Here is a 72,089-nt window from a genome sequence, read left to right as displayed (position 1 = left end):
ACCAATTTCAAGATGGCTGCCGTGGCGGTCATATTGAAAATCGGAGCGCGCCCATGAGCCTTCCTCTACTCAACCCCAACAAACACTGCAAAAATGGATTTAATCGGACAAGCCGTTCTGCTCGAAATTGACGGAAACCAAAAGTTGACGGACGCCCGCCCGGACGACGCCCGTGAGGAAAATACCCCTTAGCCCAATTTGGGCTGAGGGGTGAAAAGGATGTAAATTGAGATTGCAGACTGACAATGGAGTAAGGAATGAAGTAACTGAGAGGAAAAACAAAACACAAGAAGATGTGATATGGTCGTGAGCGGAGATGTTCCTGAGATGATGCGAGTTGGTATAGTGAGTAGGAGTCTGAAATGACAGATGGGAAGAGTGGAATTGGATGGACAAAAGTGAGAGTAAAGTAAAAGTGAGTGGGAAGCTTGAACTTAGGAAGGTTACCACGAAATGAGGAAAATGTATGTGCGAGGGCATCACAAATCCATTACCTGCGCCAAGGAAATAAAACAAACTTTGTTTTAACAATTTGACGTTGTCAGAGATCTGTAACTTTTTGAAACACGACCAACCCGCTGTCAACTGTCATAAAGAGGAAATTGTCACATATTATTCATGACTGATGAAAACAGACTACTGTTTCATGTCTTGCATTCATTTTAAATGCACGACCACTTGCATTTAAAATAGGAGTCTGATAAGATGGCTCAGGTAGCTCACTCAGTACCTCCTTTTGACCGTCTCATCTGATTTCAATTCTTGAGCCGACTACAAGTTTGACTTCACAGAACCCTCACCATGACTGATGCTTTTCAGGTATCAGGAAGGACATGCAATTGCATCAGTGATTGCACCATTCCTTGTTTCTCTCAACCATTTATACTCCATGGTTTCCACCAAACACAACTCTTACTCACGGGTTTAGTTTCCTCCCTAGTCTCTCTCTCTCTCTCTCCTGTGGATCCATGCCCTTGCTCCATGACCCCAGTGTCAGCATGTCGCCATAAGGAAGGAGCTCAACTCTCCTCCCAAGGATTCCCAAAATATTTTGGCTACATCAATGACTTGTGTTTTTGTAAACAAGATCAATGGTCGTGGAAGATCGAGTGCACTGAACCAGGAAGCATCAGAATAAAAGGAATAGTAGAGAAAGGGGGAAACACCAACAGCAGGGTTGAATGACAAAATGGAGGGAGATTTGGACAAATAATGGGTGTGGGGAGGAATGAGGGGTATGGAAGGATGTACGAAGTGGATAAGAGGGATACAGAAGCAAACTCGAAAAACTGGAATTTTCAAAAGACTTGGCCTTGGGAGTAGAGGGGTGGATAGGAGAGGGCATTGCCGGGAATATAAGAGATCATGGCTTTGGACAGGGTATTATCTGGGATGGTGGGGAACAGCTGTCTTTAAGACTTGGAGGGAAGAGTGAGATTGAAGAGAATGTGGAATTTGGTTTCACAGGCAGGAAAAAGAGGAACAAAGGTGCGGGGGTGGGCAGTGGTTCTGGATTCTGGTGTGGGCAGTGGTTTTGGTGTGGAGGTGGGCAGAGGGGGCCGTCATCAGGAAAACTATAAAGAGGGTTTTCCTGAGAGTCAGCAAGATTGTTGATGAAGAATAGGAATCGGACTGGGCCCGGAACACTGCCTTGAGGAGATGAAAGGTTTCTGTCGAGTGCCACACATTGGCTACGAGAGGCGAGGATGTCAGTAACCCAAGAGTGGAGTTGGCCCTGGATGCCAAATGCAGTGAGTTTGGAGAGCAAGGAGGGATGCCAGACTGTATTGAAAGCTTGAGATATGATGCTGATCTCATGTATAGCATTGAGGGCCTACATCCAATGTTGGGAGAGCAGTAGCAGCATGTCCAAGGTGGAGTGACCTGGAATGAATCCGAATTGGTGATCTGAGATGCGATTGTTGGAGAAAAGGAAGGATTTCATGGCAACTGCGCTGATGGATTCCATGACCTTGCTGGCAATTGGAAGTAAGCTGATAGGTCGGTTGTTAAGGGGTCAGCTTTTGCATCTTTTCATATAATGCTGTGATGTTCATGATGTCGAGTCTCCAAAGGCAATGATGGCATTGCCTTTCTATGGCTGATACACACGGGTAAGTGGGTGGTATAGACGGGGGGAGGGTCGCCACTCCGCTCCGCCTCCCTGCCTCTCCTCTCTGCTCCGCCGCCTCTCTGTTGGGGAATTCACCCTCTTCCGCCCGTGCTGTTGGAGTCGACTGGACTCTCATCCACCAAATGTGCAGAGCCATCTGCTCTTTAAACTGCATGGCTGTGGACCCTTACCCTGGTAAGGGGGGCTGACAGGTCCTACACCTTGCCCACAGGTGACCTGGAGTTATGCAAGGTAGGGGCATCCATCTCCCTGAGGTATCAGAAGACACCCATATACCCAAGATGTTGGCTGATTTCCAAGAAGCAGTGCCGGGTTTTCCCACCCCCATCCTGGGCAGCGCCGGGTACCCACCCCTCACCTCCAGGGCAACGCGAGTAGCCACTGCTAATGCTCTCTCATCTCACAAATACTTTCAATACCTCTCACTATTAAAGGAATGTGCAGAAACCTTCGCCAGTACCATATGTAAAAGCTGTTAGTATTGTGCTGTCATTTACATCTACAATAATATAAGAGGTGTGTGTGTGTGTGTGTGTGTTTGTGTCTGTGAATAAAAGAGAGAGATAGAATTGTGAGGAACAGAAATGACAAAACGAGATGTTTGTGTGTGTTGCCATTTTTCTCAGAGATGGCCGAACAGATCTTCGTCAAACTTTCCGAGGTTCATCAGTGTGTGCCTGGGAGTGTTTTAGGCAAAAAAGAAGAAGATATTTGAAAAAAAAAAAGTTCATTTTTTGGGGGGAAAAACCGCTCGATAGTGCTTAAGCCTTTTTGATTAATGACAGTTATATACAAGTTAGTACACATTCACATAATTAAATACAAAACAATCACCAGACATTTCAACACAAATACACCAAACTATTCCGGAAGTGTACGAAGTTGGTAGTACGGTTTCTTCTTCTTCCTGATCGGCATCACACTTAAATCAGAAACGTGATGAACGCCACATTCACCCACCAGCATATATACGAACCCCCTTGCTCTCCTCCTCCCCCCCTCCTTCCCCAAACAGATTAGGTTTTGGTTCCTGTCGGATCAAGATCTGACCTATCAGTGGGATACAAAACGTAAACTATTCAGCCTGGCCGAGGTTTGCTCTCCACCGAGTGCTGTTCTAGTTTTCTTATTTTTCCATTATAGTATGAATTTACCATGGGCTTCTGCTGGTTTATAAATATTTGCCTTAGAGCTTCATTACAGGAAGTGATTCAGTGATAAGATGTGGCACCTTGTCCTCACATGACCTTGTTGGGAGGAAATCAGATATTTAACCCACGAAGATTTCAATCCAGCATTGACAGTTCAACAGTCAGCACTGCACTCCCAGCTGCACCATCCCATAATATATACAATCGGTTTTGAAGAGTAGATTTTACAGAGAAAAATCAACAACTACTTAAGTGCGCAGGATCAAAAAACCCCAAAAAACTACGTGGAGCCTCACGAAGAGTGCATGGGAAGGTGTGATGCCTTCAGTGGTTTTAACCACACAGATGGACTTAATCAGCACCCTAACCAAACCTATTCTCTCCAAATTGACAAACCACCCATGACACTCAAAGGAGCCAGAAATCTCTTTTTCTTCCAGAATTATTCGATCACAAAGCCTCACGAGCAGCTTCGATCCAGGATTCTCGGTGTTGCTTCGCTCCACCGTTTGTGAACATTGTGAGCCGCACGCTGAATCAGAGGAAGAGAGCCAGGAATATAAATTGCTGAACGTGTCTACATTATGGATATACACATTGTTGCTGTGCGCAACTTGGTTGAAGGATACCCCAACATCTGAATTCCAGCGAAGGACAACGTGAATGGTGAACAACGAATATGTGCAGTAATAATTGGTAAGCTGGGGACATTTGTAACTAAAATGAACAGTGAATGTAGTTTTTTGTGGTCAGGAGGAATCTTCTGTTTATTTATCAAGTTTTTCTCGTGGTGACTTTTCATGAAAATAGTGTTTCTGCAAGACAATTGTCAAGAAGTTTTTGTGGTATGCTTTTTATGGGCCACCTTTTATGTGGTATCCAAAATGAAATGTCACCTGACGTGAGATCTGTTCCCACCACATTGATACAAAATGTAGGACGGATTTGGATGAAACTTGGTGGACAGGTTGGGTGTGTGACAAGGACTAATCAATTCGATTTCGGTGAAAATACGGATCCGGATATGAGAATTTTTTAATTTCTAAATGATTCTTCACCATTGAGTGATCGGGCCAAAAATGATATACCGTACATCACGATATTTAAAAACGTTGTGGACGACTTCTGACAAAACTAGGTGGACGAGTTGGGTAAGTGACAAGACCAACCTAATTCGATTTTGGTTCACGTCCAAATCCAGATCCGGCCTATCAGTGGACGACAACACGTAAACTGTTCAACCTGCCGGACGTATGTGCAGTTTCATATTTGAGTTCTCCCACTATAAACCAATAAATGATGCATCAAATTTTTCCGTCAATCAGAAGTCGTGGTTACAATATATAAAACCAGCAGAAGTACCCGGCGTTGCCGGGTGGGGGAGAGAGGGGGTGGGGGTGGGGAGGGGCGGGAGGGGGGAAGGGGAGGAAGGGAGAGGGGAGGGAGGGGGAAGGGGGTTCATATATATGCTAGTGGGTGAATGTGGCATTCATCACGTTTCGGAGTTAAATGTGATGCCGATCAGGAAGAAGAAGAAGCCGTACTACCAACTTCCGACACTTCCGGAATTGTTTGATTTATTTGTGTTCAAATGTCTGGTGATTGTTTTGTATTTAATTATGCGAATGTGTACTTGTATATAACTGTCATTAATTTTAAAAGGCTTAGGCACTATCGAGCGATTATTATTATTATTTATTATTATTATTATTATTTTTTTTACTCCAAAAAAACGAACTTTGTTTTTTTCATATAAAAAATTTTTTGGGTGCCTAAAACACTCCCAGGCACTCACTGATGAACCTCTGAAAGTTTGACGAAGATCCGTTCAGCCATCTCTGAGAAACATGGCGACACAGACAGACACACAGACAGACACACAGACAGACATACAGACAGACACACAGACAGACAGACCGACCGACAGCTCTCTTATATTGTAGACGAGTCAAAATCACCCGGCGTTGCCTGGGTTCTTTTTGAATGAATTTACTAATATAATTCAGCTTTTACTTGCGGCCGTAGAAGATTGACTACTATAATTCAGCTCAGCTTTTAATTGCGAAATGGGCCCAGCCCGGCCAAAGCGGCCTCGACCGGCCTCGCCACCTAGCTTATAAACTTCCCGGGGCCCGTCCCGACATTTTTGGTTTCAGAGGTTTCCTCCTATCTTTCACCGTTCAGGAAATTAGCGCGTGCAGACAAACAAATAAACAAAAACTTTCTTATATACAGACTTGGCATTTAATATGGAATTTTTTTTTTTCTTGACTTGGCTTTACTTTCTTAACTCAGTATATCAATCTGGTGAGTTTCTTTTACACTTTGGTGATTTATTTGTTAAAAGAACCATGTCACTGATTGTCTGTCGCAGTAAGAAGTCAACAACAGGATGAAATCACAGGTGGCGTGGCAAAATGTACGGACAGGTGCATTTGATGATTGGCTTCACAGTCGGGTATACAAGGGTTGTTGCGTTCTGTATTAGTGGAAAACAACTGCTGCACGTCTCCAAAAGTTATTGCCGCTTCCTCCGGAGATGGTCCGTCAACTCGACAATGCTGTTTGTCATGGAGTGGTGGCTTTACTAAATTACGGCATGAAAGAGCGTGCTATTGCTCGGCAGTATGGCATCACTCAAGGTCAGGTGTCAAAGATCCTGAAACGAAATGCTCAGAGGGGTGTCCCTAATCCAATACCGAGGCCAGGACGTCCCCGCAGAACCACAAGGAGGGATGATCGCCAGCTGCACCGGTTAGTCCGCAATGGCCGTACCAAGTCAGCTAATCGGCTTAGGGCTGAGTGGCAGCAACTGACAAATGTGCATTTGGCTAATGTGCAAAATAAAGAGATACTTCTGGAAAACGTACAGAGGTTTAACACAATACTGTCCGTGAATTGAGTTCGATATCAGTTTACATCACTTTCAAGGATCAATTTATTTCTTTCGAAATGTCAAATGTGGTTTTTGTTTCTTTTAAAGGTCACATTAACAAAATCTAGAATAATTTCAACATAATTCCAATGAACTTTTGGTTCTAAGACATCTTGAAAGTAAGTTCACCCCCACAAAAAAAATATTCCATATTGCTGCCTCGGAACGCTTCAGTAGCTCACGAACAACTGCGTTGTCTGTGATCGGTCTGTGCCTGGTGCCTGCATGGCATGGCAATGGCCTGCAGCCTGTGCCTGGGCTAGGGGGTTTCACCTCTGCAACTGGTTCTCCCCCACCCAGCAAATCAACAGTCGACTACTGCACGCCTATCCACCAACCGATCACAGACAACGCAGTTGTTCGTGAGCTACTGAAGCGTTCCGAGGCAGCAACTGCTGAGGTGGGTCAGAGATGGGTCCTGAATACATTTGATCTGGGTGTCTGCATGAAAGCCCTTCCCATCATCTGGCGCTGGCCAAATGAATTTGCTAGTCATGTAGTAACGATTGGACCCTTCCACACATCCATGAACTACATCGGGATGCTCACTGGACACAAGATGCGTGGTTCTGGATATGCAGAGATTCTCTTTGAGGCACAACTAGTAACAAGTGGATCTCTCAAAGGTGTTCTCAGTGGAAAGGCCTACGCAAAGTCCCTCTTTTGCCTCAAAACAGTGTGTGAGGCAATGGAGAGGCTGTTGATGGAGAGATTCACTGAGGAGGAGAACATCATGATCTCTGACCCTGCTGTGCTTCTCAGAATGACCCAGTCTTGCAACCGAGAGCACCTCGATGAAGCCCTCAAAGACCCCTCAACTCTACTCCTCATCAAAAATTTGCATAAAATTTGCATAATTTTGCATAAAATTTGCAGCAGTAATTTGCATAAAAATGGTATGTGGGACATTTTTTCAGCTTGGGGCCATAGCTAGTCATTTTCTACACATTTTTTCCAATCTAGAAACACTGATTAGAAGTATATCTCCGGGGGGTGCAGAGGGACCTAGTCTTCCTACTAGACTATATTATATGCCAAGTCTGTATATATTGTTGCGGATCTCCCGAAGCCCGTTCCCATTACAAAGGGGGGATTAAACCCCTTTTTTTCCCCCTGGATCTTCGGGTCCGCGAGGCCGAATCGCCACTTCCGGAGCAAACGTGAAAAAGGGTATTGGGTCAACGTCGCACGTACATTTAACCCACGCTGCCACGAAAGCGGGGACCGAACCTCGCACAAGCCATGCTTAATCGAGTACGCCGAGCGGTATGCGTATCACGTGACTCGTGACGTTACTTTTATGGAACCCGATTTGAGCGTTTCTATTCGTACCATGCGAAGCCAATTGATGGAAGGGACGAGAACGGTCAAATCAAAGGAATAACACAATTTTTTATTATTTACAATGATCAAGATGAAGGAAAGGGGACACAGAGCAGAAGCTTACTCGATCTTAACTAAACTGCCAGACACAGGGCCCACTCACGCACATGGGGAGAAGAAGAGAAGAAGTTCACGTGCCAAGCACACTTTGCCATCGGTCGCTCCGGGGCAGCTCGCCCGGCCTGGCTCTCTGATGTTCATGGCACGTTTGCAGGCGAAGGCAGGCAGGAGGAGATCGCGCATCTGTGGCCCGGCACGGGTCGTCCTCTCGAGCGCGCGATTAATACAGCGCAGAGCGCAGGGCACGGGGCACGGGGAAAGTTCATGTACAATCTCGATCACCGCAATTCAATGCACTCGTTCTGCAGCGCGTTCTCGTGTGTGCTCAAGCTCAACTCAACTCCACTCACTCTCACAGGGAACTTGAACTCGTCTCACAGGGAACTGTAACTCAGCACTTGAACTCACGATACTCTCCGGCTCTGACTGACATGCACACGACTCTGACTCATCTCCCGTGGGGGGGGGGGGGGGGGGGGTGGTGGTGGTTTGGAGCAGGGTTTTATGGCCCCGCCCCAGAGTCTCACTCGAATGTTCTAAACCCCACCTCTCATCGTCGTGGTTAGCCACTCCCCTCGAGCTCTGATTGGCGGCTAGTGCTTACCGACCACTCTCTCCTGCAGCGCCTCCCTTCGGCCTCGCCAGACTTGTTCGGGCCTGCCAAGTGGCATGCTATCGCCAAAAGAACCGCCCTACTCACGGACCTGCTCAACGCAAAACTAACACAGGACAGGACTACACTTACATTCACTAAGAAATAACTGAACTATCGCGAGGCTACATGTTGCGGTGCGTCTACCTACGAGGGGGAATTATCCTTTATTCCAAAACCACAACAATATATAGATGACCAAAATCAATATTTTCAAGTAGGAGGGTTTTACTCATCCCAGGACTGTCCCTAACGCTTCTATTTTTTGAATTCACCTGAAGTTTCAAAGGGGAGCAAAGTATAATTTGTACAAAAGAAAAAAAATGATAGCCAGGCAAGTCCAGCAAGAAAATATATAGATTGAATTTTCGCACTTTTCTCAAACTACCATGACTTATTCACCAAGACTCACTTATTCATACGACCAAGATTTCCACCTTGTGGGGTTGGCCAGGAACGTTTTTGGCCGAAGTCCTTTACAAACCGGATGGCCAGACTTTCGACTGAAGGCGATTCCAGTGGGAATGTGTGATTTGTTCAGGGTGAAGGCATTAATTCTCTGACCCTTTAATGAAAGACACCGTGGGGTCTTTAACGTCCACTGATTCCGCATTGTTGGCAGATGGGTTCACTGGTTTTACGTCCTGATGGACGACGCACACATTGATGCCCTGAAAGAGGAACACCAGGAAGACAGTTTATAGCTGGGTCGGGATAGGAATCTCGGACATACAGCTCAAAGGCTGATGGACCTACCCAAATACTACCCTGTCAACACACACTTTCCTCAAAAGGAATGGATGCATAAATGATAGATGATAGTACAATTTCCAAAGGCAAAAAAATATCATCGTTAACAGAACACACTGTTATTATGCCCGTGCCACATGCCCGTGTCATCCATGCATGCATGCTATTATGTCACACACATCACCATTATTCCATAACTTTATTGATTAATTCTTGGGATATTTAACAATCACCATTGTGCGTATCATGGCTAAATTACGTCAATTAAGGTGAATATGAAAATAAATTCAAACTAGATTTCTCATGACTAGTCAATCATATACTAGCGATACTAGCGTGACTCGGCGCGCTCCGCGCGCCTCACCACACGTCGTTTCATAGGGGGAGGCATCTTTGACCATTTTGGTGTCTTTTGAGTTTCATGGTGTTTTGGGTCTTCAGGGCCATTTGGGTCTTCAGGGTATTCTGGATCCTCTGGGCCTTTAAGGGTATTTTGGGTCTTTGAGGTGTTTTGGGTCTTCAGGGTCTTTTGGGTCTTTGGTGTCTTCAGAGGCTTTTGGGTCTTAAGGGTCTTCGGTGTCTTTTGGGTCTTAAGGTTCTTCTTTGTCTTTTTGGGTCTCCGGGGTGTTTTGGGTCTCCGGGGTGTTTTGGGTCTCCGGGGTGTCTTGGGTCTCCGGGGTGTCTTGGGTCTCCGGGGTGTCTTGGGTCTCCGGGGTGTCTTGGGTCTCCGGGGTGTCTTGGGTCTCCGGGGTGTCTTGGGTCTCCGGGGTGTCTTGGGTCTCCGGGGTGTCTTGGGTCTCCGGGGTGTCTTGGGTCTCCGGGGTGTCTTGGGTCTCCGGGGTGTCTTGGGTCTCCGGGGTGTCTTGGGTCTCCGGGGTGTCTTGGGTCTCCTCCGGGGTGTCTTGGGTCTCCGGGGTGTCTTGGGTCTCCGGGGTGTCTTGGGTCTCCGGGGTGTCTTGGGTCTCCGGGGTGTCTTGGGTCTCCGGGGTGTCTTGGGTCTCCGGGGTGTTTTGGGTCTCCGGGGTGTTTTGGGTCTCCGGGGTGTTTTGGGTCTCCGGGGTGTTTTGGGTCTCCGGGGTGTTTTGGGTCTCCGGGGTGTTTTGGGTCTCCGGGGTGTTTTGGGTCTCCGGGGTGTTTTGGGTCTCCGGGGTGTTTTGGGTCTCCGTGGTGTTTTGGGTCTCCGGGGTGTTTTGGGTCTCCGGGGTGTTTTGGGTCTCCGGGGTGTTTTGGGTCTCTGGGGTGTTTTGGGTCTCCGGGGTGTTTTGAGTCTCCGGGGTGTTTTGGGTCTCCGGGGTGTTTTGAGTCTCCGGGGTGTTTTGGGTCTCCGGGGTGTTTTGGGCCTTCTGGATGTTTTGGGTCTTTTTGAGCCTCGGGGCCTTGAAGGGTATTTTGGGTATTTTTGAGCCTCAGGGCCTTGAAGGCTATTTTGGGTATTTTAAGCCTCAGGGCCTTGAAGGGTATTTTGGGTCTTTTTGAGCCTCAGGGCCTTGAAGGGTATTTTGGGTCTTTTTGAGCCTCAGGGCCTTGAAGGGTATTTTGGGTCTTTTTGAGCCTCAGCGCCTTGAAGGGTATTTTGGGTCTTTTTGAGCCTCCGGGCCTTGAAGGGTATTTTGTGTCTTTTTGAGCCTCAGGGCCTTGAAGGGTATTTTGGGTCTTTTTGAGCCTCAGGGCCTTGAAGGGTATTTTTTTTTTTTTTTTTTTTTTTTTTTTGTATACAAGATCGAGGCTCGTGAAAGAGCGAACATTAATCACACAAAAAGACAAAGCGACACATAAAACATATAACATCGGGAGCGGTAGACAACATGGGGAGAGAGAGGGAAGGACACAAACACAACATTTGAGAGCAGGGACCGAGAGACATGGAGACATCGAGAGATCTGAGAGAGGGCGAGGGCTTTGGGGGGGGGGGCATGGGAAGGGGGCGGTGGGAGAGGTATAAAACATATGGACACTGCCAGGACTTCCAGGAAAGAAGTTGGAATTTCAAACAAGTTGGATCTGGGGTGAATTAGCGGGGGTAGAAAAGATCAAGGTTTTGGATGGGGGAAGATAAGAGATGGTGGTGAACAGCTGTTTTAAAGACCTGAAGGGAGGAGTGGGATTGAAGGGAGTGAGGGAGTTTGTTCCAGAGGCGGGAGAAAAGAGGAACGAAAGAGTGAAGGTGAGCAGAGAGCCGAGATTTCGGCAGTTTAACCATCAGAGGGTTGCTGGCAGATCTTGTGCGACCTGTAGGAATATTTGGGGGAGAGAGCACAGAGAGAGCTGGGGGTGCAAGGCCGGAGAGGAGTCGGTAGAAGACAGAAAGACCACCTACCTGCCTGCGGTGAGTGAGTGAAAGGCCCTCAGAGATAGCTTCATCGCGGGAGATTCCAATAATTCTGAAAGCTTTGGTTTCAACAGCGTGAAGCCGAGCTAGGTGTGAGGCAGGAGCACCGGCCCATAGGGGAGAACAGTATTCCATTGAGCTGCGGATGAAAGCCTTGTATGTGGTGAGGAGCTCAGGTGTGCCGAGGAAGGACTTCGCACGACGGAGGATGCCCAGTCGGCGACTGCCTTTGGAGGCCAGCTTGGAAATGTGGTTTTCCCAAGAAAGATCATGGCAGATAGTGAGACCCAAAAGCTTGAGCGACAGAACTTCTTGGAGAGGATTGTTGAGAAAGTAGATGGGAGGGTTGTCCAGTCGATCTTTTCGGAGAGACATAGTAAGAGTGTGAGATTTGTCAGGATTGAAAGACATGTTCCACTTGTTTGACCAGTCTGATTTTGTCCAAGTCTTCAGAGAGTGAGGAGGCTGCAGACTGCCGATCTGAGGGAAGAGGAATGGAGCGGCAGAGAGTGGAGTCATCAGCAAAGAGATAGAGAGGATTTTCAAGAGAGTCAGAGAGATCATTGATGAAGACCAGAAAAAGCACGGGGCCCAGAACACTGCCTTGGGGAACTCCAACCTGAACAGGAAGAGGAGATGAGAGAAACCCATTCAGGGCCACACGTTGACGACGACTAGAGAGGAAGTCCGCCAGCCATGCGTGGAGATTTCCATGGATACCAAAGGAGGAGAGTTTGGTGAGCAGAGCGGGGTGCCAGACCGTGTCGAAGGCACGTGATATGTCGAGGGAGACAGCTCTAATTTCCTGTTTGGCATTGAGGACCTCCATCCATTGTTGAGACAGCAGAAGCAGCATGTCCAGAGTAGAGTGACCTGGTCTGAAACCAAATTGATGATCAGAGATCAAGCCATTGGAGAAGAGGAAAGATTTCATATCTGAAGCAATGATGGATTCCATGACTTTGCTGATAATTGGGAGAAGGCTGATTGGTCTGTCGTTGCTAGGATATGTTTTTGCACCTTTTTTGTGCATAGGGGTGATGTTGGCTGATTTCCAAGCAGATGGCAGTTGACCTTGAGCAAAAGAGAGGGTGAAGAGAACAGAGAGAGGGTGAGATAGAGCGGCAGAGCAGGATTTTAGGACCCGTGGGCTGATGCCGTCGGGTCCAGTTGCAGAATCAGAGTCGAGGGTTGACAGAAACTTTTCCACCTCGTCAGGAGGAAAGGACACGGAGTCCAGGAGCAGCAGGGTACGACTGGGTATGGTGGGTACAGAGAGGGATGGGTTTGGGACACAATATTTAGAGGCAAACACAGAGTTGAGGCATTCGGCTTTTTCACGTGCGGAGTCAGCTGTGTAGCCGTTTGAGGTAAGGGAGGGGATGGAGGGGGAACAAACACCAGAAACGGATTTGACCAGACGCCACCAGGATTTGGAAGAGGGAGACAGATAAGACAGTTCGGTCTTGAGAACGGAGAGATATTGTTTCCTGGCTCTCCTGAGGGTGGACACACACTTGTTTCGGGCTTTGTTAAAGGAAATGAGATTTCCTTCCGTTGGATTTGCTTTCCAGGAGACGAAGGCAAGTTGTTTCTGGGCAACAGCCTCACCACAAGAATCCGTGTACCATGGACGGGGAGGAAGGGTATGACAACTGAAGACGAGATGGGATAAATCTGTGCATGAGAGAGAGCAATTTACTTTGGAAGAATTCCCAGGATGAGTTGATGTCAGAGGTGGTAGAGATGGGAGACCAGTCCAGATGATTGATGGCTGCTTGAAGACCGTGCCAGTTGGCCTGAGTGAAATGCCAGACTCGTCGACGCTGAGCAGGCTCCCTGAGGATGGTCAGAGAGATGTCCACTTTAACAAGGACATGATCAGATGATCCGATTGGAGCAGAAGAAGAGCAGCAGACATTTTCAGGGAAGTTAGTCATAACCAAGTCCAGAAGAGAAGATGTGCCGTTGACTGAGATCCGGGTCGGGAAATTGACAGATTGTGTCAGTCCCAGTGAGTCGCAGAAGTCCTTTGCTGAGGAGCCATGGCTGGTGAGAGAGGTACCCACACCCAGCCAACTGGCATGATGACAGTTGAAATCACCACATATGAGGAAGAGAGAGTTGGGATGAGTAGATAGAAGTTGGTCCATATTATCAGACAGCGAGATGTAGATGGAGTCATCACTGTTTGGTGGACGGTACAACACACATATGAACAAGAGGTGGGAGCGAAGGGGAAGCCGTAGCCAGAGGTATTCCTGGGGGTGAGGTGGAGAGAGTGCAGTGCAGGGCGAGTGAGGAAGAGAGTTTTTGATAAAGATAGCAACCCCACCTCCAGGACGAGGCTCAGGTCTATCATACCGGAGGAGGGAGTAGCCCGGGAGAGATACTAAGGAATCAGAGACATCATAAAGGAGGAAAGTTTCTGTTAGCAGATCACGTCTGGTTTGACAGAAGCAACCTGTATGGAGAGATCAGTTAAGTTTGAACGAAGGCCCCGGATGTTTGAGGTCCATACTGTTAATGAAGAGGAAGGGGGAGCATCAGATACAGAACAGGGGGGAGGAGGGGTAGGGTAAGATGTGGAAGAGGTAGGGAGAGCTGTTGAAGGTGTGTCAGAGATTTCAGAATAGCTCGGAGAAAGGGAAGGATGGGGCGGACAAAAGGTTTGATGGTGATTGGGTGAGGCACAATGAGGTGTTATTTGAGGAGGGGGAAGAGCGAGGCAGAAGGTTGGGGGAGATGGAGGTGAGAGTTGGAAGGGGGAAGAAGCGGGGAGGTCGCTTTGAGGAGGGGGAGTGAGAGGGGGGAAATTGAGAAGCAATGAGGGTGGGGAGATTTGAAGGGGAGGGGTGAGGGGGGAGTTTGGGAGGGAAGGGACAAGGGGAGGGATTTGAAAGGGATGGGATATGGGGGAGATTTGGAGGGGAGGGGTGAGGGAGGAGTCTAGGAGGGGAGGGGCGAGGGGCGTCTTGGCGGGGAGGGGTGAGGAGGTAGTTTAGGAGGGAGGGGGCAAGGGGGGAGATTTGAAAGGGATGGGTGATGGGGAAGATTTGGAGGGGAGGGGTGATGGGGAAGATTTGGAGGGGAGGGGTTATGGGGAAGATTTGGAGGGGAGGGGTGAGATTGGATTTTAGAAAGTGTACGATTTATGGGAAACGAACATTTATTGCAAAATGAGTTTCTTGTGACCTTCGAGTTAAAAATACGTTTAAGGACGCTGGATGGAGGATGGAGTGCAGGAGAGTTTAGGGAATGTAGAAAAAAGGCACTATAGGAGATGGATATTTTTTTTGGGATGAATTGATTTGGTGAGCAAGTCGAAAGCAGCCTTTTAAAGAAGAAGAAGAAAAAGGTGTTATAAAATATGACGGAATACATAACTTGAGGGGAAAGTGTAAACATTGAAGGTTAATGAGTGAAAACTATCTGGGGAAATGGGGGAGAAACACGTGGTCGAAGAACGAACGAACGAATAAGAATGAATAAACGAATGAGAACAGAGAAGGAAATTTTTTTTTTTTTTTTTTTTTTTTTTTGAGTTGAGATTTACACAAGGAAGTAGGCTATGGGTGAAAAGACTGGGAATACAGAGAACGAAAGTTATTGGATCACAAACGACGGACCGCTGAGAGAAAAACAAAGCCTCAAGGTTGTACAGTGCACACTGTACAAGGCCTCAAGACACGACACGAATTAACACGATTTTCAATACAGGTATGAAAGATTTGCACCGAAAAATCTTCATCGGGACACAATATACGTACAACACCATAAATAAATACAGTTTTAACGAAAATACAAATGGGAACAATCACTTAACTTCGATTTCAAATCGTTCGCGACGCGGCAAAGGCCTTGCTCGCGACACGGCAAACAGACGATTAATTTATGAAAGATAAACACCGAGAAACAACCAAAGTTGCACACAATAACTTCACACCCCGAAAGATAAATACAGTTTCGACAAAATACAATTGTGAACAGACAACTTCGAAAAACGTGGAGACCGTGTGGAGCTTCGAAAATCCCTCCCACCGTCTCCGAGATGTCGCCTCAGGGCCTTGAAGGGTGTTTTGGGTCTTTTTGAGCCTCAGGGCCTTGAAGGGTATTTTGGGTCTTTTTGAGCCTCAGGGCCTTGAAGGGTATTTTGGGTCTTTTTGAGCCTCAGGGCCTTGAAGGGTATTTTGGGTCTTTTTGAACCTCAGGGCCTTGAAGGGTGTTTTGGGTCTTTTTGAGCCTCAGGGCCTTGAAGGGTATTTTGGGTCTTTTTGAGCCTCAGGGCCTTGAAGGGTATTTTGGGTCTTTTTGAGCCTCAGGATCTTGAAGGGTATTTTGGGTCTTTGGGGGTCTTTGGGTGTCTGAAGGGTCTTGAGGGATTTAAAGGGTCATCAAAGGTCTGAGGGGTCTCAGCAGTCTTAACGCAATTAAGAGGGTGGTAATATTTTTTGAAGAAGAAGAAGACGTTTTCGTCGCATATAAACAAACATACATACCGACATGCATTACCATATACGTTTGCTCTATTATAATAAGATATAATAAGATGTATGAAGTTTGGCATTCATCCGTTAATTTTCAATCCAATATGGCTGCCAGACCAGGTGACCGATGATGTCATAAATTAAATTCTTCACTTGCATCAGTTCGTCGATCAGATATATGCTGTTTCAGAAAAGGATTTTGATTCAACCAATTATGGCTGGAATACCACTTCACATTACATTATCGTGATAACTCTATAACCCCCTGGGGAGTTGAGATATTCTGTTTCAATTTTTTTGGTTGAGAGGTTTCGGAGAAAAAATATGTACAATTTTTTTTCCCTTTAATCCAACATGGCAGCCATCCCATGTGAACTGTGATGTCAGGGTTATCAAAAAAAATTCTCTTTATGAAATCCCTCCCATGTTTGAAGTTTTGTTTTGATTGGATAAGCAGTTGCAGAGAAAAAAAAATTAAGTGAAAATATATAGCAGTGGACATACACACACACACACGCAAACAATCACCCACACACACACACACACACACACAGACACACACACACACACACACAAACACACAGACACACACACATAGACACACAGACACACACACACACACACACACACACATGGACACACACGCACACATAGCCACACACACACAAGCAAGCAGACACACACACACACACACAAGCAAGCACACACACACACACACACACACACAGACACACACATAGACACACAGACACACATGGACACACACGGACACACACACACACGGACGCACACACACACACACATGGACACATACACGCAAACATGCACACACACACATGTGCGCGCACACACACGTGCACACACACGCACACAAGCACACGCACACACACATACACACACACAAGCAAACGTGCACACACACACACGCACACAAGCACACACACACACACACGCACGCACGCACACACACACACACACACACGTGCACCTGGGATTGTCGAGCACACACACACAGGCACACACAGGCACACACACATACACACACACACACACACACACACACACACACACACACACACACACACACACACACACACACACACACAAGCATTGCAATAGTCTCGCAATCCCTTTTGGGAATAAAATGAAAACTGAAATGAATGAATTATGGTGAAGATAAGATGTAGATAGGAAGCAGCAGAACTGCGGCAGGTGGTTTGAATAAATGAGATTTGGCGCATGATCAGTTGGGGATCAATTTACAGCAGTGAACAGAGTGATAAGGGAATTGGCATTTTAGAATTGTTGGCAGAAGGATAAGAGATTATAATGATGGAAAAGTAAAAGCAACATCTTATCTCATCCTGAACATCGTCAGTAAACATGTGTAACCAGGAGTCAATAGCCGGTGCAGTGTGTGATTCATAGTCTCCTCAAGGTGGAGGAGTTTCTATTCCTTCTAAATTCCACATTCATAGTTTTTGCAAAACATGGACCACCCAATGAGAGAGCTCCAGGGAATGTCGAGCATAGATTGAGGGATGGCCTGGGAGGATAGCTTAGCCTAGAGGTATACACACTTGTCTCTGAGATGTCAGGCCTGGGCTCGACTCTCGGCCCAGCTATGTATCAGCCATGTAGGTTCGAATGTGGATTCACTTGAATGTAGATTTCACGCACTCACCGCAGGCAGGTTGGTGGTCTTTCTGTCTTCTACAGACTCCTCTCTGCTCACCTTCACTCTTTCATTCCTCCTTTCTCCCGCCTCTGGAACAAACTCCCTCACTCTCTTCAATCCCACTCCTCCCTCCAGGTCCTTAAATCAGGTGTTCACCACGATCTCTTATCTTCCCCCATCCAAAACCTTCATCTTTTCTACCCCCGTCAATTCACCCCAGATCCACTTTTCTAAATTACCGACTTCTTTCCTGGAAGTCCTTGCAGTGTCCATGTGTTTTATACAGTGCATTCAGAAAGTATTCAGACCCCTTCACTGTTTTTCACATGTTGTTATGTTGCAGCCTTGTGCTGAAATCGTTTAAATTCATTTTTTCCCTCATCAATCTACACTCAATACCCCATAATGACAAAGAGAAAACAGGATTTTAGAAAGTTTTGCAAATTTATTAAAAAGAAAAAACTGAAATATCACATTGACATAAGTATTCAGACCCTCTGCTATGACACTTGAAATTTAGCTCAGGTGCCTCCCATTTCTCTTGATCATCTTTGAGATGTTTCTACACCTTTATTGGAGTCCACCTGTGGTAAATTCAATTGATTGGACATGATTTGGAAAGGCACACACCTGTCTATATAAGGTCTCACAGCTGACGATGCATATCAGAGCAAAAACCAAGCCATGAGGTTGAAGGAACTGCCTGCGGAGCTCAGAGACAGGATTGTGTCGAGGCACAGATCTGGGGAAGCCTACAAAAAATCTATGCTGCATTGAAGGTTCTCAAGAGCACAGTGGCCTCCATAATTCTTAATGGAAGAAGTTTGGAACAACCAGGACTCTTCCTAGAGCTGGCCGCCCGGCCAAACTGAGCAATCGGGGGAGAAGGACCTTGGTAAGAGAGGTGACCAAGAACCCGATGGTCACTCTGGCTGAGCTCCAGGGATCCTGTGTGGAGATGGGAGAAACTTCTAGAAGGACAACCATCACTGCAACACTCCACCGATCTGGGCTTTATGGTGAAGTGGCCAGACGGAAGCCAAACAGTTCAATCTTGGTTTCATCAGACCACAGAATCTTGTTTCTCAGTCTGAGAGTCCTTTAGGTGCTTTTTTGCAAACTCCAAGAGGGCTTTCATGTCTTTCACTGAGGAGAGGATTTTCAAGTATATTGATGATTTTTCAACTATAATATTGGTTCGTCTTTTTCAGTATTCTGTTTGTCAGTCAGTCACCTACATGCCATCATTTTAAACCAATCTTCATGAAGCCGTCCACATAAGAGTTGCTCATAAGGAAGAAACCTATTGATTTTGAGGTCAAAGGTCAAATGTCATCTTGAGGCCGAATTTATAAAATAAGCATTTTTCATTCGATAGACATTAAAGTTGAAGAGCATTTGCATATTGAGTCACTGAATTGGGAAACCAACGATTTTTGAGGTCAAAATGTCAAAGGTCAACTCAAAGGTCAAACTTCTAAAATCATCAATTTTCATCTGAAAAATAATCACTTTTAATCCGATTGACCTGAGTTTTTATTTAGATCGTTAATTTTATTGAAATGAAATGGATAATTTGATGTATCCATGGCAACTATTTTTTTTGGGGGGGGGGGGGGGGGAGAGGGGTGGATTTTGCATGCATCACGCTCTCCATGACTCTTTCTTGATACTTGCAAAATCGAAGATTTTTCAAGTACCTCGTATATTTGTCGATTGTGTTTGTGGTTCTGTCTGTTTGTTTGTTTGTCACCGGCGTACAGGTCACAATTTTCAACCGATCTTCACAAAACTTCACCAAATGGTAGAGTTGGTCAAAAGCAAGAAGTCTGTTGTTTTGGGGTCAATAGGTCAAATGGTCAACATAGGCCAAAGGTCACCAACTTTGCTACATTTCTAAAATCCTCAATTTTCATCCGATTGACTTGAAATTTGAAGAGGACTTGCATATCTGGTCACTGAATTCAACCACAAATTATATTTTAGGTGAACATAGGCCAAAAGGTCAACATAGGCCAATAGGTCAACATAGGCCAAATTTCTAAAATCCTCAATTTTCATCCAATTGACTTGAAATTTGAAGAGGACTTGCATATCTGGTCACTGAATTCAACCACGAAGTATTTTTGAGGTCAACAACATCGGCCAAATGGTCAACATAGGCCAAATGTCTAAAATCCTCAATTTTCATCCAATTGACTTGAAATTTGAAGAGGACTTGCATATCTGGTCACTGAATTCAACCACAAATTATATTTTAGGTGAACATAGGCCAAAAGGTCAACATAGGCCAATAGGTCAACATAGGCCAAATTTCTAAAATCCTCAATTTTCATCCAATTGACTTGAAATTTGAAGAGGACTTGCATACCTGGTCACTGAATTCAACCACCAAGTATATTTGAGGTCAACATAGGCCAAAAGGTCAACATGGGTCACATTTCTGAAATCCTCAATTTTCATCCAATTGACTTGAAATTTGAAGAGGACTTGCATATCTCGTCACTGAATTCAACCACGTATTATATTTTAGGTAAACACAGGCCAAAAGGTCAACATAGGCCAAATTCCTAAAATCACCAATTTTCATTTGATTGACTTGAACTTCTAAGAGGGTTCATATATATGGTCACTGAATTCAACCACCATCTATTTTTGAGGTCAACATAGGCCAAAAGGTCAACATAGGCCAAATATTTAATATCCTCAATTTTCATCAGATTGACTTGAAAATTGAATAGCATTTGCACATTGAGTCACTAAATAGGGAAACTAACTATTTTTGAGGTCAAAAGGTCAAAGGTCAACTTAAGGTCAACCTTCCAAAATCATCATTTTTCATCTGAAAAATCGTCACTTTTCATCCTGTTGACCCGAGCTTTGATCAAGATTGTAAATTTTAATCCTCATGAAATGGACAATTTGCTGCATCAATGGAAAACTTTTGGGGGGGGGGGCGTATTTTGCAAGTATCATGCTACGCATGACATCTTCTTGTTTGTTTGTCTGTTTGTCTGTGAGCAGAATATCTCAAAAAGTTAGGAATGGATTCAGACAAAACTTGGTGGGCAGGTTGGGTGTCTGACAAAGATGGAATGATTTTATTTTGGTGACCATCTGGATGCGGTTCCAATAATTTTTAGTGATTCTTCATCATTGATGAATTGGGTGAAAGAGAAAGATGACATATAGCATGATAACTCAAAAGGTTGTGGACGGATTATGACAAAACTTGGAGGATGAGTTGGCTAGGTGACAAGAACAAGCCCATTCGATTTTGGTTCAGGTCTGAATTTATCTCCTGCCTATCAGTGGGATACAAAACGTAAACTGTTCAGCCTGGCGGAGGTATGTGCTCTTCTGATTGTCGTGCGAGTCACACCTGTAGTTAACGTAAAAAAAACAGAGATCTGCTTTAGCGCATCGTTTTTTTTTACATCAATAAATCTGATCCAGTACGTTTTAGTGAATGTACAAAATATTACTCCGGAAACATTTTGTGCCCGAGAAGACAACTCTTTGCTCTTTGCTGAACAGAAAGAACATACTTTCAGTAAAGATGCAGATGCTGAGAGGTTTTATGGGGTTCTCTCCAGGAAAAGTAAGAGCAATGAGCATATACTGTGGACAAGAGTAAAGTATATGAGTTAAATGGTATGAGAGGCACGTCTGCATTGTTTGTGGCATCTGCTCTGACAGGCCTTCGATATGGATGTAGTTGGCAGAAGGAAGAGACCAAAAAAAATTTGGTGGCAGGAGGTGATGGAGAGGAATGAGAGACAATTGGGAATGCAGAGAGAGGTTGCGCAGGATGGAGGGGCATGTGGAGAAAAAACTCATGTGGGCGATCACACACGAAGGAGGGATTAATTGGTGCAATTAATGTGGTAGTAGTAGTAACATTAGTCGTAGTACCAGTAGTAGTTTTCAGTGAAAGATGGCAGTGAGTTACCAATTAAAAAGAAATCTTGATTGCCTTTAAAATAGCTGTTCTTTAGAGGATTTGAATGTCACTTTTACAAGAAGGAAAGTTTGCGAGTTGGTCAGAGCGAATTGCCTACCTTTTCCCAAAGTTGGAAAAACCTGCAAGCATATTCAGTAAAACCATGACTGATGGCTCATTGAGATGAATATTGTCAGGTCACCATCGATCAAAGTCATTTTGCTCCCAAAAAACATGCACAACTGTCTGGCGGACTGTTGAAAGCTCACAAAATATGTTCATGCAACTTAATCAGCGTGTACTGTTTGTGCAGAACATGGTAAAATGCAATGTGGAAGGCAGCAGCCCAGAACGTGAATCACTTGGTGATGCCACAAGTATTTCTACAACGCAGTCAATCACCGAGCGAAGAGAGCCAAACGTCGGGGGGTCCGCTGTAGAATGAGCAAGCGCTCTCTTCAATCTCCGACACTGCGCATTGGGAAAATGGGAGGCCGCTATCCATCCGCATGCACATCGCAGTGCCAACATTGAAACAACTATTCTCTACACAATGGATCAAACATATCCGTTAAGTCAACTCCTGCCACAAGTTATACTATATGTACTAGCAACGGTACCTGCCCTACGGGCGGGGCTTCAATTGGGAGGCCCAAATGAAAAGGCAAAATATCAGAAATTGAAGGCTTTTTTTTAATTTTAAACGATTTATATAAACATCCGTTAAATCATATCACACGCAAATCATCAAAATTTAAATATTATTTGTAGAATTTCAATAAAAGACACATCACTGTTCATATCGGTAAATATTATTCCATCGTGTTGGGAAAAATTGGGGGAAAAATTGGAAAAACAATATAGCCTATTTTACTCCAGGGGGTCCCAGAATTCCCCACCCAAAATTTCGTTGCGATCGGTTCAGCCGTTTTTGCGGTACCTGGGAACAGACGGACAGACAGACATTTGGTGAATTATAGTAAGATTTATTTTCATGGAAAAGCCACACCACAAAGATCAAGAGGTTAAAGTACTTACAATGAAACGAAAAACAGAAAGAGCAAGAAAGAGGTGTTGGAAGGGCTCTCACCCGAAGAGGTCAGCATATCAACATTCTGCTGGGAAAAATGTATTGTCGAGACGAGCAATCATTTTGGACGTAAAAATCTGCAGGTGTATATAATCTTTCAGAGGTGGCTGGGAATGTAAGATGAGGGGAGCGGAGACTGTCAGACTGGAGGAGAGTCGGAATAAACAGAGAGGCCACTGATCTGTCTGAGATGTAACAGCAACAATTATTGTGCTTCAGCCTAATTGTGGGAGATACCAGTAATGTTGGGAGCTTTTCATTCGACAGAATCAAGAAAAAAAAAGCAGGTGTGAATCAGGAGTGCAGGTTTATAAAGGTGCTGCACACAATTGAGCTACTGCCAAAGGCTTTGTAGGTTTGAGCATTTCTGCTTTTTAGCTCACCTGGAACGAAATTCCGGAGAGCTTATGCAATGGCGCGTTGTCCGTCCGTCCGTCCATCAGTCCATAAACACTTGAAACTTCTTCTCCGAAACCGCGGATGGGATTGCGACCAAATTTGGCACAATGATATTTGTTGTGTTGTGACGAAAGTTTGTTCACGGAATTAAAAAAAAAATGGGGGTCTCAGGGGGTTTACCGGGGTCAGTGGATCCAGGTTTCACCCCCCAAAATAGGAATTTGCTATTTCCTCTGAAACTACACACACTATTTCGATGAAACTTGACCACAACCTTCATCACCCGTGATGTAACAAAGTTTGTTCACGGCATTAAAAATATCTGCCCTTTGGGGGTCTATGGAGGGTCAAAGTGGGTCCATGTTTGACCCCCAAAAATAGGTATTTGCTTTCTTTTCTGAACCTACACACAAAATTTTGATGAAACTTGACCACAACCTTCACCACCCGTGATGTACCAAAGTTTGTTCACGGCATTAAAAAAAAAATCTTCCCCTTTGGGGTCTACGGACGGTTGCCTCCCAAAATAGGTATTTGCTTTTTTCTCAGAAACTAGACACACAATTTCGATGAAACTTCACCACAACCTTCACCATCCGTGATGTACCAAAGTTTGTTCACGGCATTAAAAAAAAAATCTGCCCCTTTGGGGGTCTACGGGCGGTTGCCCCCCAAAATAGGTATTTGCTTTTTTCTCCGAAACTACACACACAATTTCGATGAAACTTCACCACAACGTTAATCACCCATGATGTACCAGAGACAGACTTGACAAGGCGCCATCAGGTATTTGACGAAGGAGACAGGTTTGAGAGTTCAGCCTTGAGATCGGCCAGATGTTTGTTCTGGCTTTCCTGAGAGCGGACACAATTGTTCCAGGCTTTGTGGAATTACCTGAGGTCATTGGAGATTTATTTCGATTTAACTGTACGCAGCATCTGTCCTGGAGAAACTGTGAAATGCCGCAAATGCCTCAACCAGAGAAAACACAGTGGAGAAAAGCCAACTTCAGACTCCTCTCTCCCGACCTCCATATTAAACCCCTTCCCACATGGTGCTCACAACCCACCTGGACCACTGAGTTTGTGGTTTGAGTTGCCAGCACGCTCCACTGCTTTGCCAAAAAATAGATTATATAAAAAACAATAACGACCTCTAAATTAGCTCCTATCTCGTTGCTTTTTGGGTTGTAGAGTCATCTGATATTGCAGAACAAGAGCGAATACAGCGAACAGAGGAATTTTTATTTTGAAATTTTCCATATTAATCTGGACCATCCTAATGGTAGCAATTGTGCTACGTATATGACCAGGATGTATGATCATGTGCAATCATTGTGTATAGCAATTTCAGATTTGGTTATGGAGGGTGTTGGCACGCATGTATAAAGCTTTTCCAGGTTCATGTGCGAGATGGCTGTCAATATAAAAACTCCCAGTTGAACCAGTTTGGCCCAGCAGGCTGACGAATGCTTGTAACTGCTATTTTCACATGGCAGATTTGATACAGCGATTACTTTACTGTCTGAAGTTGGAAAATATGGGCATTCTTTTTTCGGTTTGTGCAGTTCAAACTGGTTAAGGCTACCTTCCCAGTAGGAAATAATTGGAGAGTTATCGCGCCAAGGACAACTATGAGCCCTGAGCTCAGCTGTGTAGGTTTGTATGGTGGAGGGGGGGGGGGGGTGGGAGAGGAAGGGGTGAAGAGAGTGGGTTGCAAGTTGGCAGTGTGATGGGGTTGTTCATCCTTTTTGTTCCTTAGCCATTCCAGTGCAGCTTTGGCTGTGTGCTTCGGGTCGTTGTCATACTGAAAGGCAAACTTCCGTCTCATTTTCACCTTTCTTGCAGGGGGCAGCAGGTTTTCCTCTGCAGGGCAGAAGATTTTTCTGTATTTTGCTCCATCCATTTTCTCTTATATCCTGACAAGTTCCCCAGTCCCTGCTGATGAGAAACAACACCATAACATGATGCTGACACCACCATGCTTCACCATAGGGATAGTGTTCTTTGGGTGATGTTCTCCTGTTTGCACCAAATGTAACGTTTTGCATTTAGGCCAAAAGATTCCATTTTGTTTTCGTCAGACCACAAAACTTTTTGGCACCTGGCTTCAGAATCTCCAGAGTGGATTTTTTCATTCCTCAAACGGGACTCGAGGTGGGCTTTTTTGAGTAATGGCTCCTTCTTGCCACCCTACTGTACAGGCCAGACTTGTGGAGTGCTTGGGATATTGTCCCATGCACACAATGACCAGTCTTTGCCATAAAGGCCTGTAGCTCTTTCAAAGTTGCCATTGGCCTCTTGGTGGCCTCTCTGATCGGTCTCATCCTTGCTTGGTCATCTAGTTTGGAGTGACGGCCTGAACTAGGCAGGGTCTTGTTGGTACTATACACCGTCCACTTCTTAATGATTGTCTTGACTGTGCTCCAAGGGATATTCCAAGCTTTTGAAATATTTTTTACACCCATCCCCTGATCTTTGCCTTTCCACAACTTTATCCTAAAGATCTTCTGAAAGCTCCTTGGTGTTCATGGTTGAGTCTTTGCTGTGAAATGCACCATCCAGCAGAGGAAACGTACAGGAACGAATGGTTTTATTCTGAAGTAATCAGAATCACGACAATTTAATAATAAATAAAATGACATTTGAAGTTGCAATAACAATTAAACTTTTTATACCGTTTAAAAAAATTAAATAATGGTTATCTGTAGATAATGTAAAGTGAAGCTATTCATGGCCTGAGGGGTGGGGGTAAGAGGGAGTGTGCGTAATACTTTGTGCTGAATACGGCACAAAAACAAAATATATTTGTGAAAAAGGTGAGTTGTCTTAATTACTAGCAGTGTATGCTTAAACATTGTTTATGGTTTTTACGTAAATATTAATTGACTTTTTTTTGCACAGTTTACAGTTATAGAAATTACACTTTTTAAATGCTCGATTGAGGTCTTTTGGGGTTTAAAAAAAATAGTGTACAAGTTTAGGTTTTTTAACGTAAACTTTCATTTACGGACACGTTTTTTCATTTACAGACATTGTCATGTTCATTTCACAGCTTTAGGTTATAAAAAATACAATTTTAAAATGCTAGATATTGATTGAGGATTTTAATTTTTTTTACGGATGCATTTACGGTTTTTCACGTAAGTTTTCATTTACGGACACTTTTTCTTTTTTCATTTACGGACATTATTGATACTGTCGCGTGACTACCCTTGATGAACACCTTAAGGTAGCACGGATGACCAAACGAGCTGGTACTCCAAGGCGTTCATCAAATGGCAGAGAATATGCGTGGGGAAACAAGAGGGCGGGGGAGAAACCGGAGAGCTTACCTTCACGGATCCCACCAGCAGTCCTCAAACCTGCAAAAAAAAAACTCAATCGAAAATGGATTTAAACTGTACAAAAAATAACAGGTTTGTTTTAAATAAATGCCAGTACAAAGAAATGCACGATAAACTGAATTCCTAAATGGGAGGTCCCCACAACAGACTTGAAAACAGAAGAAAGGCGAAGGATAACTGAAAATAAATGTGTGTAGTTAGTTAGTGCACTTAGCTCACTCGACCGGTGCATATCGTCGAGACTCATCCAGGCACCAAGCGCGCAGTCTGGACGCGGCTCTGGTGTTGGAGGGAAAAATCCACTCACTCCTGCGCTGCTAGGCCTCAGTATGCCCTCGTTCACTAGGCCGCGCCAGCTGGCGCAAAACAGGCCTTCCGCGACAAGTGGAACATGTCTTTCAATCCTAACAAATCTCACACTCTTACGATGTCTCTCCGAAAAGACCGACTGGACAACCCTCCCATCCACTTTCTGAATAATCCTCTCCAAGAAGTTCTGTCACTCAAGCTTTTGGGTCTCACTATCTGCCATGATCTTTCTTGGGAAAACCACATTTCAAATCTGGCCTCCAAAGCCAGTCGCGGACTGGGCATCCTCCGTCGTGCGAAGTCCTTCCTCGGCACACCTTAGCTCCTCACCACATACAAGGCTTTCATCCGCAGCTCAATGGAATACTGCTCTCCCCTCTAGGCTGGTGCTCCTGCCTCACACCTAGCTCGTCTTCACGCTGTTGAAACCAAAGCATTCAGAATTATTGGAATCTCCCGCGATGAAGCTATCTCTGAGGGCCTTCCACTCACTCACCGCAGGCAGGTAGGTGGTCTTTCTGTCTTCTACCGACTCCTCTCCGGCCTTGCACCCCCAGCTCTCTCTGTGCTCTGTCCCCCAAATATTCCTACAGGTCGCACAAGATCTGCCAGCAACCCTCTGATGGTTAAACTGCCGAAATCTCGGCTCTCTGCTCACCTTCACTCTTTCATTCCTCTTTTCTCCCGCCTCTGGAACAAACTCCCTCACTCCCTTCAATCCCACTCCTCCCTCCAGGTCTTTAAAACAGCTGTTCACCACCATCTCTTATCTTCCCCCATCCAAAACCTTGATCTTTTCTACCCCCGCTAATTCACCCCAGATCCACCTTGTTTGAAATTCCAACTTCTTTCCTGGAAGTCCTGGCAGTGTCCATATGTTTTATACCTCTCCCACCGCCCCCTTCCCACGCCCCCCCCCCCCAAAGCCCTCGCCCTCTCTCAGATCTCTCGATGTCTCCATGTCTCTCGGTCCCTGCTCTCAAATGTTGTGTTTGTGTCCTTCCCCCTCTCTCCCCATCTTGTCTACCGCTCCCTATGTTATATGTTTTATGTGTCGGTTTGTATTTCTGTGTGATTAATGTTCGCTCTTTCACGAGCCTCGATCTTGTATACAAAAAAATAAAATAAAAAAATAATTTGTTTGTGAAGTAAATGTTAGCTCTTTCACGAGCCTCGATTCAGTATACGAAAAAAAAAACAAAAAAAAAAAACGGTGTTAATGTCATTTAGAAGATAGTTAGGAGAAAATATCTTCGCACCATCCGCATCCACTCACCTAGGTGATAAGACTCCACACCAGATTTTGTAAACGATTTTGGAAGGTAAAGACGCATCATGACGGAGTGTGACATTGTGGTTTATTCCATCCCTTCCTCCTGAGGAGGGAGTGATGACGAATTTGGCATTAGGGGAGATATGAGAAGGACAAGACGTTAGCCACGAATTTGTAAAGTTGTAGATTGTGTAAATACGGGGAAGGGCAAGGGTAGGGTAGGTGACATGGGGGGTGATGAACGTTAGGGACGAGCTTTCTCGGCTCTCTCTCCCGCACCCCTCATCTTGCATTGCCTTGTTTTTATGTGTACCCTTGTGCCCTTTCCCCCGCTAACTCTGCTTGTCTTCCTTCCCCACTCATGGACCATGTTCTTTTGTGTCCGAGGGGAGTGTGCAGGTGTCCGCAGTTGTGTGCCCGCACCCTTGCTGCCTCCTGCCTGCACTGATGCACCATATGGACCACACGTTCTGTGGCCTGGCACCACTTATGGACCACACGTTCTGTGGCCTGGCACCTCTGCTGGGACCGACCATTGTTGCCAGCGGTATCTGGCTTGCGGACCACTGTTTTAAGTGGCATCTGTGCCATGCAGGTGGACCACCTGAGTTGGCCCTGCTGGCCATATAAATAATAAAAAGTGGACGTGGTGTGTGCCCTTTTAATTGAAATAACATCAAGCAAGAAGACAGCCAGAAACATCGGCCCAGCAGAGAAGAGAAGAAGAAGACACCATTTATTATTTTTGAAATGTGTTTTGTGCCTTTTTCATGGATGGTGCTTTTATGGTGCTTGTTGGTGCATTTTTGTTTACTATGGTGCATTCATTTTATGAGTACATATGGTATGGTGTATCGGTGCAGTGCATGGCAATGGCATTTTCCCCTTCTCAAAACATCTTCTCTTTTCCCACAAAAGACAGGTCCTGGGTTGCAGTGTAAATAATTAGTGTCTTGTAAATAATGCTCCCCACCGTCTTAAATGTTTAGTTTGAGAATAATTCCGTAATTCGGTTAATTGTGGGCATGAATCAGTTAGATAGGAAGCAATGCAGCAGGTGGGACATATCTAGTGTTAAAACTGTCACACTCAGGGTGAGGTTAAAAGTAGAGGGTAACCACACCTAAGTGTCACATTAATTTAAAAGATAGTCCCTTTTGTTTCGGCTCGGGATGAGCCTGGGAAAAACGGGGGGTGGGGGTGTGGGGGGGTGCAGTGTTGCGGTTTTAGAACCCACACTTGTAAATATGACATCACTTGTAAATATGACATTAAAGGTTAAAGGTAGCACCCCTAGTTAGTCCACATGCAACACGTAGGACACCATAGAACTCAGTTATTTCATTAATATGTGTTTTAGATAAGGCCATGTTTCCAATAGTTGAATCTGCATTGCGTCGATCAAATAAGAGTAGGCCCGTTCCGTCCATTTTGCGACCTCCCTCTCCAAGCGACGCCATTACGCGCCCCTACAGTCGGTGCCTCATAGCTCGCTCAAACGCCGCCATAAGACACGCGGTTAGGCCCGAGAAAGGGGGTGGAACGGCAAGAAGAAGGTGTGGCCACGTCATCCAGTCATCAAAGGTGTGGCCGGTAAGCCCTCACCAGCCAACCAGGGCTGAGGTAACATCGCTGGCAGGCGTGGCTTTTTGGAGCGCGGAGTGATCGCGTGGCGCGTTATATAAGCGCGAACGCAAAGCCCTTTCACAGGACCTATTCAGCGGCGCTCATGAAAGAGGACTCTTGCGGAGCACTCGAGTGGAAGGTTGGCGGTAAAAGGAACTGCGCACACGAACTTGGACTTTTGATGAGAGCGCTGGTCATAACGGGTCTGATACGGAGCGCACCTTTGTGAGAGGACTCGGATGGGAGAGAGTGCATATTCAAAGAACTTGTATGAGACTTGTTGAAGAAGAGCGCGCTTGTATTAGAGAACATTGGAAAGTGTGCGTTTAGCACGACCGTACTAATATTACGTACGCAGGACACCAGCCTCCCCCCCCCCCCCCCCCCCCACGATATATAAGGCCCGGTCGTGTTCAACTACGCACGGAGCTGCCTGCCGGGTTTCGCCGCTGGACCGGAGCCTGGACTGGAGTCGACTGGAGCCTGGACCCTCTACCTGACCATCTACCAGCTACAATCCCCATGTGAGTGTGTATGTTTGTCCTGGGGTATTAGAGTAAGACTGTTTTTAAGGCTGCCCTGTGTTCTGCTTCTTCCTCTTCCTCTTGTACATCCCTTTCGTTTCCTCTTCTTTCTGTACATTTGTGAATAAACCCATCTTTGTTCTTCCTATACTCTGGTTTCCTCTCCATCCGATCGCATCTGTCCTTTCTCTAATTGGGCAAACGTGGCACGATTGAAACCGCTATAATCGGGTCGAGTCACTTTGTTAATAGCTCAGATCGCGGATTGCTATCCGCTCGGCATTTTCCAACATATCCGTGGTTTGAGCGGGAGTTATTCCGTCGTTTCCGGCCGGCGTTGGTACTTAGGTAGTAGTGAACCCCTAGGCCTAACAAACCCTATCTAACGCCACGCCGGGAAGGACGTTATAACTTCTAAGGACTCGGGTCGGCCAGATAAAAGCACAAGGGGATTAACCCCCCCTTGATAAGGGGAGCGCCGACGACCGAGATCCGTAACAATATATATATAAGGATGTCCGCGGTTAAGGATGTTGTTTGCCGAGCGAAGGCACCGCCACCTAACAGTTTTTTCCCGACTCACCCGATTCACCCAGACGTTGGCCGTATCGCGCCACAGCTATTCAATATGGAAACCTCTAAAGCGACCGAATGTAAAGAGGAAGAAGAAGAAGACGTACGGAGGAATAACAGGTTTTATTAATTATTTTCACAAGCCAAAGCAAAGAGAGCAGTTGGTTATATACAGAAAATGGAAGGAGCAGGCACACAGTGAAATCTTTAGCTTACCTATACAAGCTTAATTAATAAACCCCAGGACAACGTTAAAGACAGACGGACGATCACACTTACACGGGGAAATGCAGGTGTTACGTGGTCCTCCCGGTAACTACCTGGTCTTGGTGACCCCCGGACCGTGGGAGGGACCCCGCCAGAAAGATATATGGTTTATACGCTTTCGTAACGCAATCAATATGAATTCCGGTCAAGAAGAAACCCCACACCAAGGATCCGGAATAATCAATAATATATTCACTGAGCAATCAACAACCATCAACAATGCACAATTAATATTACAACCATGTGCACTCATCTACACAAACTCTAAGATGGCCATCTTAATCTTATACATTCCTCACGTGAGCCCCACTCCTGACTCCCTCCGTGGTCAATGTCTCTCCTCTCCGCACACGGGCGGTTGAACGAGCCCCGGGCGGACGTGCTCTAAACGTGCCGTCTCGGACTGGGGCCGCGGCTGCAGCGCACCTCCTTGCCAAGCCACGGGGCAAACCCAGCGCGGCGTCCAACGTGCGCGAGGCCCCACGTGCGACCCTTACGCGTCCTTGTAGATGGGCAAAAACCCAGCGCGGCTTCCGACGCGAGCGAGGCCCAACGTGCGGACCCGTACGCGTCTTTGTAGACGGGGCAAAACCCAGCGCGGCTTCCGACGCGAGCGAGGCCCAACGTGCGGACCCGTACGCGTCTTTGTAGACGGGGCAAACTGTCCCGGACGCTTGGTTTCGTGCACGAACTCACGGTGACTGGACGTGTCAAAAGGTATTTACCGCCCAGGTAACTCCTCTCGCCAGACGTTTCGCAACGGCGCGTTTTCCGCGCAGCGTAAGGTCGATTCCACCTTCTCGTCGTCGCCGGGGCGAGGAAGAAGAAACCTTCCTTCCCCTCGTGTCTTTCTCCTCCCGTTTCCGGCCACTTCCGTTTCCGGCCACTGGTTCCGAAGGGCTCCTGACCCTCCCATCACAACAACCCTTAGTATAATACACACGGATAAGCAACCTGAATGGTAATTTACATACATTCACATAAATATGTAACACTCCCCCCCTTCAAGAAAGAAAGTTTGAACCCAGCGAAAACTTTCTTTGCCGGCCAATTTGGAGAAACAAACCAGATCACTCAACCCTCCAGATTACTCCCTCTGGACTAAGTACCAACAACGACATTGTCCCTGCCAAATCAAACTCCCTCTCATGACCCTCTGACTTTGACCGTCAGTTTCTTGGGAATGAAGGTTAAGGGGTTGATCCAAGATCCAAAGTTAGGCAACTCGATAGCACTTTTTCCGGGAGGCCAAGCCGAGTATTCACTACATGGATGCCTTTAGGAACGCGGAGTTCACGGTTAGTCCGTGCAGGAAAGTTCTCTACATGGGCGCCTTGAGGAACGTGGAGTTCACGGTTAGTCCGTGCATAAAAGTTCCCTGCCTGGACGCCTTTAGGAACGGCGTTCACGGTTAATTCGTGTAGGAATCTTGGCTCGGCGGCTCCGCCGCCTTCAGTGCTTCAACTTTTCAGAACTTCCCTAATAATTATGGTGGGACCACTGGTCCCTGTAGTCCCATGAATAGCGGTCTCCTTCTCGGCCACCACCAAAACTACCGCCCAGTTGTCCTCTCCTGTAGACCTCTCGACGCCTACGAAATGCCTTCCCTACTGTTATGGTCCGACCCTCCAAATCCTTGCCATTCCAATTCTTCTCTGCCTCTCTGGCGTCTTTTGTGCTGGCAAACGTGACAAAGCCGAACCCTCTTGACTGTTGCGTTTCCCAGTCTCTTACCAACCGCACTTCCACCAGCGGCCCATATCTGTTGAAGACAGAGGTCAGAACTTCTTCCTCTGTTTTGAAGTTCAGTCCCCCTACAAATAACTTGGCACTTTTGTCGCCATCCCGAGCTGGTGTGGCGTTATTTTCCCTGCTGGGCTCTTTACCAACCCTCAGGTTACCATAAACTTGACCCCCGGCCAAATCATTCCCAATAACCACAGATACACCCTCTACAGGAAGCGTGGCTTGTAAACCGACGGTGACCGGTCCTGACACCAAATCGGACTCCAAATGGATGACATGAAGGGGAGCACCAACACCGCCCCCGATCCCCTGTAAACGAACACTATCCCCCGTTGCCGTCTCCTCGGACCATGGCAAAATGCCTTCAAGCATTAAAGATTGATGTGCCCCTGTGTCCCTCAATATCCTAACCGGTTTCCGGTTAGTCGAGGCTCCATCCCGTGACACAAACCCCTCTGAAATAAAGGGTTGGTAACCCTTTTGATGGCGATTTCTCACAATGGCCATTGCGTTTGGAGTCGTAGTAGTCGGACTCCGCTCTGGGTCTTCGCTTTTCCTGCGGTAACAACTGGACATCAAGTGTCCAGGTTTCTTGCAAAAAGCGCAAGTAGGCCCGGAGGAAAAACTCGTGGTCTGCCTCGGGCCCCCCGAACTATAAGTTGGTCTTGGGCCCTCATCCCTCCGATTTCGAACCGGTGGGGTATCATAGTTGTCCCCATAATCCTCTCGAGGCCGCCGCCATGTATGGTCGTTCTCCGCACCTGCTGTTCCCCACCTCCCCTGCGGAGATCTAGGCGAGGAGTTAGGTTCGTGGACCCCTATTCGGTGGGTTAAGGCATAATCATCTGCCATGGTGGCTGCGTCCCACAACTTCGGTACTTTCTTTTCCTGCAGGTACACTTTGATGTCCTCGTGGACACACTGCTGGAATTCCTCCACCAGGATCAAGTCCCGCAATGTCTCGAAGTCTTTCCCGACTCCTTTTGACTCACACCACCGATCAAACATGTTTTCTTTCACTCTGGCAAACTCCACATGGGTCTCACTCTCCCTCTTCCTGGCATTCCTGAATTTTTGCCTGTAAGCTTCCGGAACCAACTCATAGGCCTTGAGGATGTGCTTCTTCAGTACCTCATAATCTGCACATTGGTCCATTGGTAGCGCCGAATAAATTTCCTGAGCTTTCCCCACCAGCACACTTTGTACGAGTATGGTCCAGGCCTCCTCCGGCCAGTTTAATTGTCGAGCCACTTTCTCAAAGTGTGGGAAGAATTTCGCGACTTCCTTTTCACTGAACGGTGGAACCAGCCTCACATGTCTGCCCACATCCCAGGTTTTCTGGTGAGGTGTCGACCCCGTCAGCAAGGGTGGTGCCTCTCCCCGTTCTCTCATTAACTCCAGCTCCTTGAATTTGATTTCTTGCTGAAGCTGCATGTCACGTTCCTTTAATTCCCTTTCCGCTTTTCTCTCCTCTGCTTCGAGGTCCCTTGCAGCTCTCCTTTCCTCTGCTTGTTCCTTTTCTCTTCTTTCCTGGAGTTCTCGTTCCACTCTCCTTTCCTCTGCTTGCTTCTCTTCTCTCCTCTCTTCTGCTTTCCTTTCCCCTTCTGCTCTTTCCTTTTCTGCTTTCCTTTCTTCTTCTGCTCTTTCCTTTTCTGCTTTCCTTTCTTCTTCTGCTCTTTCTTTTTCTGCTTTCCTTTCTTCTTCTGCTCTTTCCTTTTCTGCTTTCCTTTCTTCTTCTGCTAACCTTTCCTGGAGTTCTCGTTCCACTCTCCTTTCTTGTGCTTGTTTCTCTTCTCTTCTCTCTTCTGCTTTCCTTTCTTCTTCTGCTCTTTCCTTTTCTGCTTTCCTTTCCTCTTCTTTTATCCGTTCCTGGCTCCGTAATTGCAACTCCAGTTTCCGGAGCTCAACGTCTTCTGGTTCTTCGGGTAGCCACTCCCAGGCTAACTCGTCCCATGTTCCTAATCCCACCATAGATTGTATCACCGTGGCCTGCAACTCTGCCTTCCTCAAATTAGTTCGGACCTCCAAGTTAAAATGTTTGGCCAATTTCAAGAGATCCGACTTTAGCAACGCTCGGAACTGTGCCTCACTCGGGGTTACCCCAAAGTTCTGTGCCACAAACGCCATGGTGCCTATCGTTAACACCTGTTAACCTTCACCCCAAGACTTTCCCCAATTTCTCAAAAAAAAAAATATTACCAATTAATAATTAATTAATAAATTTTAATTACCAAAAATATTATTATTTTATTATTTTATACACTTTTAGATCCCGGACGTAGACCCAATTGCGAAACCGCAAATCGTAATTTGGACGAGCCCCCAATTCTGTTACGTGGTCCTCCCGGTAACTACCTGGTCTTGGTGACCCCCGGACCGTGGGAGGGACCCCGCCAGAAAGATATATGGTTTATACGCTTTCGTAACGCAATCAATATGAATTCCGGTCAAGAAGAAACCCCACACCAAGGATCCGGAATAATCAATAATATATTCACTGAGCAATCAACAACCATCAACAATGCACAATTAATATTACAACCATGTGCACTCATCTACACAAACTCTAAGATGGCCATCTTAATCTTATACATTCCTCACGTGAGCCCCACTCCTGACTCCCTCCGTGGTCAATGTCTCTCCTCTCCGCACACGGGCGGTTGAACGAGCCCCGGGCGGACGTGCTCTAAACGTGCCGTCTCGGACTGGGGCCGCGGCTGCAGCGCACCTCCTTGCCAAGCCACGGGGCAAACCCAGCGCGGCGTCCAACGTGCGCGAGGCCCCACGTGCGACCCTTACGCGTCCTTGTAGATGGGCAAAAACCCAGCGCGGCTTCCGACGCGAGCGAGGCCCAACGTGCGGACCCGTACGCGTCTTTGTAGACGGGGCAAAACCCAGCGCGGCTTCCGACGCGAGCGAGGCCCAACGTGCGGACCCGTACGCGTCTTTGTAGACGGGGCAAACTGTCCCGGACGCTTGGTTTCGTGCACGAACTCACGGTGACTGGACGTGTCAAAAGGTATTTACCGCCCAGGTAACTCCTCTCGCCAGACGTTTCGCAACGGCGCGTTTTCCGCGCAGCGTAAGGTCGATTCCACCTTCTCGTCGTCGCCGGGGCGAGGAAGAAGAAACCTTCCTTCCCCTCGTGTCTTTCTCCTCCCGTTTCCGGCCACTTCCGTTTCCGGCCACTGGTTCCGAAGGGCTCCTGACCCTCCCATCACAACAACCCTTAGTATAATACACACGGATAAGCAACCTGAATGGTAATTTACATACATTCACATAAATATGTAACACAGGCAGGAATGAATGGCTTGGAGATGGGTGGCTTTTAGAGGCAAGGAAGGTTCAGCGGGTACTGGGCACGGTCGGGCCAGAAGGCACCGCCGTCAAGAAGCCGAGCTTTGGTCCCAAACTGCGCGGGCGAAGTTCCTTTCTCTGTACTGCTGCCTCGTGCGCTCCTTGCGTTGCTCCGGTCCGCTTTTCCTGCAGCGCGGCACGTCTCACGGCCACACCTGCTCGTCTCCAGCGCATCTCCTGGACCCATCTCCGTCAAAGCTCATCTCGTATCTGCTTGGGAGCGTCCCGCGGCGGGTTATATAGGCCCCGCCCTTCACCCTTTTCGAACCTTCCCCAAACGTTCTCTCTCCGCCCTCTCAAGCCAAACCCCTCGATCTGGGTTGGATGAGCAGGGCTGACTTACTCCTCCCCTCTATGACGAGGTGGAGACCCGCCTTTCTTCTTCGGCGTTACCTCGTGCGTAATGGAGTCAAATGCAGCACAGTGGACGGCAGATGGAAATGCAGCAAAGTGCCTAAAGAGGCAATTGCAGCAAAGTGGCGAACCTGGCACTTGGAAGCTGCCATGGGGCGTCGGAGGGCCTACTCTTATTTAATTCGGTGCAATGAAGAGTCAAACTAGTGGGAAACACATCCTTAGCCTACACAGAGAATAAGGGACTAACTATTTAAAAGGATATATCGTGTCCTGTGTGTAGGGTTATGGAATTAACTAAGAGGACGAGCTGTGACCATTCTTTACATTACGAGGGTCAGTTACACACAACAAAACCATACTTTTCACATTCGTTACACTTTCTCAAAATTGTTACACTTCTCAAATCCGTTACACTTCTCAAATCCGTTACAATATATATATATATATATATATATATATATATATATATATATATATATATATATATATATATATATATATATATATATACACATATACATATATGTATTCATTCATCTGTACGGATTGACGAGAAGAGGAAGAAGTTCAAGGAGTGGCAGAAGGCAAAGGGTACAGGGGCAGAAAAGGCAGAACATGAAAGTTATAAGGCAGCCAAGAAGGCTGCAAAGAAAGAGGTAGCAAAGGCGCAGGAGGCATGGAGGAAAATGTTTGGAGAACGCTTGGATTCGGAAGAGGGTCAGAGAGCGGTATTCAGGATTGCAAAGCAGATAGCGAAAGAGAGGTGCGATGTGATGGGGGTGAGGTGCTTGAAGGATGAAGTTGGACAAATCGTTGTGCACCCATATGGAATTAAAGGAAGATGGAAGAGATATATGGAAATGCTGTTGAATGCAGAGAATGAATGGGACGGAAACATCAAGAGTAACCCAGTTCCAGAGAAGATAACTGGGAAGGAAGTTGAGGAAGCGATAAAAGCAATGAAGAGTAGAAAAGCGGGAGGGCTGACAGGAGTTGTGGGAGATATGTTGAAGGCAGCGGGAAGTTGGGGAGTGAAGAGAATGACAGTGATCTGCAATCTGGTGGTGAAAGAAGGGCGCATTCCAGTGGATTGATAACTGAATACCCTCGTCCCTCTATGCAAGGGGAAAGGTGACCTTCTGAACTGTGGCTCATATCGAGCGATAAAGTTATTGGAGCATGAAGGGATTGGAAAGGGTGTTGGAGAAGAAGACAAGGAAGAAAGTGAAGATCGACGAAATGCAGTTTGGATTTATGCCAGGAAGAGGAACGACAGACTCGCTTTTTATTGCAAGGCAGTTGCAGGAGAAGTACATAGAGAAGAGGAAGAAGTTGTTTCTTGGGTTTGTTGATCTGGAGAAAGCATTTGATAGGGTTCCACGCAAAGTAGTGACATGGGCATTGAGGAAGTTAGGAGTGGAGGAATGGTTGATCAGAGTAGTGATGGCAATGTACAAAAGAGCGCGCACAGCTGTAAGAATGAAGGACGGGAACAGGGATGAGTTTGAGGTGAAGGTGGGAGTGCATCAGGGGTCGGTACTAAGTCCACTACTATTTGTAGCTGTGATGGAGGTGCTGGCTCGGAATGTAAAGGAGGGGTTACCGTGGGAGTTGTTGTATGCAGATGATCTGGTGTTGATTGCGGAAAGTATGGATGGACTGAAGGAGAAGATGAACAAGTGGCAGGAATGTATGGAGACAAAAGGTCTGAAGGTGAATATTGGAAAAACGAAAGTGATGGCAAGTGGTAAAGCATGTGGTGAGGTGGAAAGAACTGGGAAGTGGCCATGTGCTGTGTGCAGGAAGGGTGTCGGAGTGATTTCCATTCAATGTACAATGTGCGCTGAGTGAGTTCAGCAAAAATGTAGTGGTCTGAGAGGGTCATTAACCAGTGTGGCAGCTACATTCAAGTGTAAGGTGTGCACAGAGGGAGCTGCGGATAGAGGAAATGTTGAGTTGGATCTTGGAGACGGCGTGAAGCTGGAAGGTGTGAAAACATTTTGCTACCTCGGAGACATGCTGAATGGAGAAGGTGGATCACCCTCGGCAACGGTTGCTAAAGTGAGATGTGAATGGAAGAAGTTTCGGGAACTGAGTGGCGTGCTGACGAGGAGGGGAGTGTCGTTGAAGCTGAAGGGAAAGGTGTATGCTGCATGTGTGAGAAGTGTTATGATTTATGGCAGCGAGACATGGGTAATGAAGGTAGAGCAGCAACGGAGGCTGGAAAGGGTGGAAATGCGAATGGTTCAGTGGATGTGTGGAGTATCATTGAGAGAGAGGAAGGCAAATGATGAATTGTGAAAGATGATGGGAATAGAGCCTGTGATTGATGCTGTGAAGAGAAACATGTTGACATGGTTTGGTTATGTGTTGAGGAAGGATGAAAGTGACTGGTTGAGAAGAATGATGGAAATGAATGTAGAAGGAAGTAGAGGATGGGGAAGACCGAGAAAGACTTGGCTAAAGGAGGTGGAAGAAGAAATGCGGGCAAGGGGGTTAACAAGGGGAGATGCAGAAAATAGGGCAAACTGGAGAAGATTGTCCTGGGCCCCGCAAGGCTAACCCCCGCTCTAGCAGGGAAAATGGCCTTAAAATGTCTGTTGTTGTTGTTGTATTTACGGCATCATGACGTTATCTATATAAATTCAGGTAGATAATCCTTACTACAATGCATGGACCCATGGGTGTTTGGTGTGATGTTTGTTGCGGTACCCCTCCTACAGTTCTTGCCCGATTACATCCAGACTTGATACATACAGTCACGTGAAAAAGTAAGTACACCCCATGTAAAGTTTTGACTTTTTCAACATATTTCAACATACAGCTATTTGATCTTCATTTCAACAATATTGATAGATAAAGGTGATATAATATAACAAATATCATGAATCATTTACATTTTGTAGTACATTGTATAATTTAAATAAACATAAATGCAAATTTTGCATGTGGAAAAAGTAAGTACACCCTTGGCTCTCATAGGTGGTATTGCCCCCTTTGGCAGAAACAACCTCAAGTAGGCGTTTCTTATAACTGTCTACCAGTCTCTGACATTGACTGGGAGAAATTTTTGCCCACTCCTCCATGCAGAATTATTTCAGCTGTGCGATGTTTGAGGGGTTTCTTGCATGCACAGCTCGTTTCAAATCCCCCCACAACATCTCGATGGGATTTAGATCCGGGCTTTGACTTGGCCATTCCAGAACCCTCCATTCCTTTTTTTCAGCCATTCCTTGGTGGATTTACTGGTTTGTTTAGGGTCTTTGTCATGTTGCAAGGTCCACCTTCGGTTGAGCTTCAACTTTCCGACAGATGGCCTCACATTATCCTCAAGCAACCTCTTGTACAATGAAGAATTCATAGTGGATTCTATGATGGTGAGCCGCCCAGGCCCTGATGCAGCAAAGCTGCCCCAAACCATAATATTTCCACCACCATGCTTTACAGTTGGTATCAGGTTCTTGTGTTCAAATGCTGTCTTTGGTTTTTGCCAAACATGTCTTCTGGTACTGTGGCCAAATAGCTCTACTTTTGACTCATCTGTCCAGAGCACATTGTTCCAGAAGTGTTGGTCTTTGCCTGGGTGTTCATTGGCAAACTTTAGTCTTGCCCTGATGTTCTTTCTGGACAGCAAAGGTTTCCGCCTGGCACACCTCCCATGTAGATCAAATTTGTGCAGCCTCTTTCTAATGGTAGACTCGCGCACTTTGACATCAACAGTGGCAAGAGCTACCTGTAGGTCCTGTGATGACATTCTGGGGTTCTTTGAGACTTCTTTCAGCATCTGGCGGTCTGCTCTTGGGCTGAACTTGCTGGGGCGGCCTGGCCTGAACAAGTTGGCAGTTGTTTGGAATCTTCTCCACTTGTAGATGATCTTCCGGACAGTCGAATGATTGATTTCAAATTGTTTGGAGATCTTTTTAAATCCCTTCCCAGACTCGTAGGCATCTATAACCTTCTTTCTGAAGGCATCAGAGAACTCTTTTGATCGAGGCATGGTGACGCCAAACACTTCAACAACAAAGAGCATACCAAACTAAATGTCTGAGGTTTAAATAAGACAGGTTCCTCCAAGATCCTCTCTAACGATGTTCTATTCATTTGCACCTGAGCTGGTGCACCTCATTCTAATTTTAGGTATTTGAAGTAGTGATAAATGTAGGGGTGTACTTACTTTTACCACATGCGGCATTTGCATTTTTGTTTATTTAAATTATACAATGGACTACAAAATGTAAATGTTTCATGATATTTGTTATATTATATCACCTTTATCTATCAATATTGTTGAAATGAGGATCAAATAGCTGTATGTTGAAATATGTTGAAAAAGTCAAAACTTTACATGGGGTGTACTTACTTTTTCACGTGACTGTACATGATCAACATGACCTCAATTCGTGCATAGATGTATTTTTATCTTTGTTGGTGGGTTTGAGGGGTGTGAGTGGATGTGGTTAGTAGGGTGGACATGGGTACTCTGAGAGTAATTATTATCTGTCTGTATTTGTAGATAATTATTAAAAGATGCTAATTGTTAATTTTAGATATCCAAGTAATGAACAGAACACAATGGATACAAAGATTGATTTATAATTTATCAGTGTTTCAAATGCCGATAATGTGGATTCATTATTTAGAAGTGTGTGTGCAGCAATTTGAGTCAGAGTGTGTATTTGGTGTGTACATAAATTAGCTCGTATGGTCCAGTACATTTTCTCTGAAGAGCTACTTTAATACGTGTGTGCATGTCTGTCTATTTTTGTGTCTGCCTGTGTTGGTGTGTGTCTGTGTTGGTGTGTGTCTGTGTTCGTGTCTGCCTTTTCCCAGGAAGCCAACTTGCTTGGAAATCTTGGAAGATTGGAAGCCTGCTTCCTGCTTGGAAGCCTGCTTGGAAATCAGCCAACATCACTGCTTTGCACAAAAAAGGTGCAAAAACAGATCCTAGCAACTACAGACCAATCAGCCTTCTCCCAATTATCAGAAAAGTCATGGAATCCATCATTGCTTCAGATATGAAATCTTTCCTCTTCTCCAATGGCTTGATCTCTGATCATCAATTTGGTTTCAGACCTGGTCACTCTACTCTGGACATGCTGCTTCTGCTTTCTCAACAATGGATGGAGGTCCTCAATGCCAAACAGGAAATTAGAGCTGTCTCCCTTGACATTTCACGTGCCTTCGATACGGTCTGGCACCCAGCTCTGCTCACCAAACTCTCCTCCTTTGGTATCCATGGAAATCTCCACGCATGGCTGGCGGACTTCCTCTCTAGTCGTAGTCAACGTGTGGCCCTGAATGGGTTTCTCTCATCTCCTCTTCCTGTTCAGGCTGGAGTTCCCCAAGGCAGTGTTCTGGGCCCTGTGCTTTTTCTGGTCTTCATCAATGATCTCTCTGACTCTCTTGAAAATCCTCTCTATCTCTTTGCTGATGACTCGACTCTCTGTCGCTCCATTCCTCATCCCTCAGATCAGCAGTCTGCAGCCTCCTCACTCTCTGCAGACCTGGACAAAATCACAGACTGGGCAAACAAGTGGAGCATGTCTTTCAATCCTGACAAATCTCACACTCTTACGATGTCTCTCCGAAAAGACCGACTGGACAACCCTCCCATCCACTTTCTGAATAATCCTCTCCAAGAAGTTCTGTCACTCAAGCTTTTGGGTCTCACTATCTGCCATGATCTTTCCTGGGAAAACCACATTTCAAATCTGGCCTCCAAAGCCAGTCGCCAACTGGGCATCCTCCGTCGTGCGAAGTCCTTCCTTGGCACACCTGAGCTCCTCACCACATACAAGGCTTTCATCCACAGCTCAATGGAATACTGCTGTCCCCTCTGGGCTGGTGCTCCTGCCTCACACCTAGCTCGTCTTCACGCTGTTGAAACCAAAGCGTTCAGAATCATTGGAATCTCCCGTGATGAAGCTAACTCCAAGGGCCTTTCACTCACTCACCGCAGGCAGGTTGGTGGTCTTTCCGTCTTCTACCGACTCCTCTCTGGCCTTGCCCCCCCAGCTCTCTCTGGGCTCTGTCCCGCAAATATTCCTACAGGTCGCACCAGATCTGCCTGCAACCCTCTTATGGTTAAACTGCCAAAATCAAGACTCTCTGCTCACCTTCACTCCTTCATTCCTCTTTTCTCCCGCCTCTGGAACAAACTCCCTCACTCTCTTGAATCCCACTCCACCCTCCAGGTTTTTAAAACAGCTGTTCACCACCATCTCTTATCTTCCCCCATCCAAAACCTTGATCTTTTCTGCCCCTGCTAATTTCACCCCAAATCCACTTTTTTGAAATAACAACTTCTGTCCTGGAAGTCCTTGTGTTTTATACTTCTCTCACCCCCCCCCCCCCCTTCCCACGCCTCCTCCCCCCAAGCCCTGTCCCACCCACACATCTCCCTGCTCTCAAATGTTGTGTTTGTGTGCTTCCCCTTCTCTCCCCATCTTGTCTTCCGCTCCCTCTTTTTATATATTTTGTTTGTCTGGTTGATTTGTTTGTGAAATAAATGTTCACTCTTTCATGAGCCTCGATTCAGTATACAAAAACGAAAAGGAAAAAAAGAAAAAAAAAAGATGGGAGACCAGTCCAGATGATTTATGGCTGCTTGAAGACCGTGCCAGTCAGCCTGAGTGAAATGCCAGAACCGTCGGCGCTGAGTAGGCTCTCTGAAAAGGGCCAGAGATATGTCTACTTTAACAAGCAAATGATCAGAAGAAGAGCAGCAGACATTTTCAGTGAAGTTAGTCATAACCAAGTCTAGAAGGGAAGATACGCCGTTGACTGAGATCCGGGTCGGGAAATTGACAGATTGTGTCCGTCCCAGTTGGTCACAGGAGTCCTTTGCTGAGGGGCCATGGCTGGTGAGAGTGGTACCCACACCCTGCCAGCTGTCATGATGACAGTTGAAGTCCTCACATATGAGGAAGAGAGAGTTGGGATGAGTTGATAGAAGTTGGTGCATGTTGTCAGACAGCGAGATGTAAATGGAGTCATAACTGTTTGGTTAGAACACATATGAACAGAACACATATGAACAAAATGTGGGAACGGAGGATGTGACAGAAGTAGCGCACCTACCTTCGAGCTGGCCATTTTGTGTTTGACACCCGAACCGACTATAAAGTTGCATGGGGCGTTGCATAACAAAGTCAACTGTCCCTAGGCTGGATATTAAGCTGGGTGTTCTGTCTGCTGGCATTTGTCCGTGGAAGGTCCCATGGTATATTTTGATGAAGAGAAGGAAAAAATTCCCTCTGCTGCTTCGAGCAGGAATTTAGAATTTGTTCATGGTGGCGGCGATAACTCGTCTACTCCTCACAAAGTTGACGGTGGGATCCTTACCCCCGGCCATTGTGGAGGCCTGGTAGACCTGTCCTCGAACGTTCATGTGAGGGACGGTGCGCCTAATGATGCTTTACTTTGCTTATAAAACACGAGATGAGAGTTTGTAGCTGGGTCGCGATCCCTGTCAAGGCTAGACAGCTAGAGTGCGCTTATCTCTAAGGCCTAAGCTATCCTGCCAGCCCGAGCATGCCAATGGCCGACCACAACTGAAACTGACGTGACAATACAATCAATATCGCATGCCAATTGAAGACAAAAATTGCATTAATTTCAATTCAGAGCAAAAATTCTCCCAACTTCCAATGTCACACCTTTTTGCACTTCACATTCACATCACACCTGCTTCTTCTTCACGATAAATTTGCACATCCAATTTCTATAATTCTGCCTAAGCCCTTGGAAGTGAAATTCGTTATCGCCAAACATTTATATTTCAAAGCAGCATGGCCTGTAGCTTTGTTCCAGGGCTTTTGAAATCAAATTTTCCAAGAAACCTGTTCATTGACGAAGCGCAGGGTTCTGGAGGTTGAAACACTCGACTTTGTTCTAACATCTACGAGTCAATATAGCACGTGATTATTGATAATCAGGTACGTTCAGGTACATTCAGTCGTGCATTGCGAGTGTTTCTGGTTCGGGCGGCAACATTCTTATTTTAAAGTTGAAAGTGGAGAACGGACGAGGCCAGAATGTTTCATTAAGTGAAAGGATAATGGCATTGGAAGGTGATTTGTGAAACGGTGGATTGCTGCTGCAAATGCTTCTACCAGAGCATTCGACAATGGCTCCTAAATGACTGCACTGTTGATGTGCCAGAAATGCAGTGAACGCACCACTGGGATTGCAAAGGCAAAAGGGCTATCCTATAATGTAGGCCTATATGTTGTGGGCTGATGGCCAGCAAAGCCGTGGAGCTTGACTCGCAGTCATCATTTGTGCTGGGTTTGATTTCCTCAGGCAAATTTTTGATCCTGTGCTGAGCAGGCAGGAGGTTCCATTAAAGGAAATAGCAGTTACATGGCGGAAACGTGAAGCTGATGCGATCTGTTTTCTATTGTGAACTTTAAAGCGTGAACGTTATCCTCCAAACACGAGTCCTTTTGGTTCAATGGAGTAAGCTCCTCCACCAAAATGGTTGCAGATTGACTCGACTTCCAATTCCCTCTGGAGGCACTTGCAATTGTGTCCCGTGTAACAACGTCTTGGTCGTTAGGAGATCATCATCAACATCTCGTGTGCAACACGTTGCTCTTGCTCATGTCATTGTTGTAAGTGCGGATGTGTTGCTTCTCTAGTGCCCCTGTTGGTTCAAGTCGGAATTTGCAATCTGTTTTGGGTTCCCCTCGCCTCCTCTTTTGTGTGCGTCTCGCCCCTCTTTTGGGTGCCCCTCACCCCCTCTTTTCGGTGCTGCCTCGCCCCTCTTTTCGGTGCTGCCTCAACCACTTTTTTGGGTGCCGCCTCGCCCCTCTTTTGGGTGCCTCCTCGCCCTCTTTTGTGTACCTCCTTGCCCCTCTTTTGCGTGCCTCCACGCCCCTCTTTTGGGTGCCTCCTCGCCCCTCTTTTGGGTGCCACCTACCTCGCCCCTCTTTTGTGTGCCGCCTCGCCCCTCTTTTGGGTGCTTCCTCGCCCCTCTTTTGGGTTCCCCCTCGCCCCTCTTTTGCGTGCTGCCTCACCCCTCTTTTGGGTGCCGCCTCGCCTCCTCTTTTGGGTGCCACCTCACCCCCTCTTTTGGGTGCCGCCTCACCCCCTCTTTTGGGTGCCGCCTCACCCATCTTTTGGGTGCCTCTTCGCCCCTCTTTTGTGTGCCTCCTCGCACTCTTTTGGGTGCCGCCTCACCCCTCTTTTGGGTGCCGCCTCGCCTCCTCTTTTGGGTGCCACCTCACCCCCTCTTTTGGGTGCCGCCTCACCCACTTTTTTGGGTGCCACCTTGCCTCCTCTTTTACTCGCCTCCTCTTTTACTCGCCTCCTCTTTTACTCGCCTCCTCTTTTACTCGCCTCCTCTTTTACTCACCTCCTCTTTTACTCGCCTCCTCTGAGGAAGAAACTGTGTGGTTCTTGATGTCCACCAGCGACCAGTGCTGGCAGACGGGTCCTCCAGCTTGACATCTGTAGGATGGACCGAGCCTCACCTACCAAGTGTAACATGAGGCTGACAGTTTACACATGGGGCAAGATTCAAACCCAAGCTAGATAGCTCAGAGGCAAGTGTGTATAGGTCTCAGTGACCTTGCCAGCCATTGCCACTTGGGGACAAGGCCAGCTGACTGTTGTGTCATGTGGGGTATGTCCAAACGACTCAAACATATACTGATGGGTATTCTTACCAGCAACCACACCAATAGGTTCCTGTATAAATCTTACCGATAGTTGTGCGTAATCTGGGAATCTATGTGACGTGGTTGCAATGATGTACGAGTTTTTACGGAGTAGCCCATGAGGCAATTCCATCTGGAACAGCGTTTGTCTGTCCGTCTGGTGTATGTACTGTATGTATGTATTATGTCGCTCACAAACGAACACCAATCAGAGCTGAGAATCTGGTCACATGACAGCTGGACAGCGTTTAGTAACCATTAAAGTTGCATATTTTCCTAAAAGGAAATATAATAACCTTGTATGGAACATTTTGGGGTCCCAGCAGGTGTCGTGAGGTAGGTATGAGGTTTCAGAAATTCCTAAATACAATTACGATTTTGAAATGCGATCGACACAGACCTTGCTCCCGAATCCGGAAGTGAACAGAATAATCTCTCCATCAATCTGTCAATACAATCGTGATTTAACATTATATTTTGATATACTGTATTAACAACATAATATTAATTTGGGATTGGATGATGAATGATGATGTTTGGAATGGAAATATAGAGATATTGAGATTAAAGCAGAATGAGGAAATGACGTAAGGATTTCTGTCCGTGAAATTTGCGGATTCGCCATTTGCAGTTTTGCCATCGACTGGATATAGGAACATTTAGTCTGTGTACGTTTTTTGTCTAAGTCCTTCACGAACCTGCTGTCAGTGCCTGACATTCGACTGAAGGTGGCACAGGAATGTGGAATTAATTTTTAAAATATTAATACTTCCATTATTTGCTAACTGCTAACAGGTATCCCCACCCAGGTTATACTATCCTCTTCAACTAAAGTATCAAGCAAGCCCAGCTACGCCATTGTTAGACTATCGGTCTTGTTTTTTTGGAATCGTGTTTTCCTGAACATGGAATTTTTTAAAGCACAATTTTAAACAAAAGACATTCGCTTTCCGCATGCCGCATTAATCTAGAAATCTAGGAATGTTGTGGGCAGATACTGTCCTCAAACACGGCTGAGAGGTGTGAAACAAAGTGCACCGAGTGTGGGCCCATGTAGAGGTAATTGCAGGTGTGATGATAGAGATGTGATGCATTTTCAAAGGTGATGTGGAAAATGTTTATGGGCAACCGCTGTGAGATGTGGGGTGTAATGAAGGTGGTGAGATAACTATGATGCAGATATGTGTATTATTGTCGTTTCTCGATATACAGACTTGGCATTTAATATGGAATATATTTTTTTTCTTGACTTGGGTTTACTTTCTTAACTCAGTATATCAATCTGGTGAGTTCCTTTTACACTTTGGTGATTTATTTGTTAAAATAACCATGTCACTGATTGTCTGTCGCAGCAAGAAGTCAACAACAGGATTATATCACAGGTGGCGTGGCAAAATGTACGGACAGGTGCATTTGATGATTGGCTTCACAGTCGGGTATACAAGGGTTGTTGCGTTCTGTATTAGTGGAAAACAACTGCTGCACATCTCCAAAAGTTATTGCTGCTTCCTCTGGAGATGGTCCGTCAACTCGACAATGCTGTTTGTCTTGGAATTGTGGCTTTACGAAATTACGGCATGAAATAGCGTGCTATTGCTCGGCAGTATGGCATCACTCAAGGTCAGGTGTCAAAGATCCTGAAACGAAATGCTCAGAGGGGTGTCCCTACTCCAATACCGAGGCCAGGACGTCCCCGCAGAACCACAAGGAGGGATGATCGCCAGCTGCACCGGTTAGTCCGCAATGGCCGTACCAAGTCAGCTAATTGGCTTAGGGCTGAGTGGCAGCAACTGACAAATGTGCCTGTATCCAGAAGGCTAGTCAACCAACGACTGGTTCAAGCAGGCTATCATGCCAGGCATCCCCTGAGAAAGCCATGCCTGACCAGACAACACCGCCAGCGCCAATTGCAGTGGGCCATAGAGCACCGTCAATGGCAGCCAGGACACTGGAATCACGTGATCTTCAGTGACGAGTCTAGATTTCTGGTCTATCGTCAAGATGGCCGCGTCCGAGGGTGCAGACAAGTGCATGAAGCCTACAACAAAGATTGTATAGTGCCAAGAGTCCAAGCTGGAGGTGGTGGGGTGACCGTTTGGGCTGCTTTTCATGCAGGGGGCAAAACTGACCTGGTTGTTCTGAATGGAAACCTGAACCAGTTCAAGTACAGGGCCATTCTGGAAGAAACATCGCTTCCATTTGCTCGTGCAGCCTTTCGAGGAAACTTTGTCTTCCAAGATGACAATGCACAGCCTCATTGTGCTCGCATGATCCAACACTTTCTTGCTGACCATGGTGTAGAGCATATGGAGTGGCCTGCCATGTCCCCGGATATGAATCCGATAGAGAACTTGTGGGCAGAATTATCGCGTCAAATCGACCACTTGGACCAGCAGCCGACCTCTGTGCGTGAATTGCAGCAGGCTATTGTCACTGCATGGCCAGCGATTCCTGTCCAAACCTTGGCAAATCTCGTGAACAGCATGCGTCAACGTGTACGTGCTCTCCTGAATGCTCGTGGCGGTTACACGAAGGACTGAACTGTAATTTTACTGTCCGTAATCCCAGTCGTAATTTAACTTTTGTTTTTGTTAAAAAAAGATTTGGCTAATGTGCAAAATAAAGAGATACTTCTGGAAAATGTACAGAAGTTTAACACAGTACTGTCCATGAATTGAGTTCGATATCAGTTTACATCACTTTCAAGGATCAATTTATTTGTTTCGAAATGTCAAATGTGGTTTTTGTTTCTTTTAAAGGTCACATTAACAAAATCTAGAATAATTTCAACATAATTCCAATGAACTTTTGGTTCTAAGACATCTTGAAAAGTAAGTTCACCCCCACAAAAAAAATATTCCATATTAAATGCCAAGTCTGTATATACAGTCAAGTGAAAAAGTAAGTACACCCCATGTAAAGTTTTGAATTTTTCAACAAATTTCAACATACAGCTATTTGATCTTCATTTCAACAATATTGATAGATAAAGGTGATATAATATAACAAATATCATGAAACATTTACATTTTGTAGTCCATTGTACAATTTAAATAAACATAAATGCAACTTTCACATGTGGAAAAGTAAGTACACCCTTGGCTCTAATAGGTGGTATTGCCCCCTTTGGCAGAAAGAACCTCAAGTAGGCGTTTCTTATAACTGTCTACCAGTCTCTGACATCGACTGGGAGAAATGTTTGCCCGCTCTTCCATGCAGAATTCTTTCAGCTGTGCGATGTTTGAGGGGTTTCTTGCATGCACAGCTCGTTTCAAATCCCCCCACAACATTTCCATGGGATTTAGATCCGGGCTTTGACTTGGCCATTCAAGAACCCTCCATTTCTTTCTTTTCAGCCATTCCTTGGTGGATTTACTGGTATGTTTAGGGTCATTGTCATGTTGCAAGGTCCACCTTCGGTTGAGCTTCAACTTTCCGACAGATGGCCTCACATTATCCTCAAGCACCCTCTGGTACAATGAAGAATTCATAGTGGATTCTATGATGGTGAGCTGCCCAGGCCCTGATGCAGCAAAGCTGCCCCAAACCATAATATTTCAACCACCATGCTTTACAGTTGGTGTCAGGTTCTTGTGGTCAAATGCTGTCTTTGGTTTTCCCCAAACATGTCTTCTGGTACTGTGGCCAAATAGCTCTACCTTTGACTCATCTGTCCAGAGCACATTGTTACAGAAGTGCTGGTCTTTGCCTAGGTGTACATTGGCAAACTTTAGTCTTTCCCTGATGTTCTTTCTGGACAGCAACGGTTTCCTCCTGGCACACCTCCCATGTAGATCAAATTTGTACAGCCTCTTTCTAATGGTAGACTCGTGCACTTTTACATCAACAGTGGCAAGAGCTACCTGTAGATCCCGTGCTGACATTCTGGGGTTCTTCGAGACTTCTTTCAGCATCTTGCGGTCTGCTCTCGGGCTGAACTTGCTGGGCCGGCCTGGCCTGAACAAGTTGGCAGTTGTTTGGAATCTTCTCCACTTGTAGATGATCTTCCAGACAGTCGAATCATTGATTTCAAATTGTTTGGAGATCTTTTAAAATCCCTTCCCAGACTCGTAGGCATCTATAACCTTCTTTCTGATGGCCTCAGAGAGCTCTTTTGATCTAGGCATAGTGACGCCGCACACTTCAACAACAAAGAGCAAACCAAACTAAATGTCTGAGGTTTAAATAAGACAGGTTCCTCCAAGATCCTCTCTAACGATGTTCTAATCATTTGCACCTGAGCTGGTGCACCTGATTCTAATTTTAGGTATTTGAAGTAGTGATAAATGTAGGGGTGTACTTACTTTTTCCACATGCGAAATTTGCATTTATGTTTATTTAAATTATACAATGGACTACAAAATGTAAATGTTTCATGATATTTGTTGTATTATATCTTCTTTATCTTTCAATATTGTTGAAATGAAGATCAAATAGCTGTATGTTGAAATATGTTGAAAAAGTCATAACTTTACATGGGGTGTACTTACTTTTTCACGTGACTGTATATATGTATATATATATAGCCAGAAATGTGGACCAAAGGTATGTGTTTTGTTTTGTTGTGTCTCTCTATAATCACCTCCTGCCATGACCAATCACAGTGCCGAATCCCTTTGAGCACACAGAAATGCTCATGGCAAGTTTAATTGGTCCAAATAATTGACATAACAAAGACCAGAAAAATTATTCCCATTTGTATGGAAAAGCAGTCTAAAGCACTCACCTCTGAGCTACCGAGTCTGGGTTTGATTCCCTACCTGGCTCTCAACCGTCAGATTGGCGTTCCGCAGGCATGGCGGTTCTCAGATGGACACAAATCTGGATGTCCTGTCTGATAGCAAAAGATGATGGATGGATCATGATGAATTGCGTCTTTCAGTTCCTTCGAAGTTGTTGCAACTGCGTGCGCACGCACACAAACGCGGACACACCATTACACACAGAAAAGGCATTCAAAAACAATGAACACCAAGCAATTGATGTCACTGAATAATGATTGACCCCACACCCACACAGATGTCCAAGGATGGATGTTACAGGATACCAGCAGAAGGGGCACGGTTGACTAGTCCTAAAGGTCGAAAAAGAACCATTCCCAATGTCCTCTTCAGGGCACCACCTGCCAAGCAGAAGGTACCTTGTCAGGAAGCCATCCTTTTGGCATTGCACAGTTTCCTTCTCCGGTCTCGCTGCTCGAGATTCAGGAACAAACCACCCGGGGATGCTTTTTATGCCGAGCAGCGCACGTCGCAGCGTTTCATTTTCACCACAAACAAATCTTTCATTGCCAATGGCAGAACGCCAATGCTCGCAGGCTTCATTTTATCTATCAGGGCCATGACTTTCATTTGTCCAGAAACAAATGCTTCACCAGCTAACAATATACACACCATTACAGCAGTTGCCTTTGAAAAGGAGCTTGCAGTGATGGAATGATAACATGCAACATGCATGTTTACTGGAGTAATTTTAAAACATTTTAATCCCACCAGTCTCTCCGAGCAGGGTGCGGCCTACTATTTCACTATCACCTTATAGCCTAGGCTGGCTTTTACTTTCACCTCTTTCAATACATGAATACAAAGAAAATTAGGAGGCCATTTGCATACAGCATTCAATGTTGATGAATAATTTCGAACTGAATACAAAGTTGTTGTCCATGTAACTATTGTCTGTCCAATGAAAGGCAGGACAATGGAATTAGGAGCAAGAGCTAAATAAAATTTTACATGAATAAGAATGAAATAAGAAATTGGTGAACAAACAGTACGAAAATAGGAGCATGGACTTGTGCAGAATATTAATATATCCGGAGGTAAGTTGCTCACAACTGCTCGGGGCATTTCCACCAGGTGCCCCTTAGGAGCCTTCAGCCGAGCATTGGTTCTGCTGCAAGATCTTGGGGCAGGCTGTCGGATGGAGGTGCATGCGCTTCTTGGGGGGTGCTTTCTCCCTTCCGGGTTGGTTTCATGGTTCTGAAGTGCTGCTGGTTGGAGTCAATGTTTCCACTGGCTTTCCGTCAGATAGCTGGAGGTCTGAACCCAGGTGTAGTGCCCTGGGAGGCTGCCTCACCATCCGGTGCATAACTTACGTCTGGAGCTGCACCGAACATGCTGTTCAGTGCAAAAAGAAAGGTTTTGAGGTCACTACCACCTGGAACACTCCTTTTGATTCACGAGTTATCAAACAGAGTGACCACTATATTCGTCATGGGTGTGTGTCTGTGTGTCTGTCTGTCCGCAGCATAACTACCCGATGATATCATCCGATCTTGATGAAACTTGGGTGCGAGGTTGATATCATGATCTAGTTGTGTCCTGCCTCGAGTGGGCGTATTGCGCCCATTGTGGGCGGAGCAACGCCCCAAAAAGATGTCTTTTCAGGGGGTAATCGAGTTCAAGCTACATCTTCTCCGAGGGAGTTGGTGGAATCTGACAGGGGTTTCGATATTTGGTTAGGCCAATGTCATGTGTCTAGCCCCACGGAGCTCGATTTTTCATTTTCGCCCCAAGGTCAAGGTCACAAGGTCACGAAATTTAGAAAACTCGATTTTTGATGGTTTTATTACATTGTTCGCTTCCTGATAGGGTGAAATGTCGTACATGATCTTATATTATCACATACAGCATGAAATACAAGTTTTCCAATAAATTTCAGAATCTTCGACCTTTGACCTTTGAAGGTCACAAAGATCAAATTTTCAAAGTTGTCAGAATCTAACCGAATTTTCGGTATTGTGTAGCTAACTAACCTCATAACTGATTATACATTATTTTCTATCTCAGTTCAAGGTCAGTAACCTTTGTTTTGACATTTCAAGGTCACAAAGGTCAAATTTTCAAAGTTGTCGGAATCAAACCGAATTTTCGGTATTGTGTAGCTAACTAACCTCATAACTGATTATACATAATTTTCTATCTCAGTTCAAGGTCGGTAACCTTCGTTTTGACATTTGAAGGTCACAAAGGTCAAATTTTCAAAGTTGTCGGAATCGAACTGAATTTTCGGTATTGTGCAGCTAACTCACCTCATAACTGATTATACATTATTTTCTATCTCATTTCAAGGTCAGTAACCTTCGTTTTGACATTTCCAGGCCTGGCCTGTCCGGGCCTGTTTCGGTTATAGTCCGTCCTTTGTCATTGAATACCGCTCGCTCATGAACCATCGGCGTCTCCTGACTTGTTTTGTTCTTTTTTGTTGTCAAAGTCAAGGCTTATGAAAGAGCTAGAAGGGATCAGAATGCAACAGAACAAAATCAACGGCAGAAAGAGAGGGGGAGCGTTCACAGCAGGGCTGAGGGACAAAATAGACGGAAACAGAGAAACAAGGGATGCGGGTAAGATTGAGGAGTAGAGCAGGACGCACAATGACAGACACCCCATGCAGTCCAGATAGGATTGCAATTAATAAAGTCCGCAACGGGTCCATATAACTTCATTCGTTCTTTTTTCCTGAATGACACGGATTATAGTAGAGCAATGCTTGCAGAAGTCAGGTAAATGGAAAATAATTTAAATTACAAGACAGATGAAGAACCGAAGTTTGTCAATAGTCCTCAAATTTATTCTGGGTAATCTATCATTGAGAGATCATAACATTTTGTAGTGACAAAGTTGACTACCAGGTAGCAGCAAGTCTGCAAGTAGGAGAGAGGAAGGAAGGAGTCAAGGAGTGTAAGGATTACAGGATAAGTTGGACTTTGGAAGAGAAACAAGAAAGGAGTTGGAAGAAGAGCAGGTGGAATGGGAAGCCACAAAACAAGGTTGAAATGGGAGCGATACCTGGCTGAATAGATCAGGTGAGGTGGTCGAAGAGCACAAGGCTGGTTACCTGATAGCGAGAGGAGCAAAGAAAACACCCCCAAGATTTTTGATTAGAAATTCTGTAGATTTTATGATCTGGATTTAACCAACCGAGGCCAGCTGAAACAATAGTGAAGCATAGTTGCTTCAGCATCATCACATTTACATCTCAAAACATAAATCGACAAGAAAAAGGAAGAAAGTATATTTTACCTTTCACCAAACAAAGGCTTTCTAAAATAGAGGGGGAGAGAGAGCCACGATGGACCAAGGAAATGCGTAGGATTTCAAGAGTTGCCCAGCGTGAGCTGCAAACTTGATGATGTGAAAAAACCCAGGATACATCAGAAATGATGGGGAAGCCAAGACAATCCAGCATTGGAAACACTTTGGTAGTTGAAAATTCAAATGTCAATCAGCAGCACAAAAAACAAGTGTTTGCAATTTTACATCTGCCAAACAGTCTCTGTGTTATTTCATTTCCATCAAAAACAGTCGCGTTGACCGAGAACAATCAATAATTGACCTGACAAACCTGGCAGGATCAGCCAGCTAGTGCTTAATTGGAAGTGCTGCAAAAAGTATCACATTTACATCTCAAACATGACGGCATGTACTTGCCTGGGGCTGACAAGTCACAGTGACTATGCTATGGCAGGCCGCTGAAGCTAATATGGCAGGTCGCTGAAGCTAATATGGCAGGCCGCTGAAGCTAATATGGCAGGCCGCTGAAGCTAATATGGCAGGCCGCTGAAGCTAATATGGCAGGCCGCTGAAGCTAATATGGCAGGCCGCTGAAGCTAATATGGCAGGCCGCTGAAGCTAATATGGCAGGCCGCTGAAGCTAATATGGCAGGCCGCTGAAGCTAATATGGCAGGCCGCTGAAGCTAATATGGCAGGCCGCTGAAGCTAATATGGCAGGCCGCTGAAGCTAATATGGCAGGCCGCTGAAGCTAATATGGCAGGCCGCTGAAGCTATTAGGCAAAATCAGACTTTCATATTCGAAAAAAATTGCTGCTTTTACATGTTCGCCATTAAGAGCACAATACTCTTCAAAGAACCCTTGCAGACTTTTCACTTCTCGGTAATATCCAAAAATCAAATACACACTGCTCTATCATCACAACGTATCAAGTTGTGCAGAGTGAATGCAAGAGAGGATTTTATGACAACAAATTAATAGCTGGAGCCCCTTCTTAAAAGCAGCTATCAATAAATAAAACTCACCAGTTAGGATGAGGGAAAGCTAGAGTTACCTCCACCACCATCATGTTTTCACCTGTTTGCTTGTTACTTGCAAAATCGAAGATTCTTCAAGTATATTTTGGTCGGTTCCGTTTGTGGTTCTGTCTGTTTGTCTGTTTGTCTGTTTGTCACCGGCCTACAGGTCACAATTTTAAACCGATCGTCACGAAACTTCACCAAGTTGTATAAGTCGTCCCAATTGAGAAGCCTATTGATTTTGAGGTCAAAGGTCATCTGGAGGTCAAATTTCTAAAATCGCCATTTTAAATCCGATTGACTTGAAAATTGAATAGCATTTCCATATCAAGTCACTAAATTGGGAAATGAACTATTTTTGAGGTCAAAAGGTCAAAGGTCAACCTAAGGTCAAATTTTAGAAATCATCAATTTTCATCTAAAAAGCTGTCAATTCTCAACCGATTGACTTGAAAATTGAACAGCATTTACACATTGAGTCACTAAATAGGGAAACCAACTATTTTTGAGGTCAAAGGTCAACTCAAGGTCAACCTTCCAAAATCATCATTTTTCATCTGAAAAATCATCACTTTTCTTCCTATTGACCCGAGCTTTGATCGAAATTGTCAATTTTAATCTTGATGAAATGGACAATTTGCTGTATCAATGGAAAAACATTCTTGAGGAGGGGGGGGGGGGCGGATTTTGCAGGTATCGTGCTCCACATGACGTCTTCTTGTTACTTGCAAAATCGAAGATTTTTCAAGTATATTGGTCGGTTGTGTTTGTGGTTCTGCCTGTCTGTCTGTCTGTTTGTCTGTTTGTCTGTTTGTCACCGGCTTACAGGTCACAATTTTCAACCGATCTTCACGAAACTTCACCAAATGGTAGAGTTGGTCAAAAGCAAGAAGCCTATTGTTTTTGGGGTCAATAGGTCAAAAGGTCAACATAGGCCAAAGATCACCAACTTTGGCCAAATTTCTAAAATCCTCAATTTTCATCCAATTGACTTGAAATTTGAAGAGGACTTGCATATCTGGTCACTGAATTCAACCACCAAGTATTCTTGAGGTCAACATAGGCCAAATGTTCAACATAGGCCACATTTCTAAAATCCTCAATTTTCATCCAATTGACTTGAAATTTGAAGAGGGCTTGCATATCTGGTCACTGAATTCAACCACCAAGTATTCTTGAGGTCAACATGGGCCAAAAGGTCAACATAGGCCAAAAGGTCAACATAGGCCAAATTTCTAAAATCCTCAATTTTCAACCAATTGACTTGAAATCTGAAGAGGACTTGCATATCTGGTCACTGAATTCAACCACCAAGTATACTTGAGGTCAACATAGGCCAAATTTCTAAAATCCTCAATTTTCATCCAATTGACTTGAAATTTGAAGAAGACTTGCATATCTGGTCACTGAATTCAACCACGTATTATATTTTAGGTAAACACAGGCCAAAAGGTCAACATAGGCCAAATTTCTAAAATCACCAATTTTCATTTGATTGACTTGAACTTCTAAGAGGATATATATATATGGTCACTGAATTCAACCACCATCTATTTTTGAGGTCAACATCGGCCAAATTTTTAATATCCTCAATTTTCATCCGATTGACTTGAAAATTGAACAGCATTTGCACATTGGGTCACTAAATAGGGAAACTAATTATTTTTGAGGTCAAAAGGTCAAAGGTCAACTCAAGGTCACCTTCCAAAATCAACATTTTTCATCTGAAAAATCGTCATTTTTCATCCTGTTGACCCGAGCTTTGATCAAGATTGTAAATTTTAATCTTCATGAAATGGCCAATTTGCTGTATCAATGGAAAACTTTTGGGGGGGGGGGGATTTTGCAAGTATCATGCTCCGCATGATGTCTTCTTGTTTGTTTGTTTGTGAGCACGATACAGTGCCTATAGAAAGTCTACACCCCCTTTCAAAATTTTCACCTTTTGTTTGTTTGTGAGCAAGATACAGTGCCCATTGAAAGTCTACACCCCCTTTCAAAATGTTCACCTTTTGTTGCCTCATACCCTGGAATTAAAATGCATTACATCATACTTTTTCACCTTTATTTACACATCGTAACCCAGAACTTCCAAATGAAAAATAATTTCTACAAATTTCAGAAAATTAATAAAAATACAAAACTAAAATGTATTGGTTGTTTAAGTGTCCACCCCCCTTATAATAGCAATTGTAAATTAGCTCAGGTGTAACCAATCACCTTCAAAATCACACACCAAGTTAATTGGCCTCCACCTGTGTTAAATTGTATGGATTCTGATTATTTCAGCGTAAAATCAGCTGTTCCTGTAGGTTTCCCCTGCTGGGTCGTGCATTTCACAGCAAAGACTCCACCATGAGCACCAAGGACCTTTCAGAAGACCATTGGGATAGAGTTGTGGAAAGGTACAAATCAGGGGATGGGTATAAAAATATTTCAAAGGCTTGGAATATCCCTTGGAGCACAGTCAAGCCAATAATTAAGAAGTGGAGGGTGTATGGTACCACCAATGCCCTGCCTAGATCAGGCCGTCTCTCGAAACTGGATGATCAGGCAAGGAGGAGACTGATCAGAGAGGCCACCAAGAGGAGAGCTTTGAAAGAGCTACAGACCTTTATGGCAAAGACTGGTCATTGTGTGCATGTCACAACAATATCCCAAGCACTCCACAAATCTGGCCTGTATGGTAAGGTGGCAAGAAGGAAGCCATTACTCAAAAAAGCCCACCTTGAGCCCCGTTTGAGGTATGCAAAAAAACACTCCGGAGATTCTGAAGCCATGTGGCAAAAAATTTTGTGGTCTGACGAAACCAAGATGGAACTTTTTGGCCTAAATGCAAAACATTATGCTTGGTGCAAACCAAACACAGCACATCACCCAAAGAAGACCATCTCTACTGTGAAGCATGGTGGTGGCAGCATCATGTTATGGGGATGTTTCTCATCAGCGCGGACTGGGGAACTTGTCAGGATAGAAGGGAAAATGGATGGAGCAAAATACAGAACAATCCTTCAGGAAAACCTGCTGCCCTCTCCAAGAAAGCTGAAATTGGGATGGAAGTTCACCTATCAGTATGACAACGACCTGAAGCACACAATCAAAGCTACACTGGAGTGGCTAAGGAACAAAAAGATAAATGGCCCAGTCAGAGCCACGACCTAAATCCAACAAGAAATCTGTGGCATGACTTGAAGATTGCTGTCCATCAACGCTCCTCACGCAACTTGACTGAGCTTGAACAGTTCTGTGCAGAAGAATGGGCAAATATTGCCGAATCAAGGTGTGCAAAGTTGGTAGAGACCTATTCCAACAGACTCACAGCTGTAATTGCTGTCAAAGGTGCTTCCACCAAGTATTAACTCAGGTGGGTGGATACTTATCCAACCAAGATAAGCTAGTTTTGTATTTTTAATTAAATTTCTAAAATTTGTAGAATTTGTTTTTCATTTGGAAGTTGTGGGTTACGATGTGTAAATAAAGGTGTAAAATGTCTGACTTAATGCAATTTAATTCCAGGCTGTAAGGGAACAAAAGGTGAAAAATTTGAAAGGAAGTGCAGACTTTTTATATGCACTTTATCTCAAAAGGTGATGGATGGATTCGGCAGAAACTTGGTAGACAGTTTGGGTGTGCAACCATGACGAATCGATTAAACTTTGATGAAGATCTCGATCTGGCATATCAGCGGGCTACAAAACGTAAACTGTTCAGCCTGGCGGAGGTATGAGCTCTACCAAGTGCTGTTCTAGACTTACTTTTAACCTTTCATGTCTGGGTGCAGGCCAGGTGTTGCATTGATGAGTGTATGGTCCCTCTGATGGACATTAAGCCGGGTGCACCATCTCCTCGGATTGGTATGTGGATGTTAAATATCTCATGGTGTCTTTTGTGAAGAGTGGGCGAGTTATCACCGGCACTCTGAATAAATTAGAAATTCAGGCCATCTTTAGTCAAGCATCAGGCCGAAGTGCCCGGTTTTAGAAAGACACACTTCACCTTCGGTTGACCCCACAAAGTGGCAATAATTTCGGCAGTAGTAGTAGTAGTAGTAGTAGTAGTAGTAGTAGTAGTAGTAGTAGCGCTTTTGTTGGAAAGGTTACAGAGATTTGCGTTCAGAGCTCATGCAAGCTCAGGCAAACATATGTTCCCAGTTTAATGTCGCTCAATTCCTCATCTCTGCAAGTCCATGGTTTGAACTACAGTAGACAAGGTAGAGCATTTTGAAGAGAAAGCACTACCAAGACAGATAAGGGGAAGGTAAAAAAACGCCAAAGAACACCAAAAAAAGAACGCCAAAGAACACCAAAAAGAATGCCAAATAACACATTTATACAAATAAGAGCAAAGTATCTTGTGGGGAGACCGTACAAAGTGCATCATTTATAGTCCAGGTTTCCTTAAACTTTTGAACAGTGTTACTATAATCTGCCGCCTTGTACTCCGAAATAATGCGTGAGCGTATTAAGCCCTTCAGACATACAGAACTGTGTTCCACCACATCTTTCTCAATTTTTGCCTTCCTGGTTTTATATATTGCCATTTTTGCACAGGCTAAAATAAAGTTAACAAGGAGATCCCGTGACTTGCTTAGTTTCTTTACCGGGTGCCCGATGATAAAAAGTGTTGGAGAGAAGTGAAGCCAGAAGCACAAGAGAAGATTTTTCATCAGTAAGAACACTGGTTCAAGACGGTGGCATTGAAGGTATATGTGAAATATATACACAAAGAATTAAGTTAAGCACCCCTACACAAAGAATTAAGTTAAGCACCCCCTAATATATATTCTTTGTGTATATGTATACATTGGCATATATTCTAAGGTTGCGAAGATGGTCCCTCCAATAGCCAATCTGGATGAATTGGAACGTGCATTACATCGGGAATGGAACAACCTGCCACAGCAACGCATACGACGGCTTACAGGGTCTATGAGACGTAGGGTTGAGTCAGTGATCCGATCACGTGGGTCCTACACACGTTATTGACGCAAAGATCGCTAGAGGTCTTCTCAGAACAATGACTGTACGTTAGAAAACATAAACGTCATCCACACTGTCCGTGATGGACCTATAGCTCCATACTTAAATTGAGGTGAAAATATGCCTAAAATTCCCAAAAAATTTCACCTTAAATTATTCAGAATAAAATATTGAAAACGGCATGATTGTTATGTTTTTATGTGACCATAATATCACTTCTCCAGAAAATATAGCAATATCATGGGTATATTACACTGTTTTGACGACAACAAACTTGTAATGTGCGAGGTTGTAAAAAAACGGGGGGGGGGTGCTTAACTTAATTCTTTGTGTATAGTTTCCCTTTCACCACAAAAGCACAATCCTCTGAGAAGTTAGTGAAGTGCCGCATCATAGATCCAGAGCTCAGTGCACCATGTAGCAACCTCCAACTTAAGTCTGCCATCATTCTTGGCGTTGGGTAGCGATGGAGTGAATCCCAACGTGGATGAACAGTCGAAGGAAGTGGAAGAATCTCACGCCAGGGAGTATCCAGTCGGGTTGCAAGAGCTATATAATGGAGTGAGTGGATCACGAGCAGGTATATATTTTTCCTTGATAGCCCACAGAACGACATTTTCACTGTGCCAGGGGTCTTAGTCATATTGTTTGCAGGTATTGGCTGAGAGAGCTCGCAACATCGTGGTCGGATTTTAAAATCCATGGAGTTACCGATGGACATCTGTTCAGATCCATCGCCCTCTTTGGGATTCTCTAGATATTCCAGACAATCGGGAGGCAAGGAGCTTTTGACCTCTTCAAGTATCCTGGAGGGGATCCTGATCGTCCTCAGGCCCATTTTCGCTGTGAGTTCCTTGGGTAAAAGCGTTCTCTTACCATCGTTCAGAAGGTCTCCCACTGTGGATATGCTACCAGCTAAGAGGCTCCTTCTTACTGAAAAGGAAGCCAGAGTTGGGCCCTGTAGAAGAGGGTTGAGAATGAGCGGTTCTCCTAACAGGTCCTTGCCTGGATAAGGAACTGTTCTTTGTACGTCGACTACATTCCAAGCCTTCAGCATTTCTTGATCAAAAAGAGGCAATGTAGCACTAGACAGGCTCCGAGATGTAATGATGAAAAGATTCCTTTTGTACCCAAGATTGAGCACTTTGCTGAAGAAGTATGATGCCAGTGAGCACCATTGGGTTCATATGTCGGTAACGTTGTATGGTCTTCAGCCTGGATGCATGGTAGTGGCTTCGTAGGCAGGGAAAAGACTGTCCACCTTCTGAAAAAGGCAAGCTCAGAATGCCCAGGGAAACCCAGTGTTTACCATTCCAAAAGTAGTCCAGTAGCTTCCTCTGCATCTTAACCAGAAACTCCTCTGGAGTGCTTATGCAAGAGAGCCTGAATACTAACTTCGGAATTATAAACTGTTTAATAAGGAGTGTTTTTCCCCTCAGAGACAGGACTTTTAGTAGTCCACTCCAGTCTCTCAACTTTGCTTCGATCTTGTCCCCTAAAGTGTTCCAGTTAATGAGTGGTGAGGACCCATGGGAAGTGGATAAGTGCACCCCCAAATATTTGAGCACATTGCGACTCCAGGTCAATTTCTGAAAAAGTGTTGGTAACTACTTTACCTGCATTTGTCCAATTAGAAGCCCCGAGCTTTTCCTCCAATTGATTGTAGCAGACGATGCTGCTGAATAGACCTGCTGACAATCAAAAACTATTTGCATATCCCTTGCATTACTGGCAAACACGAGAACATCATCTGCATATGCAGAAAGTTTGAGGTTGACCCTGTTGTGTGGCACCACAATGCCAGTTAGCCTTCTTCTCATCAAACAAAGGAAGGGTTCGATACATAGGGAATATAATTGGCCGGACAGGGGACATCCTTGTCTTATTCCTCTCTCAAATGGAAAGGGCGCGAGCAAGAAACCGTTGACTTTGACTAGGCATTCTGCCGACATGTACAACGTCTGAATCATGCCTACAAATCTCCTCCCCAACCCAAATGTTAGCAAGGTTTCAAACAGATACTCATGGTTCATCTGGTCAAAGGCTTTCTCCTGATCCAAGGAAAGAAATCCGACTTGAGTCCGAGTCATGTCCGCATACTGTATCAGGTCTCTGACAAGGGATATGTTGTCATGTATTGTCCTGCCTGGAATGGCATAAGATTGGTCCGGGCTGACTAATTTTGTCAGGACTGGTCCGAGACGGAGTGACAACATTTTAGCCATGACCTTATAATCCACACACAGCAGAGACACAGGGTGGTAATTCTTCAAGTCTCTCAAGTCACCCTCCTTGGGAATCAAGCCCAGCATCGCTCGACGCCAAGAAAGGGGCATTATACCTGTATCACATGCTTCCTGAGCTACGCTTAGGTAATCAGGTCCAACCAAGTCCCATACTTTTGTATAGAATTCACATGATAAGCCATCCATGCCAGGGGCTTTATCTCTTGATAGGCTGTGCAGGGCGGTTTTCAATTCTTCCAGAGATAATGGAGTCTCCAGCTGCTCCCGGTCTTCTACAGAGGCTTCAGGGAGACTACTCCACAAAGTGCCACCTGCACCTGCATCTGTGCTCTTACCCGAATACAGCTGAGCGTAAAAGGCTCTAATTCGTTTTTGAACACCCTCAGAGCCATTGAGCAAGAGACCATCTTCTGCGAGAACACTCGCTATAGTCCTGAATTGACCTTTGCGTTTTTCCACCCCTTTGAGATAATTCAGGACATATTCATCCTCAGAAATAAACTGCAAACGAGAGCGAACATACGCCCCTCGTGCCTTCACACGACTACATGCTTTAAGGGTGCTCTTTTTTTCTTGGTATGCCTGCAGTTCAGTAGAGGTAAGTGTGGCCAGGTGCTTCTCAAGGTGCAGCAGTTCCTCTTCCAGTCTTTTGATCCCTAACCCAAGTGTTTTGCTCGATCCATACGAGTATTCCTGACACAGCAATTTCAATCGTACCTTGCCTACATCCCACCAGAATCCAAGTGAGCAAAAATCTCCTTTTTTATTCCTCCAGGCTTGCCAAAAATTCAAAAAGATTGACAAAAAGGCTTCATCCTGACTTAAAGCATTGTTCAGGTGCCACAAGCCAGGGCCTCGCCTTGTTTCCGCCAGGGAAAACTTAATCCAGGCCAAGTTGTGATCTGTGAAATGGGCAACTTTTATGCCGGAGTCACTGACAATCTTACACCAACGGTGAGACACGTAAATTATATCGAGCCGGGATTGTGATATATGACCACCTCTGATACTCGTATACGTGAATGTTCTGTCTGTGGGGTGTTGTATGTGCCAAGTATCCTTCAAGTTTAACAGTGTTATGGTTTGTTGTAATATTCTTACAGAGGGATTATGCGGCTCCTGACCTATTTGATCAAGGGAGGGGTTTAGAGTGCAATTAAAGTCTCCTCCAAGAATTACACACTCTTCACCAGGCAAGGTGAGCATGAATCTCTGCAACCGGTTGAAGAAAATCCCCCTTGCAACTCCTACACAAGGTGCATAAATGCTGACGAAATTGACAACAAATTCTTCAAACTTTGCTTTTATATGTAGCAACCGACCCACACTGGCTTCCTTTACGACAAGTATTTCAGGTTTCCTCTTTGGTGAAAAGAGGGTAGCCACTCCACAAGATGTGTCCGTTAGGTGACTGAAAAAGGCCAAGCCTTCCCATTGATTTTCCCATCGGGATGCAGCCTCTGGGGTCGTGTGGGTTTCCTGCAAAAAGGTTACTTCAAGTTTTTCCTTCACACAGAATGACAATACCTGGTGCACACGGAATGCATCCTTACAGCCATTGACATTCAATGATCCTATTCGTAAGTTTGATGTCATTATTGTATTGAGAGTTTTGTTTCTGTGAAATTCATCCTCCTAAACGAATTTATATTCAGGCCCGTAACTCAACAACTTTGCTAGAAACTTCCTGACTCGGGCTTGTTCGGCCGAGCCTGAAGTCCTTGTTTTATGTCCCTCTCTCCTTAGTGCATACAAGGAATGCACTAGCAAGTCATAATCTTTCCACCGTTTCAGCGCATTTTCCACTTTCTTCCTGCTATGCAAGCTTTGTTCCAGGAACTCGAGTATCTCCTGGCTGGGAATGCAGGAATGGCGTCCTGCAGGTAGGTCTGTCTCTAAACCAGTCAGTGACCCTTGATAGTCTTCCCCATCACCAATACTTTCCTCATCATCGCTGTCTGGAGGTTCAAGATCCTTCTCCTTTGGTGTACTTGTACAATGTGTCAAGTCTTCTGCCATGTCGTCTCTCAAGGCTGACTTGGCATAATCTTCTGGTGCAGAGGAACGCTCCTTTGGCTCTGATGTGGCGGACGTTGCTACACCTGTGAGAATGGATGCCTCCTCCTCAGTTGGTATAGGAGATCCAACCTTTTGGGGTGGTAAAATAGAGATGTGCTCAACTATTCCCCTTTCTGCGCCAACAGTGAGTGAAGTGACATCACCTGAGATGTCGGTCAGTGCCAGCAACTTTATTGATGCTTGTGTGTCTGGTTCCCTCTCTCTGTCTGTCCCACCGGTGAATGCTACTTCAGAATCCTTTGGAACTTTGGTGTTAATCCTTCGGTTCAGAACTGCTCCTGTAGATGTTTCAATCCCTGGTTTATTTTGAAGCTTCGTTGCAGTTGTTGTTGTTGGATGCATTTTCTCAGGCGCCAACATCACAGTATCGTTTGGCCCTGTCAAGTCAGATACCTCTAGGTTGTTTGTCTTTACCGTGCTGGGTTTACTACCTGACGGTCTCCCTTCCTGTTCATTCTTTAAACTGTCTTTGGGTGGATCTGAGAGAGAAGACTCTCCATATCCTGTCGTTTGATGAATAGTTTCCTCTTCTTCTGCTTCTTCCATTTCTTCAGATTGGGTTACCACTCTTTTCTCCTTCAGAATACTAGGCTTTACAAATCCCTTTGACACATTACTTCCCGTGTCATCCTCAATTGTACCAGGGTGTTCCGTGGTCCCACCCTCCGCGGGTTCTGATTTCCTCTTCTGTGCTCTCTTTGCCTTCCCTGCTCCCACTGCCTGCCATTTGATTTATGGCAGTGGAAGAGTTGGGATGAGAAGCTGGTATAGAACTTTCTTGAGGGTCCACTGCCCTCGAGCACAAAGGAGCAACCGCCTCTCTTAGGTTACCTTCAGTGACGCTGGGATCCTCTCGATCTGGACGTTGAGGAGCTGCAACCTCTTTAATGATAGTGGGGCAGTCTGCTCTCCTGTGATCCTTCACTTTGCATACAAAACAACGGGGTTCGTTTGTCATATAAAACACCCTGTAATTCTTTCCGTCAAAAGGAATAACAAACGACCCCTCACATTCAGCATCCTTTCCCAATTCAATGGATACTTGTCTTTTAAAAGACCAGACATGTTGTAGGGAGGGCTCATGACAGCCCAAAGACACAGGCTTGATGGGTGATCTCAACACCCATCAATTGTTCCAGGAACTCGAGTATCTCCTATCACTTCCGTTTCCGGTCTTGCTGGCGAGGGTTCGTTTATTCTCAGCTCTCCATGCTATCCATCGAAATCGAAGTTAAGTAATTGTTCCCATTTGTATTTTCGTTATAACTATTTATTTTATGGTGTATATATTGTCTCCCGACGAAGATTTTCGGTGCAAATCTTTCATACCTGTATTGAAAATCGTGTTATTTCGGGTCGTGTTTTGAGGCCTTGTAGTTGTACAGTGAACACTGTACAACCTTGAGGCTTTGTTTTTCTCTCAGCGGTCCGTGTTTTTGTGATCCAATAACTTTCGTTCTCTGTTTTCCCAATCTTTTCACCCCATAGCCCTCTTCCTTGTGTAAATCACAACTCAAAAAAATCCAAAAAAAAAACATTTCCTTCTCTGTTCTCATTCGTTTATTCATTCTTATTCGTTCGTTCGTTCGTTCTTCGACCACGTGTTTCTCCCCCATTTCCCCAGATAGATTGTCAAATTTCAACTCGTTATTTTATCGTCCATGCGTTATTGTTTTGATTATAGTTACTTTTGGTTTGAATTTCCTGTAACTTGTAATTATTTAATCGTGTTCTGCTCCTCGTGTGCGGCCTTGTAGTTGTACCCACGTCGGTATTTGTTATCTTAATCGTGTTTTGCTTGGCTCTTAGTTTTTTTCCCTTCTACCCCGAACATAATACTCTGTCTAACGTTCTAAATCCCCACCTCCCCCCCCCCCCCCACCCCCAAAAACCAAACAAACAAACAAAAACAAAAAACATTTATTTTCCTTTCTCCACGTGTACTGTTGACTCATCCTGTATTTTCTGTCCAGGTGTGCTGTTCGCCCCGCCCCCATTAACTCCTTGCCATCCACCGTTTGCCCTTCACGTGACTCGTGGTGGTCCCTCTCGGCTCTTCCCCCCGTTGGTATTTTTGTGCACATAAGATTGTTCACGGTTCTGTTTAAATATTATTTAAATATGTATAACCTTTCCCCTTCAGTGTTTTACTCAGTGGTATTTTACAACACGCTGTTTTTCTTCCTATTTAAAAGGCTTTTCTCAATTTCCTCTCCAACTCATTCCACCTCAAAAAAAAGAAATTCAATATCTTATACGTCTCCCTCACTACATGGTCTAAATTCACATTCATTCCATCCCTCCTCCATCATTCTGAACCGGATTGCTAACTTGAAAATCACAACAAACCCAATTTGTTTTCAATGTTCGTCTTTCATTAATCATCCACTTTCTAAACTCCCCTCTTGCCCCTCCCATCCAAATCCCTCCCCTTGCACCTACACTCCTAAACTCCCCCCTTGCCCCGCCACTCTTAAACTCCCCCCCCTACCCCTCCACTCCTGAACTCCCCCCTTGCCCTTCCACTCCTGAACTCCCCCCTTGCCCTTCCCCTCCTAAACTCCCCCCTCACTCCTCCCCTTCAAAACTCCCCCCCAACCCCTCCCATTCAAATCTCCCCCCATACCATTCCTCTCCAATTCTCCCTCCTCCCCCCTCCTCCTCAAAGCTGCCTCCTCCCCACTTCGTCTCCCTTCTATCTCATACCTTCCCTCCCCCCAACCTTCTTCTTTCCTCTGCCCCCCCTCAAACAACCCCTCTCTGTGCCTCATCCCTTCACCTTCAAACCTTTCATCCTCCTCATCCTTCCCTTTCTTGGAACTCTTCTGCAATCGCTGACACACTAACAACTGCTCTCCCTACCTCCCCCTCTCATCCTTCATCTTACCCTACTCCTCCCCTCCCCTGTCCTGTACCCGATGCTCCCCCTCTCTCTTCATTAACGGTATGGACCTCAAACATCCGGGGCCTTCGCTCAAACCTGACTGATCTCTCCATACAGGTTGCTTCTGACAATCCAGACTTGATCTGCTTAACAGAGACTTTCCTCCTTCAAGATGTCTCTGATTCCTTAATATCTCTTCCTGGTTACTCCCTCCTCCGGTATGATAGACCTGAGCCTCGGCCTGGTGGTGGGGTGGCTATCTTTATCAAAAACTCTCTTCCTCACTCTCCTTGCACTGCCCTCTCTCCTCCTCACTTCCAGGAGTACCTCTGGCTACGGCTTCCTCTCCACTCCCACCTTTTGTTCATATGTGTTCTGTACCGTCCCCCAAACAGTGATGACTCCATCTACATTTCACTGTCTGACAACATGGACCAACTTCTATCCACTCATCCCAACTCTCTCTTCCTCATATGTGGTGACTTCAATTGTCATCATGCCACCTGGTTGGGTGTGGGTTCCTCTCTCACCAGTCATGGCACCTCAGCAAAGGACTTCTGTGACTCACTGGGATTGACACAATCTGTCAATTTCCCGACCCGGATCTCAGCCAATGGAGTATCTTCTCTTCTAGACTTGGTTATGACTAACTTCCCTGCTAATGTCTGCTGCTCTTCTTCTGCTCCAATCGGTTCTTCTGATCATGTGCTTGTCAAAGTGGACATCTCTCTGGCCATTCTCAGAGAGCCTCCTCAGCGTCGACGAGTCTGGCATTTCACTCAGGCCGACTGGGACGGTCTTCAAGCAGCCATCAATCGTCTGGATTGGTCTCCCATCTCCACTGCCTCTGACATCAATTCTTCCTGGGAATTCTTCCAAAGCAAACTGATCTCTCTCATGCACAGATTTATCCCATCTCGCCTTCAGTTGTCTTACCCTTCCTCCCGTCCATGGTACACTGAATCTTGTGGTGAGGCAGTTGCCCTGAAACAACTTGCCTTTGCCTCTTGGAAGGCTAATCCAACTGAAGGAAATCTCAGTTCCTTCCACCAAGCTCGGAACAAGTGTGTGTCTACCCTCAGGAGTGCCAGGAAGCACTATCTCTCCTCACTCAAGAATGAACTCTCAAACCTGTCTCCTTCCTCCAAATCCTGGTGGCGTCTGGTCAAATCCGTTTCTGGTGTTTGTTCCCACTCCATCCCCTCCCTTACCTCAAATGGCCACACAGTTGACATCGCACGTGACAAAGCCGAATGCCTCAACTCTGTGTTTGCCTCAAAATCCTTAGTCCCAAACCCATCTCTCTCTGTTCCCACCTTTCCCAGTCGAACCAAACTGCTCCTGGACTCTGTGACCTTCTCTCCTGACAAGGTGGAGGAGTTTTTGTCAAACCTCGACTCTGATTCTGCAACTGGACCAGATGGCATCAGCCCACGGGTCCTAAAATCCTGCTCTGCCGCTCTATCTCACCCTCTCTCTGTTCTTTTCACCCTATCCTTTGCTCAAGGTCATCTGCCAGCATCCTGGAAATCAGCAAACATTACCGCTTTACACAAAAAAGGTGCAAAAACAGATCCTTGCAACTACAGACCAATCAGCCTGCTCCCAATTATCAGCAAAGTCATGGAATCCATCATTGCTTCGGATATGAAATCTTTCCTCTTCTCCAATGGCTTGATCTCTGATCATCAATTTGGTTTCAGACCAGGTCACTCTACTCTGGACATGCTGCTTCTGCTGTCTCAACAATGGATGGAGGTCCTCAATGCCAAACAGGAAATCAGAGCTGTCTCCCTTGACATATCACGTGCCTTCGATACGGTCTGGCACCCAGCTCTGTTCACCAAACTCTCCTCCTATGGTATCCATGGAAATCTCCATGCATGGCTTGCGGACTTCCTCTCTGGTCGTAGTCAACGTGTGGCCCTGAATGGATTTCTCTCATCTCCCCTTGCCGTTCAGGCTGGAGTTCCCCAAGGCAGTGTGCTGGGCCCTGTGCTTTTTCTGGTCTTTATCAATGATCTCTCCGACGCTCTGGAAAATCCTCTGTATCTCTTTGCTGATGACTCCACTCTCTGCCGCTCCATTCCTCTTCCCTCAGATCGGCAGTCTGCAGCCTCCTCACTCTCTGAAGACCTGGACAAAATCACAGACTGGTCAAACATGTGGAACATGTTTTTCAATCCTGACAAATCTCACACTCTTACTATGTCTCTCCGAAAAGATCGACTGGACAACCCTCCCATCTACTTTCTCAACAATCCTCTCCAAGAAGTTCTGTCGCTCAAGCTTTTGGGTCTCACCATCTGCCATGATCTTTCTTGGGAAAACCACATTTCCAAGCTGGCCTCCAAAGCCAGTCGCCGACTGGGCATCCTCCGTCATGCGAAGTCCTTCCTAGGCACACCTGAGCTCCTCACCACATACAAGGCTTTCATCCGCAGCTCAATGGAATACTGTTCTCCCCTATGGGCTGGTGCTCCTGCCTCACACCTGGCTCGGCTTCACGCTGTTGAATCCAAAGCTTTCAGAATCATTGGAATCTCCTGCGATGAAGCTATCTCTGAGGGCCTTTCACTCACTCACCGCAGGCAGGTAGGTGGTCTTTCTGTCTTCTACCGACTCCTCTCCGGCCTTGCTCCCCCAGCTCTCTCTGTGCTCTGTCCCCCAAATATTCCTACAGGTCGCACAAGATCTGCCAGCAACCCTCTGATGGTTAAACTGCCGAAATCTCGGCTCTCTGCTCACCTTCACTCTTTCATTCCTCTTTTCTCCCGCCTCTGGAACAAACTCCCACACTCACTTCAATCCCACTCCTCCCTCCAGGTCTTAAAAACAGCTGTTCACCACCATCTCTTATCTTCCCCCATCCAAAACCTTGATCTTTTCTACCCCCACTAATTCACCCCAGATCCACCTTGTTTGAAATTCCAACTTCTTTCCTGGAAGTCTTGGCAGTGTCCATATGTTTTATACCTCTCCCACCCCCCCCCCCCCCCTTCCCATGCCTCCCCCCCAAAGCCCTCTCCCTCCCACAGTTCTCTCGATGTCTCTATGTCTCTCGGTCCCTGCTCTCAAATGTTGTGTTTGTGTCCTTCCCCCTCTCTCCCCATCTTGTCTACCGCTCCCGATGTTATTTGTTTTGTGTGTCTGTTTGTCTTTCTGTGTGATTAATGTTCGCTCTTTCACGAGCCTCGATCTTGTATACAAAAAAAAAAAAAAAAAAAAAAAAAAAAAAAACACTCCCAGTCGTTCCAGGAAAGGCACCACGACATTGTCAGGCACGTAAGGAGGCATATTAGATATAATTATCCTTGTACCAAGACTTGAGAGCGGCTCGACTTGTACAAAGAGTCCTCCCACACTAATCCCTTTCTCAATGGCTTTGTTTGCTGCAGCCTCTGAGTTAAGAAAGAACACAGCTTGTCCATACATTTTCGAGGCTGCAACTATCGTTGCTGGATCAACCACACTAGCGAGTGCATTCACATAGGCCTCTATTTGGGTGATTTGTCCCAACTCGCATTTCACCCCGTGCTTCCTTGTTAACGCCTTAAACGGGTGGGCAGGGCGGTTCCCACCTGCACCAGAGGTAGTAGCGGCCATCCTTGCCCATGTACCATCCAGGCTCCAGAGGCATGATTGCTATTAACGGTATATTTCCCGTCAAATGAAAATGAGAAAAAAAATATCAATGAGCTCGTTCGTGAGCTTTTGCTTACTTTAGCACGACCGTACAGGTATGCTGGTGATTAACTCAAAAGGATAAACAAACGCGCATTGAGCAAATAACTTATCGGCTTAATCGCCAAAACTATGCAAATTTCGCACAGAAAGTCAAGGGTCATGAAGCAAAAACAAGGAAGTCAAACAGTTTGTGATACGCCACAAATCGGGCGCGGCAAATCTAGTCCCACACGGGTGCGGCCGCATGCCGCGGCTAGGCCCGAACACAAAGGGCTAATAACTCAAACGGGACGTCAAAGTAAAGTAACAAAATGAACCAACTCGGTTCAAATAACCCCAAAAAACCAAAAATACAAACGAAAACGGAAGAGGGTGAGATGGAAATGTCGAAAATAGCACGGCTCGAGGAGCAGCAAAATGGCGTGGCGTGGCGTAGTTGTAGTAGTAGTTGTAGTAGTAGTAGTAGTAGTAGTAGTAGTAGTAGTAGTAGTAGTAGTAGTAGTAGTAGTAGTAGTAGTAGTAGTAGTAATAGTAGTAGTGGTAGTAGTAGTAGTAATATATGATTAAGGAAGGTCGTGTCTACAATGATGGCACATCATTAGTATAGACAGGTTCCAGACAAGAAAAAACTGACATTTTTTCCTGCCAAGGTTTTCTCAGTGGTTCCGTCATCCTTAGCCAATGCCCTTTCAATTTAGATGAGGGGCCTTCCTTGATTTTGCCTCAAATCCAAAATGGCCACCAATACCCATTGAATGTCACATTTTAATGCTCGGAAACCAATGTTCTAACCACAAAATACGACTTTTTCTGGTTGCATGTTAGGGATATGCATCATCAGTTGATTTTGGAAGGATTTGTATTTGGTCTCATGTTCAACATGGAGAATAAAATCCAAAATGGCCACCAAACTACTGAATTGCACGTTGTATACATTTTTGGCTGGAAAAACCAATTTTTGCCCATTAAATTTGACATTTCTTCTTGTTACATGGTATAACTCAGCAAATAACTTCATTTTAGAGAAATTTGTTGTCCACAAAAATGCAATATGGGTGCCAGAATCCAAAATGGCCACCAATACCCATTGAATCTCACATTTTTCTGCTCAAAAATCATTTTTCAACAAATTTGGAACTCCAATGCTTC

This window comes from Myxine glutinosa, chromosome 14, assembly GCF_964187855.1.
Source record: "Myxine glutinosa chromosome 14, kmMyxGlut1.1, whole genome shotgun sequence".
Lineage (NCBI taxonomy): Eukaryota > Metazoa > Chordata > Myxini > Myxiniformes > Myxinidae > Myxine > Myxine glutinosa.
This window is presented reverse-complemented; position numbering follows the sequence as displayed.